The sequence below is a fragment of the Monomorium pharaonis genome, chromosome 4, assembly GCF_013373865.1.
Source record: "Monomorium pharaonis isolate MP-MQ-018 chromosome 4, ASM1337386v2, whole genome shotgun sequence".
Lineage (NCBI taxonomy): Eukaryota > Metazoa > Arthropoda > Insecta > Hymenoptera > Formicidae > Monomorium > Monomorium pharaonis.
Window position 1 is genome coordinate 2,935,488 of NC_050470.1, and position 66,404 is coordinate 3,001,891.

Genomic DNA, 66,404 nt, shown 5'->3' on the forward strand with positions numbered 1-66,404 from the left:
TTATTTAATTTTTCATACGCTGCTGTCTGGGCTTTACACTGGGAAATTATATCGTTATTTGAGAAATTATTAATACAACTAAACAAAACTAAAAATGAACATCTGAGCAAATAGACCTCAAAGTTGGTATAGTAAAAAAAATATTTACAAGTATATATAAAGATTATTAGATTAAGTCAGATTTGTTTTTCATGGATTTTAAGAAAGAATAGAGAGAAGATAGAGAAAAGATAAGAAATGTACAAATTTTCATGTCCCTAATCATCTAAGCTGATCTTTTATCAGCGTACAGTGCAATCTTGAGTTTCTGAGAAATAAGGGGGTGCCGGTTTCAGAACTAGCTACACCAATATCTCGGCGATCTTTCCTCTAAAGAGTCCACTTGGCGGAAGTATACCCAAAATGTTTCCGCCGTTTAGCGCAGAAATCTGACGAGTGAATCGTTTCCGACAGGTATCCCGAACAGGTACCACACCAACGGCCGAGAGAGGCGCGTCATCGGCGCCCTGTAATCTCGTCTCAAGCGGAGATCTTCCTGCGGTATTTCTAGTTTTTAACGTAGACACACCGCGTTGGCGGCGGGTCCGGGGACGAGGGGAGAGGTGACCAATTACGAGGACTCGGAGTAGTATCAAGACGTCCAGGCGGCTCTATCGAGTCCCACACCCGAAATCCCACAATGCCAGCGAGTCGTTGACCGCAACGTGTCAAGAAGGGAGAAAAGAACCGGACGAATGAAAATTACGGAAAATCCAGTTTTGAGAGCTATGGCCAACGACACGTAAACCGCGTTTTTCTTCTGTCGCGCAGACGCACGGAAGAAACGATTTTTCCTGCGGCGTCTAAAAATTCATTTTACGCTAACGTGCAAATAATTTTGTTGGGCCGTTAAAATGATCATTTAAATTGACTAAGCGCCTATCATATCAGTCCGAATAGTCGGCGGATGTCCAAGTTCGATCTCTGACTCTGAAAACTGTAATTTTTTACAACAAATTTCTCACAGCATTTGAATGGGGAAGAGACATTTTTATTGGCGTCATCGTCATAATAGATGTTTGTGCATTATCATTATTAAATCGATTAGCAATTTATTGTGATAATTACTATTCCCATTTAATTTGGAAACTGTGTTTCAAGAAAAATTTATTCGGCGCTCAATTTGATAAACATAAAAGTAGATATATAAATTCATGCAACAATATCAATACTAAAATACAGACCTCAAATAAGACCTAAAAAAAAAACCTGTAATGAGTTGCGCTTCCACGTATCGATCTGTGTTATTCTCTTGTTATAAGATTTTAGATATTTTGACCGTGTAAGGCACATGAAGCAATTTCTACGGAAAACCTCATCCCCTTCTCTTTCTCTCCTCGTGCTGGAATCAAGCCGCGCGCGGGACAGCATAGAAAGTGCAAATGTCTTCATCGTTTAATATCCCTATACGTTACGTTAACGAAGTGTACTCAGTCGCTCCGTCACGAGTGGAACGTGTAAATAATATGCCATTTTTCGAGAAAATTGTAAGTCCCAGGTGCCGGCGCGCGCGGATTACCGTGTAATCTCGCGAGTCACGCGCAAATCGACGCGGAATTATGCAAATTATTGATGCCGCTTACTACTACTATTACTACTACTGCTGCTACTACTACTACCACTCCGACCGGATCGGCGCGCGATGCGCCACCCTGGAAATTAATCTACGCTCGTGCACACGCTCGGCACGCACACGCCACCCCTCGGCGAGGTGGAAGAAGGGATCATTAGGCACGAATTAAAAACTAATCCGACATTAACTCTTCCGCCGGCTCTGTCTCTACTTTCCGTTTTCTCCTTGAACGTGCGTGAGGCGCGAGTACCTCCTAGCTGCGCGAAGATCGACGCTTATACGGTACACCCCTCCCTCCCCCCCGCCACTCCTTTTCACTTCCCCGATACCTGAAGACGCCTTACGAACGCGGGATTATTCATACATCGTGGTTAATTAGATCCGTATTGCGTTCGCTAATTTCCCGGGAGCACGCGATATCAGCCGCTTTGTCCGGCTATCTGATCCCGAACGCGACGTGGGAACAACGTTGTCTTGCGAGACCCGTTAATAACGCGTCGATCTTCGCGCGATATCGAAGGGCGGAGGATTGGGCGGGTGAGAAGGGGGGGTAGAGGAGGAGGGGAGGTGCGCGAATAAAATTTTCAACGAAATTCGCTCGGAGGAGAGCAGCGGCGTAAGATGAGTCCACAGAGAATATAGAAGCGGTGTTAATAACGTCGTTCCGTTTGATCGCCATTCCCGAGCACGTTACAGCATCCGCGCGTAGCGTGTACAATCGCTTTACCGCGCGCGCGCTGCGTACGCGTACGTATATACATACGACACACGCGGAGGGGCGTTTATAAAATCATGAGCGCGGCGCGCTGCCATATTTATACGGGCGTAGAAAATTTATTGTGATTGCGCTTCTCGCGCGCGAGCGCTTTTTCCACCGTGCCGCAGCCGCCGCCTCAGCGCCGCCGAATGGCGGCTCAATTTCGCGACGCGGGAGCAAACAAGAGTCGCGCTTATGGAAATTGATAGTTCCGATGAAAAATAAATTCGCCAACGCGACGCGCTTGTCGAGGCTTCCGGAGATATTTTCGGGATTATTGTGCGCGCGATAGCGCGCGTTATGGCCGACAATTTCCCGGTAATTTCGAAGTAATGCGAATAGCGTTTTATCCCACGACGAATTCGATTGGATTGATACAAGCGCGCATTAAAAATGTACGTGTCGCATCTGAGTATTGTGAAATATCTAAAAGATGATTACGTTTGAATATTTGTGTAAAGTTTGAGTGCAATTCACTTATAGACGTTATTTTCATTTGACTTTTGGTCATCGATTAAAAACGAAAAGCACATAAAGTTCTAAGAAGTCCTTTTAAATTTCTATAACTGATATAATTGATTCTTAATGCTACTTCAAGTTTAGTACAATTTTTATTGTTAAAATTGTGATAGCTTAAAATAAAATTTAATAAATTTCTTTACAGTGAAATATTAGTTTAGTTCTTGTAAGTAAAAAAATCTATATATAAAAAGAAATTCTCAAAAGAATTTTTCCCAGATTAATATGAGTGCATTTTACTTTTGCACTTAGACTTTAATAATCACCGGCGCTCACTAATAGTCCAATTAAATTTGCTATTAAATCGCCAGTACTTGACTAGGTCGAACTCGGGCAGGTTTTTACTGGCAGAAAAAATGATTTATAAGTGGACATTAAAAAATTACGCTTTCCCGTATACAACCGATGGAAGTACGCGATCGAGCAAAAAAGATGCTTGTTTTAAGGTTGTTTCCCGAGAAAAAAATGAAATAATTGGCCCCGGCGGCCTCTTCCGGCGGGGAAAGTATTCCGGTTCCGTTTCGGGGAACGGCGCAACACCTAGTTGGGTGGTATTTTGATCGGACGCAGGAGGCCGATCAATTTTCATGGCGGTTAAGTGCCCTCGTGCGCGTTTTCTAAAACACAGTGTCGAAGCACCGTTCATTTCCTGCCCGTAAAACGGGTCCCTCCGTGTAGCCTACCTTCCGAGGCAGAGAGTTTCTCTATTTCCGATCGTTTGCGGTTTCGCCGCCGCGGAGAACACGGTCGAGCCGTGTTAAAATCGAAACCGCTCTTTTTTTTTTTTCCATCTCCGGACAGACGCCGCCAGACAGACGGCGATCACGTCTGTTCGTTCCTAGGTCATCGGCGACTCGGAATCGCCTAGGAACGAGCAACGAAGGTCGCCTGGTTCAAGGGGAGAAAAGTACACGTCGTAAATCGTGCAGGAAAGAGGGAGAAAATTGGGACGTAATATTAACCCTTACGGTACAATGTGAGGAAGGGCACCTCAGTGGTCCGGTCATGGGTCATTTCGCGTCCGACCGCTTCTTTTTCATCTATTTAAGACGGGACAAAATATCTCGAAAACTTTATGAGCTTTCAAACTGCTAGAACAAACGTCTGCGCTTCTTTTTGAAGAAAAAAAGAAAATTCAATATAATTTAATATAACGTAATATGATTTAATCATCTTTGTAATATTTCGAAGAACTTTCATCTGTAGAAAGATCGATTGTGGACGTGGGATGTGTCTGATTGGACCTTAAGAAAGGAAATCTCGATATACTTTTATTTTCCGAAGCCTCACGAGTCGTGACCGTCGCAATTAATTTTAATCGCATTTCCAATGTACATGAAGATTATTAAGTAACTCTTACTCTTAATTATTAAGTACTCTTATAAAAATGATCCGTTACTTTTTGTTGAGACTTGAAAATAATTTGACGCGAAAGACTGAATGTATGGTATCTCGGGCGAATTAATATCTCGGTCCCGACGCCCGCAAGACAACGCGATGGTAAACGTTAACGTATCTCCTCGCGGGGTGGAGGTCGGGCGGCGGTGAGGGGAGGGAGGGGAGAGACACGAGCGAAAGTAATAAAAGCACCGAGCGAGCGTGACGCGCCCGAGACGGAAATTGTACTTGTCAAACGCTTTTCCGTCGTTCCACGCTTTTTCGTTTTCAACTACTACACAGCCGCGTCCCGGAATTGCCGCGCTCCCTTGTCGCGCGACAAACGACAGGCGACAGACGACAGCTCGAAAAAGGCGACAGCTCGCTCCTGATCCGGTAGCGAGGCGCCCATTTAGGATGATTGCCCGATTTTATGTATTTATACCGGGGAAGAGACCGTCGGGGGAGGGCCCAGCTTTTCACCGCGCCGACGTTTCTCTATCGCTAATAGGAATTCGTTTCGTTTCGCAGCTTGTTGTTGCACGTAAGCTCCGCGACGGTTGGGCGACGCGAAATTTCGCAGACGGAATGTAATTCCGTGAATGAGATAATCCGCACGAATCTTCGCAAAGACAGGCTGTGACTGTGTGTATGATTCTCATTTATGAATCTTCTGTAATGTAATTTCGAATTGTCGCATAGACAGAGATCAACAAAAGAAATGTAATAATCAAAATTAATATTGCAATGCATTACTGTTTAATTAATATTTAATAATAAAATGAATAAGGGTACACGTGTAAATTATATAAAATGTAGATTACATTACTAAATGAAAATAAATATCGCGATATGACAATAAAATTAAAAATATATGAAATACTGTGCCTGGCTGCACAAAGTTGCATAATAAAATTTGAAAAATTCATAAAACGAGATATTAAATAAATTATGCGATTAAATTTAGAGGTAGTGTAAAATTTTCAACTAAAATAACAAGGTTTAAAATTGAGCCTGAGTATCTCTAAATTCCAATTTCAATTATAGATAATCGCGCGACAAATTCTAATTCCATGCAAAAAATATTATGACTTATACATGGAGTTATGTTAAAACTTGCAGGGGACGCGGGGATGGGGTCGTACATCATTCACGTTACGGCTCGTATATTCAACGAGGTTCCATCAAGTCTTACATTATTCCTCGACAGGTTGTATTTCGCGATCGTCACTATTTATTTTACGAGACTGTGGAAGTTGCCGGCCATCAAGCCTTTATCGTCGCGATATATATATATATATATATATATATATATATATATATATATATATATATATATGAAAGCATAATTTTGCGACGCGTATTTATATCGCGACGCATCATCTCTCGGGACATTTTATTAAAGTAGAAACGTAACGAGCGTCTTACGTCGGGCTCTTTGGCGAGTCATCGTTAAGAGCATTTATTAAAAACTTGCAATCTTCATTCTCCGCCGATCAAAATCTTTCGCAGCTGAAAATCTGTCGTCTTCCCGAAGAGAATGAGAGATTTCCCGTGGTCGGGAAAAGGGAAAAAATTCCACTGCGTCGCGATCGCAAAACTTGTTTCGCGTGATTCTCGCGGGTTCAAGATTCGACGCGAGTATAGGGTGCAGGAGCGCAGCAGTCGCCGGCCGCTCTCCCGTGGGTATTAAGAACAGGAAAATGGCTGAGGCCGGCCGGGATGGTGGCACGTGCTGGTGTGTGCCACCCCGTGATGACTGACTGCGTACGTACTGACCGGCTCGTGCGACAGAGACACCGGGTATACCGTCGGGAGGCAGGCGCTCACGACGCTATCGTCAGAACGTTTTAATATTTAATGCGATTAAACTCATTTCGTCCCGCCTCCCGTAATTGGTTTCTGATTAACAGCTAAGTTTCAAGCGCATTAGCCGCGTGTGTGCGCAGTAGTTACGTATACGGCCCGGCGACGACGACAACGACAACGACGTCGGTCGTCATCGACCAATAATCTTGAGTGCCGTCTGGATCCCCTAAAAATCGAACGCCGATCTTTGATCTTTAATTGAACCGCTGCTGATTACGATGCTCTCCTTTCGAATGCGCTGTGAAATTCGCCGCCTTGCTCCTCCGTATTTCCGCCGAGCGGGGCGGGAACGCTGACGCGCGAAATCCGGACGAGGCCGAATCGTAGATTCGATAAAAAATTAATCTGTTATTTCGTTCAAACGATCCTTATCCTCGGCCGGCGTGTACCCGAATACTTCAGGCCGCAGGAGTCCGAGCGCCGGGTATTGCAGTTGGGAAGATAAGTTGCCCGTAGGGATAATCCACGGGACTCAGCGGGTGTCTCCATTCGGCACGGTTTCACTCCATCTTCCGTTGACAGACAAAATCCCTCCCTCCCCCCCTCCCCCCCTCCCCCCCTCCCCATCTTTCGCCCTTACTGCATGTTGAGTACCAACGACCGTCCGCGGATCTGTTCCATCGACCGACTGTCCAATTAAGAGAGCGAAACTTAATTAGCCGTCACGAGTCGAGACAAGCTCGAAGAAACGTACGGCGATAATCGTACGAATGTAATTCTAACAGTTCTCAACATCACGATTTATCGACTACACTTTATTCTCTCTCCCCCCTTTTCCTCTTTCGATAGGACATTGGGTTTCCACGTCAATAGGGAGATTTGACGGTTCTGGTTGCGAATTATCATTAGGACAGATGTATTTACGTGCATTAATAATTTATTCCGATTTGACTAGAACTAAATGAGCACCATTAAGAATATGCAGCGAATACGTCTTTTGGAAACAAATTATCTATATAATTATGTATGATGATCGTCATGCCGAGTGTCCGCTTTAGAAACTGTCATCGTTCTGTCCCTTCTCTTGGCGCAGCTGAGCGGCGTAATTATCCGCGTGCTTTCTCAGTTTGTCCACGAAATCACAATGGATCAGCAGCGGCTGCGGAAAACACGTTAACAGATTAGTCTACATCTCGACAGCGTTAAAATCTCAGCGCTACTCTCTAAATCGGAATCAGTGAAATCTTATTGATTTTTCAGCGCTGGTACTCGCAATCATGATTATCAGTAACTAATTCTTTTAGTGTTTTTGATTAAGAGGAAGAGTATATCACTAATTGATACATAATAGTTGTAAATATAGCATTAAAATCAGACTGTTTACTGCTTTTCACAGAATAACACACTGATTTCGATTGCAGGGATACATTGTTTCCAGATGTATCAGGAGTTTTAAGATTAGAGAATTTAATGCCAACTTTGAAATAAATTTTTTATTTAATTTTATACTTTTCACGCAAGATGTAATTTGATAATCACTCACGGATTTAACTCCGGAAGTACAAAAATCGAAAGGTGATTAAATACAAAACAAATTAGAACAACGTGTGCTGTTTTCTATTATTACTACTTTTTTTTTATACAAAAATTCGCGAGCCACAAGAGAGTGTGCCGTATTTATTGCTAATCGATTTTACATCGAGAAGAAATAATCAAAGAAACAATTTTATCAGAAAACAGACAGAATTAAAACTTAAAAGTGAAACCTCCAAAGTTTCTCGGAATCGATAAAATTCCATAAAAATCCGTAAAAAATAATTCTTAAAAAATTCCAGATTTCCTCGGTAAATAAAACATTCTGTCGTTCTTAAACTTACTTGTTCGTCAACGTTCCCGTACACCAGCAGCTTCAGTCTCTTGAGCTCGCTGTTGGCGAAACGCTCGTCCCCTGGGTTTGAGATGTCCAACGAGTTCGGGAACGCGGACCTCTTGCCGTTGGTCCATCCACGACTGTACTGGAAGGTTTGGCAGAGAACGGTGCTTATAACCAACGACAGGACGAGAAGGACGAACGCGCACTTCCTGGCCATCTGCGAAACGACGACGAACACGATAAAGAGAGGACGTTCCATATCCGCGCGAACGTAACACAAGTGCGAAGGAAAAAAAGGAATGAGGGACGTAAGGAGGACAATCGATATATCGTGCTGCGTATGCATTCCTTCTCAAACACTCGCCGTATTAGCCCGCTAAATAATTGCGCAAGGACGAAACGTGACTTATTGGCAGCTTTCAAAAAAAAAAAAGACGACTAATGACTTTCAAACGTTCATTAGCGCGGGACAATTCGTCGATAACTCGCCATGAGCGACGCTTGAATAATTCCGACGGATATTATTAAAACAGTCCTTCAACTTTTACCAAGCGGATTTACATTCTGCCAATTTCCGGAGCTCAAATAGATTATATATAGGCTATCCGTTATATCTATTGGAGACAAGTGGCTCCTGTCACTGGGACAATTACAATTTTTTCTAATGTCACCAGGGATCCTTTTATAGCGGCGATCGGAATTCTCCTCGTGCAATCGTAATCAAAATCGTTTTGATTTGTCGCTCGGGGAGAGAGGGAGGGAGAGGAGGTTTCGCGCTCTCTCGCGTTTACAACGTGGACCTGGTGCGAAGGGAAAAACAATAGGCAACTAACGTCTGTCACGGTAGACTTGACGAGGCAACGATCCGTATATACGGAACCGTGCAACTTACGATTGCGCGAGTTTACGCTACCGCCATTACTCGGGGGGATTTTTTTTTCGATAGGAGAGAAGGGGTATCATTTTTGATCGGCCACTCGAATCGGCCAATCATCATCGCCGGTAAGTAGTAACGATGGTAATAGTAACGATGACGCAAACGATCATCGGCGAGCAGCAGCGGCGAAATGACATTTCGAGTTCATTTCATCGGCAATTTATATTTCTTCCCGCATTTCCAGAGAGTAATCTCGTAAATAAGACGAACGGTCCGATAAAGCTGTTCGAGAGTGTCCTTTCGTTTATAATTAACGGATACACCATAAACGTTTAGATATCGAAAAAAGTAGGCCATTACGATAATTGCAAAACTCTTGCGGATCGCGTGTTTACATCGATCTCTTTAAGCTCTCATATTCATTAGAAGAAGTAAAGAGGGAAAAGAAAAGAAAGGCGAACGGCGACAGTGGATTCACGACTCGCGTTAGGGCCGGGCGAAACCGGCGTCCGGCGAAAGAATTTTCAGCGCGCGCGCTCGACTTTTGTTCCGCGCGCTAATTTTAAGAGGACCATTAACGCTACGAGCGTCCCTGGTCATTAAGATAAGCGTAAGTGCTACTAAGTGTCCGAGCGGATAAGAGACGTGACCAGCATCTCCGTTAGCATAGGGACGAAGGGGCGTTCGAGCCGCTACGAAACGCCAGCGTCGCTGTTCGCCTCGTATAATATCAATCGATGTTTAATTTGTGGCAGAATGAGAAAACGAGGAAAAAGTGGGCCGCGCGGACAATTTTGAAAAAATGTAGCGCGACAGCGATCATCGAAAATTATCTGCCACGCGAACGTCTGTATTAACATTTCTTTCATTATCGGTAAACGAGACTCGCGGATGGGGGGAGGATTAGGATGCCGCTGCACAAAAAGAAGCAAAGTTATCCTTTTGTGCCCCCCCCCCCCCGTATGTTCCTACTTATTATGCAGATCACCGATTAACCGACGTACAGTAGGAATTAATTAAACGAGATGGCTATATACATCGTGCGATAATTATCCTTTAGCGTCTGGAATTTTTCATCCGAGCACGCTTTAAAGCAAACGCGTTTCGCGGAACGGGGAATTAGAAAATGTCAGGGAAGCAATTTATTTCGCCGTTCACGTCGCGTCGAAGATACGATATATCGTGGATTTTCCATTTCACGTTGACGGGCACAATTTGTCGTACGTTTCGTAATCCATTAGCTTCATATATAACCGGATTGTTCCGTTTCTACGCATTCCCGCAAGTTTATACGTCCATTATGTATCATTTTCTCTATTGATACTTTTATATTATTCGTATTACACGATCTTCCCACGATATACGCGTAGATCTGTAATTTACGACACCGACGATTGAATTCTTTCGTTAAATGGCGTCTGCAAAAACGAAATTGACTTTATTTAGAAAGTAACGTGGCATTATGATTTTAAGTTTTGTTAAATTTCTCAGAAAAGTATTATTAATTAAAAAATTACAATGTAAAAAAAAGATACAATATAATACAATGTAAAAATATTAAACAAAAGATACTTTCGATGAAATATTATTCTTCTGCTAAGCAATTTTTATTGAATATCTAATTCTACAAGTCCAGCGTTGAACATGTGTCTCTTATTTTCATTTTTCCATCCATAGCTTAACAAAATGAAAGAACAGGCTGCCTTTGTTTTAAAGTTACGGAGAATATCTCAAAATCTCAATTTGTATTGTTTTGTTTTATAAGAAAAATTAAAGGCGATTTTAACCGAACATTGATTATTAATTGGCAAATAATATAATCGGCAAAACTATTTAAAGCAAAATCTTTGATTATATAATTCGCTATCCCTGATCTAATATTTTTACCATATGTTAAACAATGGCAAATTAATAATTGGATGTTAACAAAATTTACAGTATTACATAATAAATTAATAATCGGTTAAGTTAATCAGAGCTTAGCAAACGATAACTCCATACTAATAACAGAAATAAAAATTATAAACGCCGCGCCATCTACTGAAAGTGCTGAAGCAGTTTTAGGTTTCTCCTGTCATTGTACCTCACAATTTTACTACAGTATTTCACCCTTTTTTATCCCTTGTTATTATTGAGCGTCGATAAAAGTGAGGAAGACTCCGCGAAGCGCACATGCGGTATCTACTACAGATAAAGCAGACATTTCTCTTATAAATCAACAGTCGCGGCGAGTATGAGATCTTTCAAAATAAGAAAAAAATGTTTAAAAAATGTTCTTGAAAAATTCTTTAAGAACCCCCTCGTCTTGAAAACTTATTTTAAATTAATAATTTCTGACTTGGTGTAACGGCATGAAAATATGAGATATGAACGCACCTTGATGTATCTTCTTCGTTGCTGCTGAAACGGTACGATCTAGCAGAAGATCTTACTGAAAGTGTTCTGTTTTCGATCTACTCGAGGAGCTTTATATACGCTCCAGCATATAACATCCTGTCTAAGTCAAATATTAAGTGGGAGCCAAAAGATTATGCTCCTACACACCGGCATACAATAAGACCGGTCATTATTGGTAATTAATATTAGTTGACATTGTGCGAAAATTGACCTAACTTTACGCTTTAATCAAGAGCATAACGAATAACTGTTAGAATGCGGTTTGCTAGATCGAAATAAGCAACTGTTTCGTGTGATTAAGTAATTAAAATGCGTAACGACATGTAGGAAGTTATTCTGTAGCACGCAGCGTTGAATATTAAATAATTAATATTTATATATATATATATGTAGAAAGAAGATAAGCAATTTCTCATCAGTCTAATACATTACCGTTTGATTTGTTAACTTTTGAGTCGTTTGACTGCTGCTTAATAACATTATACTGCATAATAACAAGTATTTTATAAATTCAATGCTTTAGAATTACTGTATTATCAATATTATTTATATTTTCTTTGAGATATAATAATGTAATTACTTGAAATATTATACTTAATGGCATAATTAAGCAAGGTCAATTCATTTTGGTAAAAATAATTATTAAATAATCTCGAGGATTATAAATATAAATTTAGTTTGCATATTTAATGTCGTAAATTGACAAACATTGAAAAGCGCTGTATTAGATTATAACCCACCCACTTTTTAAGAGATTCAATAAAACTATAAAATTCAGTATTTGTCAAAAGAACGTAAGTGTAATTTTTAATCCAGTATTTAATAATTTATAATTATTATACAGATGTTTCATAAATAAGAACAATCTATATTTATGAATATATTGCTGCGGAGTTTTACATTCTTTTTCTATAATTATCATTGCACAAATAATCCAACTTGCATAATGATAAAATTTCAGTTCTAAGAGAAAATCAAACATTTATTATACGTATCGAAATGATAAGGTCACGCAAAGCAAGAAGGAAGGCAATTCGTATCTGCCGCCCATTTGCGTAGTTTGGAGGTTGGGCCGCTACGGCGCTGCGGTGATTCATCGTTTTGTGATCGCGCGCGCGCGCGTCGGACGCACGCGCGGCAAGCAGCTATGCCTTTTTGCTAACCGTGTCTCATGCTTGTCACCTTAGTTTTACGAATGCGCGTTTCGGTTGACACGCGTTTTCGCGGGTGAGCAATAAAGGCGGGTCGTTGCGCGAAGTCGTCGTCGCCGTCGTCGTCGTCGTCGTCGTCGCCGTCGCCGCCGTCGTCGTCGCCGTCGTCGCCGTCGTCGTCGCCGCCGCCGTCGTCGTCGTCGTCGACGTCGTCGTCGTCGCAGTCGCTGACATTGTCATCGTTATCATCGTCGTAATCATCGATGCTCGTATGCACGGATCGCATCGCGTTGTCGCCGCCGCCGCCGCCGCCGCTGCCGCCGTCGTCGTCGTGGTTGTCATTGTCATCATCGTCGTCGTCGTCGTCGGTGTCGTCATCGTCGGTGTCACCGTCAGTGCCGTCACCGTCGTCGCCGTCGTCAACGTCATCGTCATTCGTCGGTCGACGTTACTTCGACTCGTCGGCCAGGTCCCCGGGCTAGGCGCTCCGGAGGAGACATGTCAATGTCAACGTCGATATCGACAACGACATCGCGTGTGCCTCGATCGCGGCAAGCGCAGTGACGATTTCCGTCAGCATACTCTGATGACGTCAGCGGCGTTGCGATATGATGGAGTCCATCAGAAAATGGTTTTACAGGCCTAAGGTGAATATTAATAAGTCGCGTGCTTTGCTATGATCGCTTGCAATTCTGCTCCGTCCCGTCTACATCTTTTCGCCGTCCATTCTCTCTCTCTCCCCCCCCCCCCCTCTCTCTCTCTCTCTCTCTCTCTCTCTCGCTCGCTCGCTCTCTTTCTAATTTGCTGTGTGTTTCATATATCTGTACATCCCGTATTTTTCGCTCTGTTCGTCCTTATAGCGTGTTACTTTGGTTTACGTTTTTCTAAAATTGTGTCGTGCATTTTCGAGAGTACATCTTTTACTACACCGCTGAATGGATTCTATTTTCTCTTTCTTTCGCCCTCCCCTCACTCCTCCCTCCTCGCCGCTGTCGTGCCGATCGAACGCGTGCGCTCTTTTCCCTCTCTCGTTTCTCGCCGCGCGCGCGACAGACTTCCCGAGCGCGCTGTTGCCACCTGTTTCGTGAAAATTTCGCACGAGGTGGTGCACACGCCAACGATATGCACCCGCGTACATGCGTCCACGCACAATGCGGCATCTCGCGAGCGCATGAATTCGTGGATTCTCGCGAAATCCGAGAGTCTCGGGATCTCCCATCGCCAGGCCGCACCGTATTGGAAAGCGTCCAAATATACCCTACGATTTTCCCAGTGAAAGTCTCGGAACTTGCGTATCCGCAAGTTTGTTCGACTTGAATCCGGAAATACTCGAATACTTTTCGTTACTACACTTCTCGTCGCCTCTGTGCAGCTACGCAGGAGAGGCGTGTCGTTTTGCAGCAAATGCATGCCGTGTGACGTGCGAACAGACAAATTGAAATAAAGAAATTCCAAGAGCGATAACTATACACTTTGACACATCGACATTATATCAATGTGGCACAGGCACGTAGTTTCTTACGTCCCCTCCTTTCTCCTCCCCTTCTCGTTCGCCCTGCTCCATTTCGCTCCACGTTAAATTGCACGATGTATCAACGCGCAGAATGTCTCTCACGGAACCAGAGACTTTGCTAAAGTGTGTAAAAATTTAGCTGGATGCGGGTCTGAACATGTTTTCGTTTGAAATAATTATGTAGGACCGTCAAAATAATTATGTAGGACGCTCGAGATGGTTGCTGGACCGGTTGACACATTTTGCAGCATGCATCGCTTGTGAACAGTAGTTGAAAAATTTCCCACACAAGAATCAAATAGGTTGAGAAAGTTAAGTTCCGGTGAAAATGAAAACACCTCATCTTCGAACCATTTATCGTATAAATATGATAATTTTTTTCCGGATATGTAATGGGAACAAAGATTTATAGCTTCTAGGATTAATATCTTGAGAAAGCCGTTTAAAAGAATTTAAAAACCTTGGGTATTTTGTCAAAGTTTTTATATCTACTGTTACTAGTACTTTTTTATATTTCTCATTTTCCGTTTGATTCTTGCCAGAATATAATTCAGATTTTGAAAAAACTGAACCTGTTTGTGTGTTTTTTTTAGAAAATTAATTATTTTCAGGCCCAACAAAATTATTTTCAGATCTGTATCTAGAAAAAATTTGATAACAATAATTAAACATTGAAATAATTTTAATTAAACCTTTGATTAATAGTATTTAAATTAATAGGATTTAATAATATTTAGTAATTACATTAACAGTAACCAAACATAAGAATAGTGATCAATCGGTTATCAAACATTACAAATATGATTAAATCAACGTTTAATTGAAATTATTTCACCGAAGTTTATTAACTATCATCTAGGCTTGTTGTTTTTAAACTTTTTTTTTAATTTACACCGAGAGAAAAGTCTCTTTGGATTCAACAAACAGTTTTATTTTAAAGTATTAATTTTTAATAAATTTTACATACATTATTTTAGAATTAATAAAATTTATTTTAAAAAAAACATATACTTTGAAAATTTTAAAATAGTTGATACAAAACTGTTTATTAGATCCAAAGAACTCTTTCTCTCCGTGTAGCTAAACACGGAGAGAAAGATTTCATTTAAATATTTCAGAGAAACCATTCTGCGTATTCATTGCGAGACTGTTAAGGTGAAAGATGACTGTCTACCTAAAATTTTGTTTTTGTTCCTCCATCATTTCCATTATTCCTCCATTTCATATTGCTTTCGTCGACTTAAATCGTACGGTCGTGCTATAAATTGATACATGACAGCGGGTATCTCCCCTCTGTGGATATGAGAAATATTACGCTTTTGCATAATGACGCTATATTAACACCATAATGCGCGTCTTGCGAGCTACGTTACAAGTCAATTAGTAATTAATGCCGGGGGGGGGGGGAGGGAGGCGAGAACAGGACGGTGAGGGGGAAAGGGGAAAACGAGGGATCGCGAGAGATCGGCGTTCCATGAATGCCGCGGAAAGCGGAGCGAAACGCTTTGTTACTTTGTGACTGAAGCGCTTAAAATAAAGTTAACGTCGTATCGTAATGCTGCACGTGACTTTGCACAAGACATGTCTCCTGATAGCGTAGCGGGTATAGTAAATTCCCCAATGATAGAAAATGAGAGATAGAGAGATAGAGAGAGAGAGAGAGAGAGAGAGAGAGAGAGAGAGAGAGAGAGAGAGAGAGAGAGAGAGAGAGAGAGAGAGGGAGAGGGAGGGAGGGAGGATTTTTTTAGCGGAAAAGGCTGCAGATAGCGGAGACAAAAGAGCCGTTCGATCGTGCAAATTAACGTTCGCGTCGTCGTCGTCGGGAACAAAAACGGAGTATGCCTTTAATATCGTGACGCGCCGATAACGCGTGATAAGAATCGCGTGTATATATATATTTATACCCGCCCGAGTCGGAATCGCCAGTATCCCAAACGGCGATTGGCAGCGCCATGAAATATTCCATATCCGCGTTATCTATTTTCTTTCCTTCTTTTTTTCTGGCGGCGTTGCGCCGTAGAATCTCTAAACAATCCGGCGCCCTGATCACCGTGACGACAGATATCTCGAATCAAGTGAGATACGCGGAGTAATTAAAACGTCTTGGACACAATATTGATTATTCCTAATACGTGTATAATACCGCGGCGGAGGGGAGAAAAATGTCCTCACGGGAGAAATTTTTGGCGAGGAGGCGCGGGAGATTCGTCGTCGGAATATACGGGAACGCATCGCGCGTAAAATGAATGTTTTTAATGACACTATTAATAGCCGGAGATCGTAAAGGACCCGTTTGATAAGCGACCCGCGCGACCGACTGACCGATCGACATTCGCCTCATTCTGGAAGGAATCGCTGTCAGGGTCATCGATTTCCCGTTAATTATACACGGAGTATCCACCCGATGTTTTATTTCCCCGCTGCGTTTTCGTGTTATACACCGGGAATAAAGATAGAAACGGTATATACGTCCGACGGGATCGATTTCATTTGGCGAAAGGAGCCTCTCTGTCGAGCGAGAGACGAGAGACACAAAAGGAACGGAACGCGCGGAGAGGGAGAAATAAAGATGCATGGGACTCGAGCGGCGACAAATAGGGGGTGGCGGCTGGGAAGAGGGTCAAAACGACGTTCGGGATGAGTCATACTCGGTATTCTTTTTCCTCCCCGTCTCGTTCGATGACATTGCCCGTGCGAAACGAACGAGGTTGCAGATCGCCCAGATCGTACGGAAGAGTCGAGCCTCGGAAACTCTCGGCTCGACGAACAGGACAGGATTTTAGGACTCCCTGGTCTCCGATTGGATTTATAACGATTATATATTGAGTCTTGATGATAAAAAATGAAGAGAAGAGTTTTTATTTTTGTATTTTTAATATTAATTTTATTAATTGAAATTTGTCGAGTATTTCCTTTGATTTTTGATTGAATTGATGAACTGCGAGACTTAAAGCTAATCCCACGACTTTTTATTTGAATTAAAGGATGAATTATTTAAAAGTATTATATTTGATATAAATAAATTATAATTTGCAGGAAATGGACAAGGGAAATAAAACAATATGATCAACTTTGAGCTTTGCAGTTGGCAATTCATAAATTTAATCAGCTGATGCTTTTGAAAGTTGATCAGAATCGGTGAGATCTACTTTCAATGAAGATTAACCTTGATCTCGATTTAACTTATCTTGCAAGAATTAGAAAAATGATAAAGAATAAGTTAAATCGAGATTAAACTTGATTTACATTGATGAAAGTAAATGAGGATTCTTCGATTATTTTCTGCGAAAATCGCATTCACTCCTCTCGCTGAACCTTAATCGTCGTGCCTTGCGGATGACAGTTTGTCATTCACCTGTGCTCCGGCGCTCGAAACACGCAACTTTCTAGTAAATCGTCGTTACGAACTGTTGAGCTCGGCGAAACTGCAAATTGAGGCGATATTTTTGAATGGACGAGCGATCTCGAGAGAGCAGTGTGTTTGTCCGAACTATTCCTTCTTTCCCCTTTTGTCAACGATTGCACAAAACGGGAAGACAATTAATTTGATAAATTCGAATTTCCGAAGAGCAGAGACAAAATCAATTGTAGCCTCCTGATAAAATCTTAGCAATCGCGAAATGTTATTGAATATAAACGTTTCGAGTCTCTTTATCTCTTGTTTTATCTTTTTAGTTAAACACTACTGTCAAGGTGAGAGAGAGATATGATTCAAGGGAGATATATGATAATGGTACAGTCATCGGTCTAATTGAGCATGTAAAACAAGCGTGGTGGCCAAGTCGATTATACGATCGACGATATGATACGTTGACTGTTTACCGTATAACAGTATTTATCGTGTACGACTGTAGATTAACTTTAACGTCGGCTTAATTAATCTCTATTTCTCTAATTCTTAGAAAAACTAGTAAGAAAGTAGAAAGTAAGTTAAACCGAGATTACAGTTGATCTACATTTATGCAAATGGCTCTTGAACCACTGCGAGGTTTAAAACAAAAAAAGCGAGAGAGGAACATCTCTAAAAAAATATATATATTTTTTAAGTAAAAAATCGAAAACATGTTTTAATACTCGCGATAAGATCGTTGATTTTCCATACGTCATGTTGTTTGGCTGCTCTGTGGCAAATTGTTTCGCGTACTTTTCCCCCTCCCCCCCGAGTTCTACGCCGAGCAAAACGATACCGTCCACAATCACGCTGCAAAATTGTTCGGCCTCACGGATTATATGATATAATGTCTAATGATGTCCTCTAACGTTTACGGTTACTCCGACTGTGTTGCCATTCTTGCGGTTACATTTTTATTACGCTGAGAAAAAGAATTAACAGACGTTCGCAGATACGAAGTTTAACGTCAGAATTTTCGCGCGCGCAAGCTCTAGAGAAAATTGCAGTCTCCGCACAAACGAAATATTTCGAAATATCTTATATTAGAATACAGATCTCCGGTAAATAATATTCTTGAGAGCGCAATGAAAAACTTTCTGCGGAATGTTAGAGTAGCAAGAAATGTTGGTTCCATTATCTATTACGCCACGACGAGAAGAGCGGAATTATAGAGGACTTGCGAACATTTTCTATACATACAGCGGTGAACTTTGTTCGCGAATTGCTCGTTGAATAAGTTTTCCGTTCTCGTCGTCCAACGCGCAGTAAACTTTCGCTCGCGTTTAACCGCAATTACCATTGCGAGAATATTATTTTTCACTCCGGGGAGATAATCCGCGTGTAAAAACTCTTACACGAGAAGTCGCTAATACAAACCAAAACGTTCCGAATTCCGTATCGATATCCCGGAAGAGCGGGAGAACGATTAGCGTATAGTTTGCGGAAGTCGTGAGGGAGAGAGAGAATAATAAACGTTCTCTCTCTCGCTAGACGTACAAGGTGTCTGGCTCTCCTTGCGCGAGCCGTAGCGTAACATTGTTCTAGTTTCGCGATATCGAGGAGGAGTTAATCGATTTATTTGTCACGCCGCACGTACGTAAGCATACGATACTCCTGAGTCATTTTCAGGAGGACATTGATTCGACAACAAGTACATCCGTACCGCGGCAAAACGTTGTGCACCGTCACGTGCATCTAAAAGCATATTATTAGCGGCACGTTATTGAGCAGCGTGCATTAATAGTATTATAATGTAAGTGGAATTGTGTTCTTTTTTTTTTTCTTTTTCGCGATCTTTCCGCCGTTTTGAATGAAATTGTCCTCCTGCCTCTACGCGGAAGCAATCGCGATTTTCAAATTTAGAGAAGGATCTTATTCTATTGAAAATGCGTTCTCTCTCTTTTTTTTTTGTCTGTCTCGTTACTTTCGTCTATAAACACAAATTTTTCATAAAATCCTTATCGTCATTGATAAGACAAGAATAAATCCATGTTTGAACTTTGCACGATCAATGATCCGTGAATAACGAATTGCGATCGTGCGCAATCGATTTATCTTACTTTTAAATATATATTTTCTCTTGTGAATAAATCATTCGTTACCGATTGCTCTTTGCCACCGTGTAAAAACTGTTCTTTTCCGCAAATTCCTTCAGTTGCGCTTCAATCGATATAAATTTAAACCTTGATCGCATTTTTCGAATCGGATTCCGCGCCGTAATCGGATTTAATGCCAGCTTTTCTAAAAAAAGAAAAAAATTTTAAAAGGGAGGGATTCTGAATCGCCGCTTCGTACCTACGTGCCACCGATGCGACGAGCGCTTTCAACGTGATTCAGAGCTTACGGTCATTGTGTGACCTATATTGGCTACAAAGAGTTAAATTCATTATTATCTTGAAGTACTACGCTACCTTATAATATTACAGCGTTAATTGAACGTCTCTGCATCATCCGTAGTTTGTCACATTATTTTCGTTGCGAATAAAATTACTCGTTAGATAGTAATTGCAGATTTCGCGGAAGATTAAGTCGACCTCACCCTTTACCCTATACGCTCGACGTCATATCGGTAGTACAAATTCATTCAGCGGGAATAATACGGCAGGTTTCACCGCCGCACCCTTTAATCGTGACGTGGGTGACCCTTTTTCATCATGACGTAGGCGCGATTAGTGTCATTGCTCAGACATGTGGCTCGTTAGTTTTACACGGATTACCACAAACGTGGATTTATCCCTCACAAACGAGGTGAAAAATCTCCTTCTTCTTCATGTCCGAAGAAAATATGATTCAGATATTTGTTATACTTTCCTTAAACCCCTGTACACACGACAAAGTTTGTCCTGCGAATTTCTTTTCTTGCTCTGGAAAAGCAAAGAATACTGTAATTAATTATAACTAGGCTTGGCTAGTAACCTGTAAAAAATTAAAAGTTAATTTCTTAAGTGAAAAATGTAATGCCTTTTAACTTAAAACAATATATATTTTAATTACGATACATTCTAATTTAATATACGTAATGTTTTAAAATTATCCTTTATCCTTTTAATTTTAATTCCATTTTTATTTCATTATTTAATTTTATTTTCCAAATTAGTTTTTTTATTCATGTAACTTTTAACTTAATTAAATTAATTTTATATATAAAATTAATGGCCTATAGGCCATTAAAAGTTTAACTCAATTTATATAGTTAAAAAAATTATTAAACTACAACTTTTATTTACAACTTTAACAAATAAACAATTGTACGAATATTTTAGAAAATGTATGTAAAAATTTATTGAATTTTTTTGTACACGTGAAAGTAATGAAAAATAAACTTAGAAACGAACGATCTATTGTGTGTAGAGATGCTGCAAAATAATATGTATGTAGCGATTTGAGCTTGTAAAAAAAATATTGAAATACTCGTAACACTTAAGTTTTTTAAATTGATTTTTTAAATCTTTTTTTTTTTTATTTTGTGCAGAGGGACGACACGAGTTTACTGGCTCAATTCTTTTATGCCGACGAGTCTCTAAACGCAGTCGCTTGCGAATTGGACTCCTTCGACGGCCGACAGGAACCGGAGAGATGTACGACGCTGGTGAATCAGTTACGACACTGTCAGGATAAGGTGCTGACAATTTGCAATCAAATAATGGACGATTTGATCCCCGAAAGCCGCGCCAATCGGGACTTCAGGGTAAAATTTCCCGATGACGTGATGCAGGAGAATTTAGCCGGACAGCTCTGGTTCGGTGCGGAATGTCTGGCGGCCGGTTCGTCAATTATGAACCGGGAAGCCGAGAGCTCGGCCATGAGGCCGTTAGCGAGAGCTCTCACTAAATCGTTGGAGATCGTCAGAAACTTGCTGAGAGAGCATGCGCTCAAGGGCCACATGAACTTGAAGGTATTAGACTATGTATCAGCAAAATTTGTCAACTTATTCGAAATATGAGCTGTTATTACAATTTTGACAAAATTACTGCACCAATAGAGTTAATGAACAACTTAATATAATTACATCTTCAAGTAAAATACATGATATTTCAATCAAATCTATATAATATAGATTTAAATATGGATTTAAAAAATATTAATTTGTGATTTATTGTTTTGAAGTCTTATTATTTTAATATTTTTTTTAATACCTATTTACTTGTGATTATTCGGTGATTGGTGCAATGATCTTGTTCTTCTAAAGTCCTACACTGCAGAATAAATAAAGGATATTCTCTAGAATCGGATAAATTTTTAGAAAGATAATTTCAATCTTATCCATTTGATTTTGTCTATTGTTTTGTATAAAGTTCGAAGAGTAATCAGGCGTATTAATAACACTTGCTTTTTTTAGGCACAAAATCCACTCGAGCCGTCTCTGGAGAAACTCATCGAGTCGTTGAAGATCTTCGACCGACTGTTCGCCGATTTCGAGTTGTGCTACGTCGGCGCTATGGTGCCGGTGAAATCGACAAAAGAATATGAGCAGCAGGAGCTCGTGTGCGTGTTATTTTCAGAGACCCTGCAGCGAGCGCTAGAACGCGGATTGTTGAATCAAGCGGATGTAGATAACTACGAACCGGCTTTAATGTTCACTATTCCTCGGCTGGCTATTGTTTCGGGACTTCTGGCACCGCCTGGAGGACCGTTGTGCCTCAACTCGCCTGACACCATAAGCGAGATGTTTAGACCATTTAGAGTAAGGAATTAACTTAAAAATGGTTGCTAATCATAGGCTAACGAATTTGTTTATCAAAATAATCATATTTGTACTTTTTAGATGATTAAAAATACAATATTTTACTGAAATTTAAGATTATTTAATTCTTTAAAGAAAATTAAATTATATATATGAGATTATAGTCATATTTATTTTTATATTTAATAGTTAAGTATTATTTTCTCTTCACTTGACAAACATGTACAATTTAATTTTAGACTCTCCTTCTCAAGATAAGAGAACTATTATGGACGTTAAATAACCGTGAGTTATACATGTTGGAGAAGTTATTATGCTCAAACGAGGAACCGTCAAGTTCAATTACGCACTCAACGAAATCGACATGTCAAGATATACCAGATTTGGAAGAATACGTTCATAATTTTTATACTGGTTACCCGAACTGCAAAGACTTTATCGTTGATTTCTACACTGTGACGAAAAATACGGGCAGTAACATGGACGAGGTAGCGAGCGACGCAGTTCAATCATTGGACGAAAGTAGCAGAGACGATCGGTTATCAAGCGAGAAGTGTGAGCAGGACAGGAATAGATGTAAAAAGGAAAGGAATGTGGAAACCGAACATGAAGATTTAAACATATCCTCGGACGGGTGTGACAGTAACGTAATATGTGATAGCGTCGAAAAGATACAAACTGATGGGGAGAGTGTTGGTGAACAAATGCAATATGAGCGAGAATTATCTGACACTTCGCGCGACACTGAACAATTTCTTCGTGACTGTGATTCAGTTTCTAATGATGGAAACGATACTAGAGGAAGACTTGACTCAACGGTACAGAATAACGTTACGAACATTCTTGTTTTAGACGTTGTAGCGGGAACCAGCACTTCAAATAATACCATTGAAGACGTGCGGAATGAGGAAGGCTTTGTTACCCCCGACTTAACTAAAATGTTTGAGGAATGCTCCGACAACATGGAGATTTCACAGACGCAGTATTTGCTTAATCAAGTCACTCACGAAAATATCGTGGACAGTGAGATTGCGCATATGTCCGAAAATACTTTATCCGACTCAGATTCCAAGAAACTTATCGCGGAGGCAAATAAAACGCTTTCAAATCTTCTCCTAGACTCTAGTGAATGCCCGAATGAGATCTCAGAACAAACCGATTCAGGTATATGTACAGTAATATCATCCGAGAACACCAGCTTGTATGACAAGAGTCCAGAAGAAAAGAAGACCTTTGCTGGTGACATTCAACAGGACGGCTGCGATGTGACGGACGAAGAAGACATGCAGGAGAACACCAGCTATTCTTGTTCCAATATGAACTCGCCGAAGAAGAAGGATCCTACCATTTCAGATAACTCGTGTGTTTGTGGCACGAAGAGCACGAACAAAGCATCTTTGGATCATTCAATCGAAGTGCCTAGTTTGCACTCGAACGACGACAGACAGTCCGCCGACAAAAACATTCCACGAATATCGTCAAACTTCGATGGCACTAATGAAGAATTCATTGGCGTGACATACGGTAACGGCCAATTAACTCTCTGTGACTCCAATCAGTCCACTTTTCAAATAAACTATTCAGAGAATTGGGAGAATCTGAATTTGAACATAGACGCGTCGAATTCGAGAAAGGAGTTCTGGGGTGACTTAAAATGCGAAAATTGCCCGTCCACTTCTCGAAGTATCGAGAAAATTGACAGTAAAATTGAGAGGTACACGCAGGATAATAAGACGAGAAAAGCGAGAAACGAAAAGCAACGACGGCGACATCAACACAAGCTAGACCGAAACACGCATAAAGCTCACAATAGAGAAAAAAGGCATAACCTGCAAATTATGCGGGCAGCCACGAGCACTGAAAGCTCCAGATCGAATTCCACGGATCGATGCTTGAATGCTCGATTGACCAGCTTCAGCGCCAGCTTGCATCTTGGCCAAACTACTAGACAGATGCCGAATTTTGGTAGTCGCAGTCCACATCTAAGTCCACGACTTCATCATTTTGAGTGTTCGCGTGGACAATGTTGCTGCAATCTCGGTACGCATTGCATGAACAGACATTCATCGCCGCAGAGCAGAAAGTTACTAGACCATAGAAGATCCAAATCCGAGCAGATCGCCAGAATGAAGAGAAGGGATATCGAGAAGAGGGAGAGATACGAACGAGACAAATACGCACGCATAGAACATAGTAAAAGAAAATCTGGAACTGGAAGTAGTTTAATGAATGATGGATTGGGCCCTAGGACAGATAAGAGCGGCTTGGTATCGGACATTGCAACGACTACGCCGCAGAGCGTTGTTTGTCATGAATATCAAAGTACAAAAGACACGCACAGATCTGCACGAGCAATGAGACTGGTCAATGCATCGACAGTATCTGGCGTATCGTGTTTAAATCCTCATCAATCTCTAAGTTATAAACCCGATGCGGCATCAAGTTCCAGTTGTTCAAGCTGTTGCGATTCGAGTTCGGAAACCAGCGAGTTTCATAGCGACTGTCAGGACGATGAGGAGATTGCATTGGCGATGCAAGCTGCCGAGATAGCAAATAGAAATCAAATCAGAGCTAAATTTCGGTAAGAGGATGCATTGTTATTTTATTCATCTATTGTGTGAACGATAACGTGATTATGCTTTGAATTAGTCTATTGATCTTGATTTAAATGATATGCTAGTAAGTAATAATAAACTTGTAAAAGAAGGGGAGGACAATCCTTAGTTAAAGACTCGCTAGTAACGAATCAGATGTGGTCTATTGTGTTTCTGATATGGTATAATAAATACTGATATTTTAAAAATTTGCTGACCTAGATAATCGATTTGCTTTAAATACGTTTATACGTTTTGGTCTCCACATTTTCTATATTTTTAATATATTTTTGTTTTATTTATAAGCTTTGCGTATATTTCTTTATTTATATATCAAAAAATTCGCGCCAAATGGACGCGCAGCGCGAGACCGATCGTGTATTTACACATACATACACACATGCACGCGCGCGCACGTGTGTACACGAAAAAAATTTTCTCTTAAAAATTACCCTGAAAATGGTGGTAATTGTGGGACAACGTAAACCTTGAAGAATTTTACTATACTTTTGACAAAATTTACTAAAATTTTAGTAAAATTTGGCAAAATTTTGTAAATTTTACTATACTTCTAACAAAATTTACTAAAACTTTGTTAAATTTTATTAAAATTTTACTAAATTTTAGTAAATTTTATTAAAAGTATGGTAAAATTCTTCAAGGTTTATGTTGTCTCACAATTACCACAATTTTCAGGGTAATTTTTAAGAGAAAATTCTCTCCGTGTATAGTCTCACTTTTCCAAAATAAAATAAAATACTGTTATTATATTTCTAGATCTTCGGAAGATCTTGTCCACCGGCTCTTCGTTTGCATAGCAGGCGTAGCAGATCAATTGCAAACAAATTTTGCATCGGATTTGCGGAACATTTTAAAATGTGTTTTTCTCATGAATAGTAGTCAGACAATAGAGGGCACTGAAGAATCGAAGGATCCGAATTTAACTTCTACGGTGAATGCATCAATAGATACGACAGAGACAGAAAGTATTCATGAGCGGCAAGAATCATTACCAGAATACGAAGATGTAGATGAAACTACTTCAATACACGACCGAAGTATATGAATATGTTGATATTTTTTCATTTATGCATTTTACTTAACAAATTTGTGTGTTGCTCACTGTTATATATCTAAATATTTTTAAAATTATATTTAAAATAGTCTTTTTGTACTTCATAGATAGAATTATATTCAAAAACTTACTTCTAAGCTTCTAAGAATAAATATTATTTATAATATATGTATAATTAAATATAAAAAAAGTTACATCAAGTATAATCATGTCTCTTTTTCTATAGCGTCCCCAGTCACTGAAAGGGGAGAAGAGTGCGTCGAGAAAGCACCTGCTTGGGTGCCGGACAATGATGCGCCAAGGTGTATGGCTTGTCAAGCAGGATTCACGGTTGTGCGACGTAGACATCATTGCCGAAATTGTGGTAAAGTGTTCTGTGGTCGTTGCAGTAGCAACAACGTTCCACTGCCTCATTTCGGGCACACGAAACCTGTGAGGGTGTGCAACAGGTGTTTTCTGTATCAAGTGACGCCTTTTACAGTTTCTCAAGTTTCGCCCACTAGATGAATGTTTCTGAAGTGGTTTGTAAATTTGATTGTTTTCTATTGAATTCTCTATGCGGTACACTTCCATTTCAGTATGCAAGTTATTTGCATAAAATTTGACAATTATAATTTTCGTAATAAAATAAGCAAATATTCTTATATTCCATAGGAACAGGTCCAAAGTTTTTATAGAACATGTATAATTATGTGATACACTTGTCCGGTGTTAAAAAGTTTAGTTTAATGAATTAATCATTGCTTTGTCAGCGGAAACATATTGTTTAATTAAGAAACTGAAATAAGTTTTTCAACTATTCGAGTATTTACTCTTCTTTTTTTATTTCTTAAGTGATACAAAAGTACATTGAATATATAATATATATATCGAAAAAATTTAGTGACACTTCGATTTATCCAATTCTCAATGTATAATTTGTAAAAAGAGAAGCTGCAGAAGGATACGTTTGTACAAAAACAAATAGAGGAGAATTGGAGGAAAATCGCTGTTGCTAGATTGTTTTTGTGCGTTATTTATATACTTACGTGCACTTAATCTATAAATATTAGACATATAGGCGCTAATCGCTCATATTTTTACACATCATGATTAAATATTTCGTAAGAAGATATTAATCCAATTTGTAGCAGCAATGTAATTTGATTTGGGTATCTGGGTGTAAGGTTTTTCACATATTTCATTTAAGAAAATTGTATATTCATATTTAGGCGATTATATAGAAGATAAATTTTCTGTACATTACTACTACTATTCTTATATTATTTTTTTTTATTTTAGTTGTTTTTATTATTTCTGATAAATTTTCACTCATATAAAGATTTTTTGTTCAAATAATAATTATTATTAAATTATATTACCGTGTGCAGAAGTTTATAAACTGGCGATTTATTTCTGTCAGAGATACGTGTAATAAAATCTTTTCCACATTCTAAAATGTAAAAAATACAATGGAACATGAAAAAAGGATTAGTTGCAATTAGTTCCAGCAATAAGAATGTAGAAGTTAAATTTTAGTTGTATACAATTGAAATTTAACTAGGACACACAGAACCTCGTTGCTACAACTAATCTTTTTTTCCATCTTTCAATATATCAATATATTAAGAAGGTTCTCTTTTCACATATTTTAAAAACTCAAATTTTGAAAATAAGTTTATGATTAAGGTATTCCTGAATCTTTCAATTTTTTGATCGTGTAGTTTTCTTGAAATCTTATGTGAAGGAGAATTTTAAACAATTTAATCGCAAATAAATATAAAAATTTTAAAACACTATAAAAAAGAATAAAGTTTGTGCTAAGAACATTTTGGAATTAAAACAACTTTTTGTTAATATTCCTTTTTTCTAAAAGTACACTTAAATTATTTTAAATTATTATTACTATAAACAATTATAATCAATTATTTTTAACGTCAACATTTTTTTCTACGTCAATATTTATCAATATTACAGAAAACTTATTTTTAAATAACACATTATCGTTTTTATTACTTAAATTTTGTTTGTTATTTATTATTTTGAAGATGACAACATTAAACGCTCTTTTGTTAAACAATACATGTAAAGGAAAAGTCATATGATTCTCCTCCACTTTTATAAACTGAAGAACCTTCTTAAATTATCTATATATTTATAGCAGGTGTAAATAATATTCTTGGTAAAAGGTCATAAACTTATATGATATAAATAAATATTGTTTTGAATTATTAAAGAAAGCGTGGAGCACACGCATATTTAAAAAGGGAATTTCAACTAAGATGAATTATTAGTTTTAAAGTTTAAAATCACCGCTTAAGCGATGAGCGTTATTATATCGCTGTTGTCTCGATATGAAGATTTTTTTCTTTCAACGTATCTAGACGTTTCATTACGTTAACCAAAAGATTCAAAAATTATTCAGCATTTCTGGTAGTGTTTAGTTGACAATCGATAGTTGATTTTTCATGAAGAGCAAGTTTCTTTACGGAAGTTTAAGACTTATAGCAACACTTTCAAAGCGTCAAATTATATATAGTGTATATACATCTGTGTAATGTATGTGTACATGTATGGGAAAATACGTATGCACGTTTAAATGAATAAGGAAGAAATAGAAACGAAATTTTCGCGTTCATTAGTTGGATCACGCTGTAACTTATTATCGCGATTAGAATTTCTAAGCGTTTACTGCCTGCTGGAGTGTTTTTGGAGTATATACACAGGTGCGTTAGCACACACCAATTAGCTCCTGTGCCAAATTTATGACAATAAGTTTCCTCTTTCTTATATCTCGCACGAATTTGGTTCCTATTGGAGAGCTCGTACAAGATACTTCCGATTACTGTGAAACATTGTGTTACAGATTAAAGGTTTTGAAACAGCATTCGTAACAGACGATTACTCTGCGTAGCACCATGATTGATAAAGACTGGTTGAATGATATAGATTTTTCGCTCATTAACGTTTTTCATGAACTTGTCGCGTTTAATATAAATTTCGAATGATGGATTTATATCGTCATCAATTTTGTTTTTTATTTTTAACTATTTGTGTTTTATTATAAGATATCGATTTTCACAAGATATGAAGTGATAGTATCAATTTCATGAACAGTTTTTCTCACATTCTCGTTAATCTTAATTTGTTGTAATATCAATAACCAAAAAGCAATACAAAATTTAAATGATTTAAGAATTAATTTTGAACGCAATATTTAATTTTAAACAAATAGTAGAATCGAAATATTCAAGTATATATTCATCAATGTGAAATATAATGGGGAATCGAATTGTATGCATCCATCAATGAATGCATACAATTATGTATAAACAATTGTATAAATTGAACGGCGAGTCGATTTGCTGCGATTAAAATCGCGCGAAGTAAGAACGTTAATTGAAATCGTATATCAATTAATCTGATGTTTAGATATGTAATTATGCTTATCGATTTTCATATGGACGTAATATGTAATAATGGTTCTCTAAAATAACGAATAGCAATCGGTCAGATTCGGAAGTCGTTGTATATTATAATCGCGTCTGCGTATTGTAAACTATAGGTAGAACTTTTTACCATTTGAAAAAAAATCTTATATAATATCTATGAAACAGCGAGAGTACTCGTGAAAAAGAGAAAAAAAGAACTTATTTCTGTAAGAAGCACATCGAGTAGAGAGTATACCTTTAGATTACAGATGTTTAGACGGAGTTATTTTTTACACACACTCGTAATCGATGCCTTGCTAGAATATCCGTGCTTTCAATTACGAATGCGACGAAAAGCCTCTGGCTAAAAAGTCTAGCGATTAAGCGCGAACCGCTGCTAAGCATCTCATCTTCTCTATATATGTGTGAATCATCTTGGTAATCAGGTTTTCTCCTGTGCCTAAATTATCACAGGCATCGAACTATGCTAATACTAGAACACCTTGACGTGCCCAAAATGTGATCTAAGAAAAATAAAAAAGGTATCCTTGATGAAAAAAATTCTCATAATATTTTTAAGACTTTTTTAGATTTCAAATTTATGAAGATTTCTGGGAAAAAAATGTCTTAATCTCTTCAGATTTTGTAAATTTTCCTTAGAAATTATAGAATAAGAAATCTTAGAAATCTTAAACTATTCCAAATTTACATATACATATTTAAAAAATTGGAAGATAGATTTTTTTCTAAGTATTTCTAAGAAATGTTCTAATTCGTATAAAAATCTGAGAAATTTTTTAAAAACATTGTAGAAAAAATGTAAAAAATTTTATATAGAAATTTAAAAAAATTATATGAAAAAATTTTCACCAGGGACAATTCGTAATTGGCAAATTTTTAATTCGATTCAAAGCTTTACTCTATATATGTATACGACTCAATGTGAGTCATATAAGAAATAAATATAGAACTAGAGATAAATTAAAGAACTAAAAAGTTAAAAGAATCTTGAAAAGTATATATAGTATTGTATTGCAAATAGAGATGTTTATCTAATATACAAAAGAAAAAAATTTAAAAAGCTATTTCAACAAATTTAAATCTCTTGATGCAAATATTATGCGTGTGAATATTTCTTCTTCATATACGAAGGAGAGTTCCAGTATTATCGTAGTTCAGTGATTATAGCCTGTGAATATAAATTAAACGAACAAACTGAAAGCATGTGAAAAGAGAAAAAGAAAAATGGAAAGTAGATATGTAAAAAAAAATTGAAGAAATAAACTGAGATATAAGGTGGATCAAAGATCACGATGTCGTGAAAATGTTCGAATAAAGAAAAAAGCTTTTTATGTGTACGTAAATAAAAATAAAACATTGTATGTATATAATATTGTTTGACTGTTTGATGGAATTAATATTATATAAGAAAATTACTTATTTTTAAATCGATTACTTTAATCACTGACTAATATTATTTTTCTTTCGGCGTGGTGATTTTGATTCACTCAATGTCTCGAGGGGTTTACGAATTGCCAATTAAGAAATTTCTATTACCAGGCGACAAAACGTACCCCTCTGAATTATTTTTGTATTATTTGCCCAAGTGTACGCGTAAAAACGTATTTTTAGCGCATTTGATGTTAGATTCTCTGAAAGGCGCATGATCGGTTTGGCGAAATAATGGTCGATAACAGCGTGTAACCAATGACAAAACGATATTAATACTTGCTATTGATACGATATCCATTTAACACCGAAATTATTTGCAATCCATATCGGAAGGCTAACGACACGTGATGTCACGTGTCCATGATTTTGGAGGAATAAAAAAAATACTTGTAAAGAATACAATTCTAGATGGATGTGTATAATGCGTGTGTGCATGGGTGTATGCGTGTATGTATATATGCGTGCAAATAACAATTATTCGCAATATTACATCATGAGACGAAGTGTCTCTTTAATATTTGAATGCACTGTGGTTTCGGTAATGGATGTATTCAGACACGAATATAAATAAAATTTGTTAATTAAAATGTTTGAACATGTAACTTTTTCCCTCAAACAAAAATGTAAAACGAGAAAATTTTTACCATTGAAATTAATGTGGAAATTTTTCACTTTTTACTTATATAATTGGATACATATCATAAAAATATATGTAAGAAATATCACCCAATAAATGATATTTTATCCTATAAAATGGCTACCACAAAGAGGAATAAGTCTAGAAGTCTAGTAAAAAAGTCTATTTAGCTTATACATACTTTTTATGAGACTATTTCCACTATTATCTACTACGCATGCATAATACAGCTATTATCTACTACGCATGCATAATACAGCTTAAACAAATATAGAAATACCTTTTTACTTACTCCTCAGATCCCTTATTCGGCTATGTTCAGTTAAAAACAGTTCAAGGAGCGCTCAGTTTTTTATTATGATTGGTTTCTATTGATTTAGATTCAGTAAAGAACTAAAAGTAAGAACCAATCTTAAAAATTTACTCAACCATTGTCTACTGAATGTAGTTTCAGCATAGGCGTTATATGGCATCGTCCCGCGTATTCTGGTATTACATTTCAGTTTAATGATTTTCTACAGTATAGATCTATATTATTATTGACATTTTATTTGACCAAACTAAAATAAAAATTCAACATAATACACAATTAAAAGTCACTGGATTTCTTAAAGAAAAAATACTACGCATCTCTCACATCAATATGTATAATAACAAAATTTGTAGCATAATATTAAGTTTGTTACAATTCTTTATAATCGAGTTAAATACTCGAGTTTTCATTGACATTTTGAATAGTTAAAGCGTCACATATTAATTAAAGGCTATAAAACATCTCCACTAAAATTCGAAGCAAAGACTATTTTACTGGTAGAGCACCAAAATGATAAAAAAACCTCTGAGAAATCCTTTTGATTTTTGTAACAGCTTTTTTATTTCTTGTCAACTGTTACTTGTATTAGCAAGTATCATGGGATGTATGTCAAGTGTTTGTAATGTATGTATAGTTATGCTTCATTGTTTCTGTGTCACAAGTTTTTCTTGACTCAATTACTTATTTGTTACAACTTTGTTATACGAAATATCTGGAAAAAAAAAAAGATATTATATGTTATGTCTTAGTAAATAACTTTTTATTTTGCCATTATAGATCAGAATATCCATAAAAATATTGATACATCTATTGATTAATTACCTTAGTATTCATTCTTAAGCTTCAGGTGTAGCTAACGGGGCTTCTTTCTTCTCTTCGATAATAATGGCATCTTTCTTCTCGCCATTAGGTTTGTCATTTTCATCCAGTTCCTTTTTGGGAGCCACCTTTAAATATTGTAGACAAGATTTAAACATTAAATAAATAATGCTCTTATAAATAATGCTATTTGGTTTCATATATTTGCAATCTAAAATGATAAAGAAAAAGGATTATCTACAATAAAAAAAGATAATGCAATTTAATAAGTACAATATAAAATTATATATTGGCAATACTCATTCACAAAATTATATTTTTTCTTTTATTGTCACGTTTAATATAAATACGTATCAAATATCATTGTTATCCCTTTACCTCCTCTTTGCTAGCTTCATCGAAATTCTCCACTAAGTCAGGCACCTCGTCGTCCTCTTCCAAAGTGGTTTTCCCGACTCCACTTCCAGCAACTGTACTCGCTAATCGTTTCAACTGTGTCAGACCCTCGGGGCCAAGCTGGCTCAATATTCCTGGTAACATCTCGGTTATCTGTTTATTTTCTCCATGACCGGTGATTGCGAATGTATTAGCAGACAGACTAGCCTGGGCTTTTGGATTGTTAAAATGGATGACTGTGCCATCATCTTTGATCATATTAACCTCTTCTATTCCAGGAATTGTATTTACAGAAAGCTTCTTTAGACAACTCTGTAACTTTTTGTCATCTGTGGCAGCGGTCGCGTGTACAACCTACAAAAGTGAAAAAAAAAAAAAAATAACGAACGTAAAAACGATTATGTTCAATTCTGTAATAGAGCATGTACAATTATTCAACTGTACAAATATCCCTTTCTCTTTGGTAATCTGATCGTTATTCGCGCATTAGAAATATTCTAACGAGTAAAACAGTTACCTTCAGTTAACTTATCATAAAAGTCAAATAAAAAAAGCCGATAATGGACAAGAGTACACAAATAACTTTGTACAGCGAAAGCCCGCGTGACACTCGCGAGAAATACAAAAGTGAGAAACGCAAAGAAAACAAACGGCCAATAATCTTACAATCATCATTCTCATAAAGAGAAATATCGCAATGTCACGCGCGCTAACACGATCCGAAAAACGACAATGTACACAACTAATGACGATGAACACGGGTCACGATTCCGAAGACGAAGGGCGGCGAGGCAAGACGAGGGCGACACGAGGGCTCCGAGGGGATCTCCTTAAAGAGAAAGCTACGCAAGATAACTGACGCGCATAGCACGGCGCTCACCTTCTTCTTGCGTCGGGGTGTACCCTTGCCGCCGATTCGCACTTGGGCCTGGAGCTTCTTCAGCTTCTCGGGATTCATGCTTTTTTAACCTCTGCCGCGCACGGACGGGGGACGGACGCGCGTAGGCGAGCGGGTCTCACTGCGACTAGTACGTTGCTCCACGTGAAATCTTTCCTCTCACAGCGAGCAAATCAACGTTGTCGGCGGGCGCGGGGACACCGGCTACACGCGACACGTGCTCTCCGACCTGCCCGGGATGCTCGAGAAAATGGAAGCGTACGCTCTCTCGTTCCTCACTCGCGATCTCTACGTCCGAGTGCCCGACTTCCGGACGGCGGTGGCGGCGCGCGGCGCACTTCCGCCGCGCGATCACTGGACTTCGAAAATTGCCATCGAAAGCATCGACGAGTCTGCGCGAGTCTAACCGGATCCCGGATAGCGACGTGAAACGTGTTTGAAAACCTAGGGTGAGGAAATCGCAACGCAAAAAGTGGAGCAATTCAATATTGACACACAGTAAAGATTATAATTATATATTTCTATAACACATCCATTTATTATATATCATAAAATTATATAATATATATTTGTACATGTGTGTAAATTTTTTATATATTTAAATTAAATAAAATTAATTGTATTTACATATAGAATATATTTTTAACCAATAAATTTTATACATTTATATAATTTATGTAATCTTTTAAAAATAAGTTTACTTTTAAGTATTCATAAAACACAGAGCCAATAATGTTAAATAATATACATAAATATAGATATCTCTTTACATAACAGCATAAAATCTAAAGAATATTTACAATATATATATTACAATATATTTTAAACATTATAATGTAATTGTTAATAATATCAACACACTTCATAATTGTAATATCTGATGATACTTTTCTCATTAAATTAAGTTACATAATATAATATGCAATATAAGGGAAAAGAAATTACAGTGAAGCGCTAATTGTAAATCTCTATATAAATACAATGCGTAAAGAAGATTTATCACTTTTAATTATAAGTATCAAAATTATTAAATTTGTTAATTTTTATATATCAACAAGGAACACACACGTTCAAATTTTATAAATCGAAAGTAATATTTTGCCAAATTAAATTATTGAATTGTAGTAATGATAAAAATTCCTCACAAAAATATCAGTCTTTGAATCCATAATATATAAAAGTGTACTATCATAATATTTATGTTAAAAACATACAATGATCTTATTATATTACTTAATCATCTATTCAGTAGTTTTATTTATCACTTAAAACAGCTTTATTTGATTAATAAAATTTTATATAGTTGTTTGTAACTCTTAATAAGACAATATTCTCAAATTACATGCTATGTATATAATATTAATAATACCTTAGTAATATTTGTCTCTTGTTTTGTAAATCCTCGAATATCTTTTGAATATTTATGATTAGTAAGAAAAACTTTCAATCATTTTTGGAAAGTGCAATTTTCCTCCATTTATGACTTGTTTCATTTTTTACATGTCCAAATTCAAATCTAATTCTAAGCTCACCAATTTTCGAAATTGGTAAAATATCTGGTATCCACTCTATAAGGAATGGTGTAGGTTCAACTTGATTTGGAGAAGTATTTCCTAAAACAGAATGATATAATTAGATAGAAATGTCTCACTAATACCATCTTATCTATTAATAATATTCTTTAGTAACTTATGTCCGTATTCATAGTCAGTCTTATACTTAAGATCTCCTTAAATTCATCTTTAGATAATTAGCCAATGAAATAATCCATAGAGCATCTAAAGATAAACTAAGGAGACTTTAAATATAAGTCAAGAAATATTAAAAAGCCATTAATATAGTTTAAATATAAGGTTTGACTATAAATATGGGCATTAGACTCAAATTTTCGACAAATTATCTTGGGATAAAATCAGAATCAGCTTTTATACATTAAATTCTCACTTACCTACTTTTAAATATGTTTTTAACTCTAACGGTTTAATTAATGCGTTATTATTTGTTTTTTTAAAACGATCTATTTCTGTTTCCTCTCGTTTATATAATTCATACGTTCCATCTGCGTTCTGCACGAAACTTCTCGTGATCTCCAAAGGTATGTATGGTGTCTCGAAAATACTCTTTACGTGCAAGATATTGGTTATCTGCCATGTATATTTTGTGAATGTTCCTAGTGGTACTCCATCTTTCCTAACGAATGCCGTCGTTGAATTTGGTAAACGTTTCTTTTTGCCACCGCACGATATTCGCTCGCGTAAACAGTCAAAGAAGATCTGTGGTACATGGAATACCAGGGGATCAGGTTTGCCATCAAACTGAAAATGCATTGTCTGATTTATTCGCTCGGTTATCGAAGCAAGCCATTTGATAAATGGCAAGCTTGTGCTGGCCTCATCTAGATCATCGCAAATATTTTGATATTTTTTAACAATTTGCGATTTTGACTTTGGCTTTCTTAACTCAACCGAATTTAGATTCGAATTATTGTTGTTCGTGTGTTTCTCGTCTCTTTTCCGTTTCGTTGAAATTGTCGTTTGCGTTGCATTACCCTCGGAGTTTGATGCACTTTTGTTATTGTACTGTATTACTGCATTTCTATCAACTATTTTGACACTGCCATTATTCAAGGCAATATTGTTATCGACAAGCTTTGCATTAGTCACATCCAAGACTGTAGTACTCGTACCTAAAACCTTCAACGTACTCGGATCTAATATTTTTATGTTATTATCGTTTAACATGTATTGACTATTATTAAGAACATTGTATTTTGTATCAATTGTCCCCTGATCATCCAGTATTTTTGTAGTATTTTCTCCTCCCAATTGAACACCATTTTGATCAATTACTTCTAAATTATGAACCTGCATAATATATAAATAACTTAATAATTTCAACAATTTTATTTTTTTCAATAACTTAGAAAAATAATTATTCTTAAGTTCTTTATAAATGAATAAAAAATTCATATTTTAACATGAGTATTTTATGCGTCTTACTTGTGATATTATACTGTTATCATCTAATAAACTGCGATCGCATTCTACTTCTATATTTTCAACAATACCATGTGGCAAAATCGAGGAATCTAAATTTATAGAATCTAAGTCTAATCTATTTCCATCCAAACTTTGTACAGTTAAAGTATCATCACGAAAAATTAATAGATGCGTGTCAGTTTCGTCAGTAGTTAAACTATCGAGATCTGAAATTTTATATTATCGATAAACTATGAAATAAATTTTTGAATATACACGCATATCACAATCTTACCAATTCCAACAATTTTGTCTTCTTCATTTTGTGGTACAGTTGCTAAAGGCTTTTCTATATTAGATTGTGTTTGACCTAGATTTATGTAATAACTAAATTCTTCTGATAGCTTTGGGTCGCTAGCAAAAGCACAAATGCATGCGTAAAAATGCACACATCGCTTTGACTGTGAAGACAAAGTGCCGTTAACTTTATCTCCTACCTTTGTTGTATCCTATAATTTATTATTTAATAATATATCTTTCAACTGTTATTTGTGTTAATTTAAATTAATTTAATCTTTCAGTAAATACAATTTTTCTTCAAACTGTTTAAGGAAAAATTTGTTATAAAAATAATTACGCACATTTTACTCACCTTAAATGTAGTACAACTACAGAAATAACGATGTTCTATTCTATCCCTTAATTTGCTAACAAAGAAAGAAAAATGCACATAGCCTAGGGGGTGTTTCGAAGAAGCTTTACATTTCACGGCCATGATATTCTTTGAGACTCTTTGTACCAAGGGACCAGAAGTTTCCGTTGCTAACAGCCAAATCTCTTGCTTCATTTCATTATTTACATTCAACGACGATAAAATAGAATTTTTCAAAGTCAATGGTTGTGCTTGCGCATAACATTTTAATGCCGTTTGTATGTGCTGGCACGTAAGCACAGTATTTGAATAACCTTTCTCCTAAAAATACAATATATTATAAAAATATATATAAATATATAATACATACAAATATCATTAGAAATGTGTCAATATGTAAGTTTTAGAAAATACTTACATGACATTTGAGGACACCATTGTGAAAACTTCTCTCACAGCTATCAACAAAACATAACGCAGTTGGTGAAATAAGTGTTGTAATATCATTCGAAATGGTGGTATTTATCAATGGTAACTGCACAAAGCCACGATAATCAGGTCCCTTATCTTTTACTCGTACAGAATACACTTGTGCTGGCGAGCCTGTGATAAGCTTGCATGCTTCCGTGGATAACTTTCGCTTCTCACCAGGTTCCTTGAACACTGCATCGCAATATTTGTTCTTGCAGCAAAGGCCACGCGAACCATTGTAAGTCCCACATTTTGGACACTTGCGAACTCCACGAAGGGTCGCCTTCCCTAGATCTGATAGCAACTTCTTCAAGCGTTCCTCATTGGACATAGTTGCTATAAATTACAATAATATAATGTTAGTAGTCATAATGAAGCAGTATTCGTTGTTGTGTTTACGAGTTCTACTGCTTGTGTTTTTATTAATTGAAAAAAAAAAAAAATAAAAGGAAAAGTTAATAACAAGTTTTCTTCAAAAAAAAAAAAAATATCAAACATAACTAGATAAGGAATAAAAAAAGAAGAAGAAATGAATAAGAGGATGAGAACAAATCTCATAAAAATTCAGAGTTTCATAGAAAGAATATATTAAATAATCACATATTCTTGACAAAGGTAAATATAAATCTATTGTTCTTAACTAAGAAAAATGTTACTTTAAAGTAATTATGTGAATAAAAATTAAAGAACGATATAGTACATCGCAATAAAAGTAAACGTGAAGAAAGCAATGGAAGCTGTAAAGATGCCTCGAAAAAGAACTGTCATTCTATTTCTCCATCCCAGTTCGGTTAATCGCGCGTACGTAACGTTGTGAACATTGTAACGTAGGAACTGGAAGAGGCGTTTCTCTCAGAAATTGCATCGAGTTGCATAATAAAAGCGATAAAAACAAATGTGCCGTCACTCGTGTTTCCGCTGCCGGAAGAGAAAAGGGGATCCGAAAACGCACTCGTGTTACTCAATCCTGGTCGTCGTAAGCAAGTTACGCGTTAAGATTACATCTTCATCGTAAAAACAATGTTATTAACATTATTACCTTCCAATGTCAAAGAACCGCACAGCTGTGAGGGGAAGGGGGGCACTTTTTTTTACCGGATTACGTTTCAAGTTACTAATTCGCTTTAGATAGTAAATAAATAAAGCCCATCACGAGAGTATTTAGAACAGAGGGCGTTAAAGCCGCCACGGTTTCATCGAGAAGAATAGAGAGTCGATCGCGCTCGTTAATCGACTCTCAAGTCTCAAGTTGTTGTATGGTAATACAGAAATCTGATGTTTAACGCATATTGATTAATGCATTTAATCAATATTAATTCGAAAATATTACATGTAGTAAAAAATTAATTGCTGAAATTATTCGTACTGCTTCTTTAAGAAATTATGTTTTACAACTCTCAGAGTATTGTAAAAATTCATTATTTTCCGCAATCGTCAGTCTATTGCAAAAATTGCCAAAAATAATTAATTTTTACAATACTCTAAGAGTTGTAAAAAATAATTTCTGCAATAGGCTGACAATTGCAGAAAATATCGAATTTTTACAATACACAGAGCATTGTAAAAATTATTTTCTGCAATAGGCTGACAATTGCAGAAAATATCGAATTTTTACAATACACAGAGCATTGTAAAAATTATTTTCTGCAATAGGCTGACAATTGCAGAAAATATCGAATTTTTACAATACACAGAGCATTGTAAAAATTATTTTCTGCAATAGGCTGACAATTGCAGAAAATATCGAATTTTTACAATACACAGAGTGTTGTAAAAAATAATTAATGCAATAGGCTGACAATTGCAGAAAATATCGAATTTTTACAATACACAGAGTGTTGCAAAAAATAATTAATGCAATAGGCTGACAATTGCAGAAAATATCGAATTTTTACAATACACAGAGCATTGTAAAAATTATTTTCTGCAATAGGCTGACAATTGCAGAAAATATCGAATTTTTACAATACACAGAGTGTTGCAAAAAATAATTAATGCAATAGGCTGACAATTGCAGAAAATATCGAATTTTTACAATACACAGAGTGTTGCAAAAAATAATTAATGCAATAGGCTGACAATTGCAGAAAATATCGAATTTTTACAATACACAGAGTGTTGCAAAAAATAATTAATGCAATAGGCTGTCAATTGCAGAAAATATCGAATTTTTACAATACACAGAGCATTGTAAAAATTATTTTCTGCAATAGGCTGACAATTGCAGAAAATATCGAATTTTTACAATACACAGAGCATTGTAAAAATTATTTTCTGCAATAGGCTGACAATTGCAGAAAATATCGAATTTTTACAATACACAGAGTGTTGCAAAAAATAATTAATGCAATAGGCTGACAATTGCAGAAAATATTGAATTTTTACAATACACAGAGTGTTGCAAAAAATAATTAATGCAATAGGCTGACAATTGCAGAAAATATCGAATTTTTACAATACACAGAGCATTGTAAAAATTATTTTCTGCAATAGGCTGACAATTGCAGAAAATATCGAATTTTTACAATACACAGAGCATTGTAAAAATTATTTTCAGCAATATATAGGCTGACAATTGCATAAAATATCGAATTTTTACAATACACAGAGCATTGTAAAAATTATTTTCTGCAATAGGCTGACAATTGCAGAAAATATCGAATTTTTACAATACACAGAGTGTTGTAAAAAATAATTAATGCAATAGGCTGACAATTGCAGAAAATATCGAATTTTTACAATACACAGAGTGTTGCAAAAAGTTACAAATTAAAAACAAAAGTTTTTTTTTTATTACTTAATTATTTCTGATCATTTGTCAAAGATATATTATATAAATTTTTAATATGGTCAAAAATTATTTTATATAGTTCAATATATGAAAAATTATCTATTTTCTTTAAATTCTTATTATGGTTATTTTTATGTAAATTTATGTTGACCAAAAGGAATTTTCTGTTTCGCTGCCAATCCGATTTGTGGATGAGTTCGCTATTTCGTGCCATGTGATATCGGCTTTACGTTTTTCTTTGGAAGGAAATTTAGCATCGGCCATCTTTGATCTCTTTTACCGAGAAGAGCTTGGGGGAATCAACATGAGGTTTGTTAACTGCGAAAAATTTAACACGTTATTCTAACAAGTACCGCGGCTAAATACATTTAGAATCGTCGTACGAACCGCTAAAATACGGCCGCGTGTAGGCGCAATGGATTTTGCAATGGAAATTGAAAGATATCTCTGTCGTGTATCGCTTACCATTTGGAGCACATGGCTCGCATCGTTTACGAAAAATATCCTCGAAACGTCTTCTGTCGTTATATATCGACGATATGCTTTGAAGATGGAACTTTGCGAGGATACGCGATTTTTCTTTTGAACGTTAAACATATAAATATGAGTTCCACGATGAGTTCTGTCATAACCTCTTTTTTCATCCTTTTAGCTCGTTAAAGCTGCAGAAGAGGCTAGCAGCCTCTGTTATGAGATGTGGCAAGAAGAAGGTTTGGTTGGATCCGAACGAGATCAATGAAATTGCAAATACGAATTCAAGTGAGTTTTTTTTCTATCAAACTAATAAAAACTTGATTAAATATTGACAATAAAATTGTCATTGGTTTTATTAATATATATTGAATTTTTATTTATTTATTACATATTTCTTTCAGGACAAAATATCAGAAAACTGATTAAAGATGGTTTAATTATCAAGAAACCTGTAGCTGTACATTCGAGAGCTCGCGTTCGCAAGAATACTGAAGCTAGACGCAAGGGACGTCATTGTGGCTTTGGTAAAAGAAAGGGTACGGCAAACGCACGTACACCCCAAAAAGTATGTATATTTCAACAATAACTACATTTTATCATGTTGTGTTTTCCATGTTTTTTTATCCATTCCCATCGTCTAGATTAAGAAATATGGTTAAAGGGGATATAAGTGTTCTACTTTGTTGGATCTGAAAAAGCTTTCAAAAAACTTTAAGGAAAAATTTTAAAGAAAAAATTAATATTGATTGTATTATAATTTTAAAAAATTAAATATTCATGTATGGTTAATAGAAAGTTTATATAATTATTTATATTTATTACGCAGGATCTTTGGATTCAGAGGATGCGAGTTCTTCGTCGTCTTTTGAAAAAATATCGCGAAACGAAAAAGATCGATAGACATTTGTACCATTCCTTGTACATGAAAGCTAAAGGTAACGTTTTCAAGAATAAGCGAGTTCTGATGGAATTTATTCATAAGAAGAAGGCGGAAAAGGCACGTGCTGAGATGCTGTCCGATCAGGCAGAGGCTCGGCGCACGAAGGTCAGGGAAGCTCGCAAACGCCGTGCAGAACGCATTGCCTCGAAGAAGCAGGAACTATTGCAATCTTATCAACGCGAGGACGACGCCGCAAAAAAATAAATTGCGTGGTGTATTTTAAGTAAAAATTGTATAAATAAAATATGAAAAAAGAGAATAATCAAGGCAAATTGACTTTTTTTCTAATACTTTATAAGTAGATGGTGTTTTCACGTTCTTATTTGAGGAAATTTTTATAGCTGCGTTCAGAAAACGCAACATCTGAATGAGCGCTTGCTACTATTGGTGTATTCTTTTAGATTTATTTGCGAGTCCTCCAATCGCAGACAATTATTGAACGCTTACTTCGACGGACGCAATCGTTGCGTTTGCTGAACGCACTTTAATTATGGCGATAGATTTGCGAACCATGTGTCTTGAAAATTCGTGATTCCAGAAGGTATAAAGCACAGTTTGGTTATCAAGAGGATATTAAGGATTATTTTTCTTACGCGTTGGTTTATCAAATTACGTGATAAAATTTCGCTACTTAAAGCCTTAAGAAAATCTGGTAGGGCGGAAATTCTCCAAAACGTCAAAACGCATCATCCCATCTGATGCAACAACACGTTGCAGGGCAGTCAAGATCGAATTCTAAATGCGGGCTTTTTCGACAATGCATTTGTTTACGCTCGTCGACAGATAGTGTTTCAGATCTCCTGCGGACACTGACGATTGTCCAGCAGCGTTGGAAACGTCACGAGAAGAGGAACTTAAAGCTATTCGAACATCAGTTTTAACGGCAAACGAAGCATGTCTCTGCCGAAGTCAGACGGGAAGCCAAATTTCCCGCAGAAGACGCGGGAGGAGATCAAGGCGGAGCGCGAAGCGAAAAAAGCTGCTAAGATCGCTGCTAAAGCGGCGAAGCTTAACGCTGACAAGGCGGACAAGAGTGCAGCTTCAATAGCTCATTGTAAGGTCCCAGTGAGGGATGCGAAGACAGACGTGATGATAGAAAAAATTAACAAGATAGTGGAAACGGACAATAGTAAAAGTAAATCTGTGGTAGCTAACTGTAAACTCGTAGAAGAAAGGACAAAATCAGACGCCGTGAAAAACGACATGTCAAGTTCACAGCTTGATCGAGAGTCTTCGAAAGAAAATGCAATTCAATCATCAGGTATCATCCAAAACGGTCCTTCTGAAAATGCACGGTTGGGTGAGTTAATTTTGTTTTAAACTAAATTAAGTTAAAGCTAATAGCTTGTAAAATTAATTTAATTTATAATTAAATTACTCCAAGTAATAAAATAAATTACAATGGATCATTAAATTTAATATTTGTAAATTGAGTTTACATGAAATAACAAAGAAATATTTTTTTATAGTAATAGATTTTTTTACGTAGATAAATTTTTAATTTAGAAGAAAAGTTAATAATTTAAAATTTAAGTTTGTGTTTTAAAAAAATAATACTAATAAGCTGAAGCTACACATAATTGAAATTAATTAGATTAATAGGTATGAAATAATAAACTGTTAACTTTTTAGTCACTATCCAATCCAGTGAAAATGAGGGTAAGAGCAAGGCTGAGCTGCGTGCGGAACGAAGAGCCAAGCAAGAAGCTCAGAGAGCTGCAAAACAACAACAGTTGTTGAAAAAGGACAGTGTGAAAAGTAAAGAACCTCCCAAGCCAAGCGTAGAAACTGCACCTGTTGAAAGTTTGGTGAAGAAAAGCATCATGAAAAATACGACAAAAGAGGATGCGCACGAAGTTAATTTATTCAAACACTTGTATCAAGAGAGGCAGAGACTTTCAGAATACCAAACGGTCACGGGGAACTCACATCTACATCCAGTGATTGTTAGACTAGGTGTTAAATATGCTAACAAAGTTATTGTCGGCAGCAATGCTAGATGCGTCGCGTTTTTGGCCGCGATCAAACAGGTGGTCAAGGATTTTGAGAAACCGACGCAGGCGGATTTTATTCGTGGTCTCGAGGCAAACTTGAACAAATCGCAAAAATACCTGGAGCACTGTAGACCATTAGGTGTCTCGATGCAGAATGCCATGCGTCATCTCCAGTGGCAGATGACACAATTTTCATCTACATTATCGGACGCTGAAGTAAGTGATTTTATTTGTTTTGGTTTATTTATATTTTTATAAATAAATTATAACTATTTAGTTATTTGATTTGAGTTTTGTGTGTAAGTCAAAACTTTCATGAAAAAATTAAAAAATAGATAACAAAGGAGGTTTAGAAGAATTGCATTTTATTTAAATCTTTTGTATTCAAAATTTATTAATATCTGATCTATTACAGGCGAAAAGTAAGCTACAAGGATTAATAGATACTTACCTCTCGGAACAAATTGAGCTGGCTGGCAAAGCGATATCGATGACTATACAAAGTAAAATATCGGACGGAAATGTTATTTTAACATATGGCTTGTGAGTACATTCTATAGTTTATTTGTAATCCAAAAATTAAATGTATCAATAGCCTATGTTCAGTAAGAAAGCAGTTTTGCAACTATTATAAGATTCTTTAATAAGATTAGTTCTTATCCTAAATTCCTATTGGATTTAAATGTCTAGACCAATTATATTGGATTTAAATGTCTAGACCAATTATATTTGAAATCTCTTACAGTTATTTCAAAGCTGCTTTTTCTGTTGAACACAATCAATATCTTAATTAATTTATTTTTCTTTTTTAAGATTTATTAATAATTTCTATGTATTATATGTAATAATATACGTATTTCTATATTTTCCTATAATTTTTTTAAAAGAGGGAAAAAATAGAGTTGTTTCTAAAAATGTATTACAATTTTAGTTCATCTTTAATTCACAAGATATTAGTGGACGCACACGCTGCAGGCAAAAAATTTCGTGTAATCGTAGTCGACGGTAGACCGTGGCTAGAAGGAAAGGAACAGTTGAGGCGTTTGACAAAACACGGAATTGAATGCTCATATATACTGATCAACGCTCTCAGTTTCATAATGCCAGAAGTAACTAAAATTTTTATTTATTTTAAATGCAGATTTGAAAATAAATATGAAAATAAACTCTTCAAATATTTACTTCTAATTTTCTGCCTTCTGTTTTCTACTCTAATAAACTAATTTATTATTTTACTTGTCCAGGTTAGTAAAGTTTTTCTAGGTGCCCATGCAATATTAGCTAATGGAGCAGTAATGTCAAGAGTAGGAACCGCGCAAGTTGCTCTGATGGCAAAAGCCTTTAATGTTCCTGTTTTAGTAGCATGCGAGACGCACAAATCGTCTGAACAAGTACAGACCGACTCAATCGTTTATAATGAATTAGGTAAGCAAAGAAATTCAATCGATATATATTTAATTATATTGATGTTGTATAATAATATTTTGCATACAAATTTATGTTTTTACATATTATATATTATATATTATATATTTTTTCCTAAAAGTGATTATAATTTTTATCCAGTGTTATGACTTTCTATTTTTCATCATGATTTACTCATTTTGTTTTCTTTGCTTAGGTGATGCAAACGAGTTGGTGAATCATCAATCGAATAACAATTCTTTACTCTCGAATTGGCGAACAAAGAAATCGTTGAATTCTTTGAATCTTTTGAACATCACTTACGACGTAACGCCGGCCGATCTTGTAACGGCTGTTGTCACGGAACTAGCGATTCTCCCATGTACTAGTGTTCCTGTGATTTTACGAATTAAACCTTCCGAAGTTCCGATTTAAATATGTATATTTCTTCAAGAAAAAATTTACGAGAAAACCGATAAACGCGACATCTAAAAAAAGAAAAACGAGTATAAGAATTGTTGAGTACAATACTTTAATGTAAATATATGAATTAGTCTGATTATTTCACAAAATAATTATATTAATCGAACGCGAGGTTAATATCGATTAATATATCGTTATACATATTATCGTTGAAATAAACTTTTTAAAACTGGTGCAGAAACATAGCAAATTTTGCTTGGAGGAGTCTTGCCGATACTTATTAAGTTTTTTAACAATTAATATCAATTAGCGTTTTATATATCTAACATCTATTATAATGTGCTATTTAATACAGAGCAAATGCAATGCAATTGATATGAATTGTAAAAAATAAAATCTTTCTGATAAAGTTACAGTCTTTAGAATTATATAAATTATTGTATGTATTTTATAAATATACAAATTTCATTAATTTTATGTTAATCTATGTATGACACATGTTAAAAACAATTATCTAAACATAAATACATAGTTACAATATATCCTATCTCTGTAGCGCAGAACAATATGGAAACGAACGGCGTTAATCTAATCTCGTAAATAAATAGGACAGTTAAATTCACGCTGTTTGTTTCTACATTGTGCTGCGCTACGGAGATAGGATATATTTTAAATATTAATGTGGAGATGTAGGAGAAGAGAAGTCTCTTTTTTTGCATTCCGCCCACGCATTCTCTGCATCATATGGGTTTTCAATTTTCCACGCAAAACGAGGTTTTCATAAAATATGTATATTGAAATTCGCGCACTTTTTGCATGGCTTGTGCCTATAGAGCATGCGCATGTCGTCAAAGAACATGTGGATATTGCGGCATTGTGAAGAACTTGATCGCTGCGCGTTTTGTCAGTATAACAGGTATCCTAACCTGTTAAGTAGTCAATTTTACCGATATATCTTTAATATTTCGCTTTTTAAAGCAGAACTTTTTTTGTCAGATTTTTTAATTCATGCAACAACGCGTCAAATGAGCATAATTTCATCGATATCTGAGAAAATGTCCCTAAACTGAACAATTATCTTTTTTAAATAATGAGATTCAATAAAATTTTGGTTAAAACGTCACTCGCTTCGAGAAAGAATGAGTTTCGAAAGATTCTCATGACATATTTGGGTTTAACTTCTACCGATGTGGACCAATTTTTTGATATAAGAAAATCCACTCTTGAACTTCCTCCTTATCGAATAAAGAACAATTGTCTGATATGTCAGGTAGATACACAAATATACTATTTCTAATTCGATGTAATTAAATACAATTTGTCCATATTCTCCTATTGTTTTTATTAAATCCAATTAATTTTTTTAAGAGTCAAAATTGCATGGTTTGATTTAATTTTTTTTTCTATTTTATTCATATATAATTGATCATATAGAATCGAAAAAATAATAAAAAGTTGCTAATTAGAATTGTATTTAAAACAATTTATCTCATTGTAATAGGCTTACTTATTTCAATATTTTTTTGAAAAAAATTTAGTACAAAAATTTTTGTTTATATTTACTTTTTAAATTTTTTGTTTTTTGCATCTTCTAAAATTGGTGATGCAATCTCTTATTTTTTTAAAACAACATAATAACCTTATTTATTTATTTCAGAAATATAATGTTAATGTGGATTCTTTAGAGAAACTTCACTACTTAATGAAATTGCAAAATTATTCCTTAGAGCATAGAATTCGTGTGTTTAAAGAAATAGGAGTGCCAGTTATAAAGGTGTCTCTATTGAACAAGTAAGTTGATTGCAATTGATATAATTATTTATATCCTATAAAATAAAGTTTTTAAAAATAATTTTTAAAATTCCAGTATGTTTCATTATCTTCATAAAACAGTATCAAATTTTAAAGAGAGGACTAATATTCCAGCCGAAGAAAATATTGTTGCAAATATATTCGGTGGTAAAGTTCCTGAGAATAACATTTTGTTGAGGAAATTGAATGATGAATTGAAAGTTGAGGAATACTATCAGATATGTCTCTTGCATTGCAAAAATGAACTTTTGAATTTATCATATTTAGATGATAAGATATTAATACAAAAATATTTAAAAGTAAAAAGTATAGGCATGATTGAGGAGACATTGAAAGTACTCAGGAATGATCTAAATTATGACGATAAAATGGTAAGTATAGGTTTTTGACATTTTTATTAAATTTTATATGGTGTTTTGTAGCCATAAATAAATTTTTTCTATTTAAAGAAATGAAAACAATTACAAGTGTCTGTTAAATTTTGTCAAGTCTTTGCTTTTAATTATTTTTCAATATAATTTTTTGATTTTATTTACATTTTTATTATTTCTACTTTTAAATATTCGTAAGTTTTTTGCTTTTATACATAAATTTATTATTCGAACAGATAAAAAAAAATCCTTCAGTTATCATCGCTTCTCCTGATAACATTAAGACGTTGATAAGTTTTCCAGAAATCTTAGGAATGCCGAGTGTAACGTTTTTGAGAAAATACCCCTTTATACTTCTCCAAGATGCGGGTAATACTAAACGATTATTGATGACGTTCAAGCAATATAAAATACCAGATAAAATGGTGAAAAATTATATAAATATTTTTCTGCTGAAAAACGAAACTTTTATTACGCGAATTGAAATGGTAAAACATCACCCAGAACTGAATTTGTGGTATATGCATAAGCGAATGCTGCAGATTATATATGAGATAAAGAAGACAAAGCATCGTATGGGTTATGTTGATATTATGGATTCTTCGAAATGGGCTAACCCACAATCGTTCCTATCTACAACGGAAAGATTGGAGAAGTAAGAGTTTATAAATATTTTGCGCATAAAATTGGAAATATCGAAGAACCATTTTATGTGGTTTAATATATTTGACAAATATTTTAATCAAATTATGTATACTAAATTAGATCTAAAAAGCATCAAATAAGTTGTAATTTATTATTTTAAACATATTATTTTTTAAATCTTTCTTCAGTAGAGCATGTATGATGTATTTTACACTCTAGACTTCTTTTTTCTAAATTTCACATAGAAACAATTTTTTTCAATGCTGCCTTTAGTAAAAAAATTTATAGGTTCAATTTATTTCTATATGTCAAGATATATGTATATGCAACCATTAATAATATTAAACAAAAAAAATATAATTTATTATTTACAATAATAGTACAAATAATGTGGGGTGTAATTTATACTTTATACTTCTTATGTTTTAAATTTTGATGCGCCCATGGAAGATTAAATATTTATCGGCAATTGTTTAGTGACTGTTACCTGTGTGTATATATTATTTTTTTATTCATTCTAGATCTGTGCAAACCGGCATAACTTCACATAAACATTATTTAAGACATATATTGATGAAGGAATTGGGAGTAGACTTAAGTGATTCACTAACAAGACATCAACATTGGAAAACGGCTGCGGCGTTTCATGACATCTTTAAGATGTTAAAATATCTAAAAATGAATTTTACGATAAATGAGATATGCCCAAATATACACATCGTATTTTATGAACAGTAATAGCTTTAGTTATTAATAATAGAATTATTATGTAAATTATACACAGTGTAGAATATTTAACAAAGAGAGTAGTATAATAATTTAAATTATAAATTTTCTAGAGTATTTCTCTTTAGATTTTTAAATATTTTCAAGCTTTTTTTAATTTAATTTTTAATTACATTGCATAGTGTTAGAACAGATGACTAATTAAAAATTCTTTTTTTTTTTATTCAGATCCAAAGTGGAAAAAGTATTGGCTGATTTGAAACAACAATATTCTCAAAGTACAAAATACTCGTTTACTAATAGCCAATATCTTGCATTGTGTCTGTACATAATGGAGAAAGATTATCAGTTCACAGGCAATGGTGTTTGGAGCAATGAAGGGAAGCAACAATCTTCGAAAGAACAAAACACCATCGAAAAGTCTTATTTAGATAATATATAAGTATATTATACATATCTAGGTCTTATATAGGTATTATAAATCTTGTATAATACGAAGACTGTGGAAGATACTGATTATCATGTTACAATAATCATTTGAGTACAAAAAATAACAGTGATAATGATACTGTTAAGAATGTAACGCTCAGTAACAATATAGAAATGGAATAGAAATAGTTAAAATAACAATATACATAATGTACATAAACATTTTTACTTGTACAGAATATTTTACAGCGATTTATGTTTACAGAAAATAGGTTGTATATTCATAATGCAACGCGTGTAAAAGTGGCGCGAAAAAATATATTTATTATAAATGAGGCTATGAAGTGGAAAATCAATGCAAGGGATACTTACATGTTAAATCGAAATCGTTAATTTATTATGAATTATCTTTGCACATTAGTATAAAATTTGAATACTGCTAATACAAATATCAATTTTGCTTTGTTTTTTATTTATTACAAATTTTTGTTACACAGAAATTGAATATTGCAACATACATAAAGCGGATTATTTTGATTAAAATTCACTCTTTTCTAACGCAAAAAGGCACTGCGCGTAAGGCGTTAATTATTCAAGGCACAAAAAATTGTCTCGAATTACATTACAAATCTAGTAATACATCTGGTTTGTTCTGCCTTTCTCTTTCTCTTTCATCGACTGAATTAGAAAAATCAGAAAAATTATTTTTTTTTAAACAGGATAATTTTTGATAGCATAACATTATAAAAATCATTTTTATTATAAGAATATCTTTTTATCCTTACTAACTGGGAGGAAGCGTTTCCAAATGCGAAGTCATCGCGAGATACCGCTCAAGTGAGTTAACTTTTCATTTACATTTTCTCTATTTCATTTTCCGTTTCCAAAATAAAATTACCAGAGCAGCGAAAATCGAATTCTTATATAAATATATGTGTATATATCTTTCCTTCCATTAAATAAAATATTTTATATCCTCAAAATATTTTTTATATCTTTTTTCTTCGGAATTCTCGTACATAGATCAATCGACTTACATCCATTTAAATCCATGAATGTAGAAATATGAATTAACTTTATATTCTCGGTTTAACTTACTTTTCATCTTTTTCTAGTTTTATATGAAATAAATAGTGAAAGATAAAAAGAAAGTAAAACCAAGATTAAATATAATCTACATTGATAGAAACGGACTCTATAAGGCTTCAACTAAACTCCGCAATTTAATCGGCAATTTTTATCTAATTTGATAGAAAAAATTTTAACTACCTATATAATTTGTTATCCCGAATCTCTAATCTTTTTTTCTTGTCAATAAAATAAGAAATTGATTCCGTTGATGTTAACAAAGTACTGCAGATATTGTCAATTGCCAATTAAGTTTAATCGGAATTTGACAGAAGCCACTCTCATGCGTAAAGCGACGCGTTACTCGCGATCACCCAAGCAACAAGTACAGAAATATCGCGGCTGTCGCGAATAATTCGAGTTCGAGATCCTAGGACTTATCATTATTTGTATCCTTTCGAGAAAATCGAAATGCTGCGCTGATCGGGATCTTACCGAGGCTCACAATTTAAATAACATTTTTCAATAAAATATATCAATTCCAATCTCAACCTTGCGTCATTAAATAATTGAATTTTGCTCATTCATCATCGAGAGCTACGATGTAAGAGTAGCGCCGAGTCGAAGTTAACGCGATCTGTAAGTCCAGGACCTAATACTCCTCGCGCTCCTCGTCACGAAACACGGACAGATCGCAAGAATCGCCTAGAAGAGATCTAGAGCGGAGGAGGCCGCGAGTCAGTTCAGAAAAGGAGGCAGCTGCACGTAACTCGGTTGGCTGCCGGGCTCACTTTTGACCATGACCTGATCCTTCATGGCCTGGCGCGCCTGCGGCGAGTGCATGCCGTAGTCCTGCTTCTGGTCGGTCGGCGGCGGCGGCTGTTGCTGCTGCTGCTGCTGGCCGTACTCGGCCGCTGCCTGCTCGTGCGCGTACTTGTCCGCGAGGCAGCCACCGTGCTCGTCCTCGGACATGGAGTTGCCCAGGTGAGTGGGTGGCGAGTGCGTCACCATGGTCTGATAGTCGGCGCGGGTGAGCGGTCCACCGGGTGGCGGCGGACTGCTGCCGCCGCCGGGGTTCATGTAGTCCTGGTGGACTCGCATGGTGTTGCCGGCGGCGGCGGCCGGCGTGGTGAACAGCGCGGCGTCGTGCTGCGTCGGCAGCATGCTCGCATAGGACGAGTACGAGACGCTGCCGTTGTTGCCGAAGCCCGCGGCCGCGGTCGAGTACGGCGAGTTGGACGGGCTCAGCAGGTTCAGATGCGGCGCCAGGTCGTACGTCGCCGGCGAGTACGCCCAGGCGTCCGGCGGCGCCGTCGCCGTCGTCGGCGATGCGAACGGGTTCAAGGTGTTGTTGAGCGACGTGAAGGAGCCTGGAAGCATGGCCAGCGTGTTCCAATAGGTGAAAAACGCTTCAATAATTTATATGTCTAAACTATAGAACAAGGTTTCCCAAACTAGGATGGATCACGACTCGTTTAGCTTTAAGGATAAGGAAAATGCGGAAGGGAGGGAACAAATTGTTAATGCAATCCTACCTGACAGTCCGGGGCTGGCGGAACCTGCGGCCATGTAACCGGCGGTCTTGCGCGGCGGTTCTTTCTTCCGCCACTTCGCACGACGATTCTGAAACCACACCTGCACGCGAGTCTCCGACAGGGCGAGCTTCAACGCGAGTTCGTCGCGCGCGAAAACGTCGGGGTAAGGCGCTCGTTCGAAGGCTCTTTCCAATTCCTCCAGTTGATAGGCCGTGAAAGTTGTTCTGAAGCGAAAAGATCGAAAACAAATAAGAAATCGAAAATTCTATATATTCAAATACAAATGCAGGAACGGAAGAAGGAATTTTCAAAATTTATACCTATAATTTAAATATAAATTAAAGATATATTGATATTTAAACTGATTTAAAAGATTTTAATAAAAAATAAATTTATGGGAGGTACGCACTTGAAAAGATGTTTGAATATAAAATCAATAGCGCAGCTTCATCATACCTTGTCTTTTTCTTCTTGATGTTATTGTTGTCAGTCTTCTTTTTCGAATCCTTCTTAGCTGGCTGCGTCTCGCTGCTGACTGCAAAGTTAATTGTTCGTCAATTGTAAAGTTTGAAAAGTTTACATAAAAATCAGCGTAGTACAAGTAGTGTCTAGAAACGGAAAGGAAGGTAAGTATCTCGAAGGAGATGACTCCACGATTGAGACGAAAGGGAGACAGAGAAGATAGCTGAATCGAGTACCTGGCGCGAGCGCGTTGATCGCGTCGTCCGGTTTCCTCTTGAGCGCGTTTCCGAGTTGCAGACCCTGCTGGAGACTCGTCGAGGTCGGCGTGACACTCGTAGACGTCGAGGTGGTGACGTCCTGGGTCTGCGGCGGCAACGGCGCGTACATACCGGACAACTCGAGCTCCTTGAGCTCCTTCTGCTGTTGCTGCTGCTGCTGTTGCTGTTGCTGCAGATGATGCTGATGCTGCGACGCGGCCTGATGATGCGGCGACGGGCTGTTGGACGAGTCCAGCTTATGGAGCTGACCGCCGCCGGTTGGCATCAGGTCGCCGCTTCCGTGATGGCCGCCGCCTCCGTGCAAACTCAGCATCACCTGGATACTATGGGCCCCGGTGGTCCCGCCGCGAGTCCCAAAGTCCGAGAATATCGGATCGTCCCACGAGGGTGCGCCGTCCATCTTTGATCAATTTCTACCGTAATCTCTTGAATGGGATTCCTTTTCCAAAGGAGCAGTTTGTGCACGTTTTGTCAAGGTGCAAAATGTTTCCTCTTACGAAGTAATATCTTCTCGGTCTCAGAGAGATTATATGTCACTGTCGATCCGGAAGTGAGAAACTGGGAAATTGATTTCGATTGATCATCAATTATTTACTAACTCCCTCTTCTCTCGCATTTGAGTTTTCATTTTCATTCCGCGTTCAATTCGCACTGACGGATTTGATTTACCAAAAAGTTCAATTATTTGTAATCACCAGGCTCGCGGAGAATCTTGCACAGAACCTCGACTCTCGATTTTCGAATTTTAATCAATTCAATCGAACTTGCGGCTTGGAGTTGTCATTTCATATAACTTCTGTCATCTTCCGTGAAGCCTTTTTCTCTGAGATCTCTTCTGTCAATTTCACATCCTCGCGTGGAGTGACCGACGCGGTTAAATTGAAATCCGAGAGCCGGGCGAGATCACCGTCTCACCTTAGCGTCGATCACGCCCGTCATCGGAGGCTCCTTCGAGGTTCTTCCGCTTCCCGCCGTTAGGAAGAAAAAAAAAAAGGGAAGAGGATCGCGGCGTCGCCCGATTGCCCGATTGCCCGTAATGGACCGCGCGCGGCAATTGCGATCAATTGTTGCCTGGGTTATGATTAATTTTGATTAGTTTTAAGCGGCGTTAACTCGCGCGATGTGCCGGCCGATTATTCGCGGCGGACCTTGGAAGAACTGGACCGAACCGACGACCGACGTCTCCCTCGATACGAGAGAATACCGTCCGTCCTCTCTTCTCTCTATCGGGACACTCTCGCCACTACTCCACGTCCCGAGCCTCTGGCTAATCAGCCGCCACTCACACAGGCTTATATTTTCCGCGTCACGCCGGCCCAGACCGCCCCCATACCCGGGACCCCGGCCAATCCTGCTTCATGCGGGCGCGGTGATGCTGCCCCTCATGGTCCAGCACCGTCGTTCTCCTCGCTCCACCTCGTCTCCGCAGGTCCCCGTGGTCCGTGAGCGACTTGTCCCCCTTCTCCCTCTCCATTATCTCTCTCCCCCTCCCCTTCTGACCTGCGCGCAAAAAACGTCTCTCTTACGATCTGCTGGCGCGCGGATGGGGGTGGAGGTGACACGGGGTACGAACGGTCCCGCGCGAGGGTTACGCATTAGAGGCACTCGTGGGAATAGAAATAAGAGAGAATCGTTTCGTGGGAAGTGGACGGGTTCGTTTCCCACCTTGCCCGGTTTCCGCGATTACGTTCAGAAGTATGTAATACGTAACGTGACCCGGAAATTAAGAGATGAAGATGTCGGAGAATTCTTAAAACGACTTGAAATTGAAGGAATTTCAGCGCCAACAGCAACTGATTTCTCTTTTCTTTCGGTATACGATAAAGCGAACTGTATACAACGTTTAAGGAAGCATCATTGTGCGCAGATGAAGATAATTAACGTGCATCGTAACACTTGTCTCCTTACCTCCCATCTTATCGTGAATCCCGAGACGTGATTATACGCCTCTTCTTCTTTTGCTTGCAACGTATCATCTTTCTGATCGTTTAAATTTTTCAGGCACAGAGCGAAGGGTATACAAATATCCCGTTTATTAATAATTAAAATCCTTGGAAGGACAAATTTTCTCTCCTTTTCGATTACTCATTACTATCATCAAACTGAGATACACATTCGAGACACGTACACCATTTTACAACGCCAATCAACAACTTTCCCACTCTTTTATCCTTCTTCATCTTCATCTTTTCACCTTTTCATTCTTCATCTTTCGTTTTCAGCGAAATATAGACGTGGAAGCCGAGGCGATATTTCTACACGACGAATTCTCCTTGACGAGCGAGGTGAACAAAAATCGATGAGAAATTGCGAAACGTGAGATCCACGTGTCGATGACCGATTGATCGAGATCGAGGCGAAAGGTAATATATAGTATCTTCGTCATCCCGAGGAAGAGATCCATGTCTCTGTTGGTCGGCAGTTGGCGTAGCACTGAGCCAACCACTCTTAAGCGCAAGCTCAATGAAATCAGCAATCGCCAGGAATTGCCTCGAATTGGCCCAATCAAACCACCCCCCGTTCCCCGTACGTGTACGCGTGTATATTAACCGCTAATTTTCGTCGTCGGTAATTAGCGCGCGCTTGTATACGCGCCGATTTCATCGTGCTCTCCGCTCTGACCGTCCATCGCTTCACCGATCGACCCCAATCATCTCCTCGATGATTACCTTGTCCCTGCTCAATCGTTTCATTACTTCCTCGCTCTCGAAGCATTAATCCTAGATTTATTTTGTCTATCTTAGTTTTTTAGCTGTTTTATTGAATTGATTCATCTGTAAAAAATCTACTTATCTGTTAACCATTTTATTTAAAAAATATGTTCTTTAAGATATAATAATAGGAAGCTTGATGTATCATAAAAATGATCTCATTTATCAGACGGGTACATCAAAAAAATACGATCCAAATAATAATTAAATGTGTAACGATATCGACTTAAACTTATTATGAAATGTGTATTAAAATTTTCTACTTCCTTATATAATCGTTACTTTAGTATTTATATATATATATATATTCAATTAAATTATTTTATTTAATTTATAATATATCCTTCTTTTTCTTCTGTCAGAATTAAAGAACGCACGTTTTGATCGTTTTTTATCTCATAAAAGAATCGACGAGGAAATGCTGTGGTGTGAGGGATAATAGGGCAATTAATAAAAAACTTTCAGAGCGAAGGTGCGATAATGCGGGTGATCGCGTCATCGTCCCGCCATTTTAACGCACAACCCGAAACGTAACAGCAGCTAATCGCTTAATCTAAATATTTAGACTCTATATCAATATATTCGCATTTATCATAAAAATTAATATTTTTATAATAAGTTTCTTGAATCACGATATAAAGAATTATTAATAATACTTTATTATTTTATTAATTATTTATTTAAAAAAAAACGGATTAGAAAAGAATCAGAGATACGAGATCACTATCAAATAGAAGATATAAAAATAACTTAAGTGCAGTAAGCATTTTGCAATTCTTTTCTATTTCGGCACCAAAAAAAAAAACTGTTCTTTCCGCATATCCTGTTCTTCTAAATTACTTTTTAAAGACTTTGGACCTCGCTTCTCATATTAGATCGTACTTCTAAGCGTTCAAGAGCAATTGCATTCCCGAATTATCAGTAAACAAGGTGTTGCGATGGGAGGGGACCTCCCGCGGTGGCTTAATTTCCAATTTCACGGCAGAGCACGAGACCAGGATCCCATGCGGGACGCCTCGGGACGGTTTCAGGATATTTTCGTGCGTGACGAGAGACACGTGGAGGCCCCAGGAGGCCGAGATGCGCGGCAGCGGCAGCGGCGGCGACGGCGGCGGCCGCCGCCGCAAGAGAACGAGGAGAAGTCGGTAACTTAACTGGCCTAAATGGGTTTAACTCGATGTGATTTTGCTGGCGAACCACTAAATTGAACGAATACGAACTAAACTGAACTCAACTAAGCTAATCATATCACATTACTAGCGTTATTAGCCGAGCGACGATATAAGTGAAGGTCCGGTGAGCGCCGGGCTGCAGTGTAACGCAGCCTCCTGCACCGACCCTCCGTATTCCGCGACTTTCTCTCGCGTCCTCGCGCGCTCTCCCGCCATCTTGCTCGCCACGCGAGGTACAAACATGACCCACATAATAATAACGCGTATTCGTTCGCCGCTCGTTGCCGTCGCCGGATGGACGACGCCTGCAGGTGCACGAGTTTCTCGCAGGTGCGGCCCGAGGTGGTGGCTGGCGGTGGTCCCGCGGCGTTGGACTCTCCGCCATCGCGTTTCCGCGCTTCTCGCGCCGTACCGGAAGTGCGCGCATCGGGCGCAAGTCGCCGACCGTCGCGTGGGATCAGGAGCGAGACTCCATGTTGCTTTCTCGTCGCGTGAAACAACGTCACAATTCGCGGAGGACTGCGAAGGGCTCTCCGAGAAGAACGGAAATGTGCTACGATTTGATGAAGTCCTTGATGAAGTTATGACGTTAAGGACCCCGCGCGATTCTCGTGAGAAAAATTGGTTATCGGTTATTTTGTTTGATTTTGTGCCGATGCAGTTTGTGCATCTCTGTGAGAAAAAATTTCATTTAGAACATTTCTATCTCTAGCTTTTCATAATCATAATGGCATTTGAATGTGTTCGGAGTCATTAAGATACTATTGTGTGACCGTGGGAGCCTTATCTTTGCCGACTCAAATGCACACATACATACGCACACACGAGGATGCAAAATGTATGTACATCGTGTGCAGTCTCGTGACGTGTGCAAGCATGGACTCATATATGGTAAAATTCGGACATTCAAATCTCTTTAATTCAGAAACTAGACATAGAAATCTTCTGTAAATGAGGTTCTTTATCAGAGATGCAAGAAGAATATAATTAAATTTATTTATTTACAAATTAAAACAAATCGGACTAATAACGTTTTTTTTTTTTTTTTCTAAAAATCGTGTGAGATTCTTCATCCCCTTCAATGTAACTTCAAATTGATATTGTTTTAATGCTTCTGTTCTCTTCGAGCCCTTGAGCTCTTAAGAATAAAAAATAGGAAAATAATTACTCTTTTGAACCCTTTTTGAATCTTTGAAACCTCCGTTTGTCAAGTACCACAATTTCTTAGCGCTTTCCGATATTCGTATCGTATATTCCGAACCGAATTATCTTGCCAAAGGGGGACGAAGATTGTGTTTGAAATCTCTCGCTTTTTATGGACGATTATGGAAATATTCGGCGGATAAACGAATAGAGCGCGAAGGATGAAACAAGGAACGTGAAGTGCACGAGGAAGAAGACACGTAAAGCTCCCCACTCCGTCTACGACGCGGTTGGACAAAGTTTGAAGAGAGATAAGAGAAGAAGACAAGTGTGTGATACGTTGTCGCCCCTCTACTTCGCGCAGCGGGAGGGGGAGAGGGCTGAAGTGGCGCGGCCTCTTCAGCTCCACCTCTTCGCTTCGGCTTCCATCAAAGCAACCCTCGATACGTACCGCAGATATATTATTTGACCGCAGAGTGACATAATTCAAAAAATAAAAATTTCCAGCTCGAATGATTTGAACTGTTATAATTTTACGCTATTATAATTTTAATTATTATAATGTGATTTTTAGTGTAATGATTCAATATGCTAATATTGTACAGGAATAAAAGTATTATTAGCTTTTCACTCAGTGTAGTGAAGTCTCATCACAGTTTACTTTCGTCCCGCAGATAAGTTAGAAATGACAATTTTTAAGTTATCTTATTGTAGCTCTAACAAGCAAGATTAACAAAATATAGATTATTACTAATCTCAAAATTTTGGGACTTTTTTTAGTTGTACCCTGTGCGATAAATATTCAAAAGAATGAATAATGAAATAAAATTAAGATATATACGTGTTATAAGAATAAATAAATAAATTTAAAAGAGTGAGGCAATTAAAAAGGGTAGACTCTCTGCATATCAGTGAACTGTGTACAATATGACTGTATTATTTTTACCTTTCGTTTAATTTATTATCACTAAATGATGTGATATACAATAAAATTTCAATAATACGTACTTAATGTGTAATTAATGTGTAATTTAATAGCGTCAATTATTTAGAAATATTAAATTAAAAAGATAAAAAACACATAGTTACATTGTAATACATGGCTCATAGATGCAGACGGAAGTTATATATAATTTTTATCAATGTATTAGTTAAGAATAATATAATTTATAAGAAATAATTGAGAAATATAAGATATAATTTATAAGAAATATAAAATATAAGATATAATTTATAAGAAATAATTTAATTTATTATTCTTTAAATATTGTATATATAATGTTTATATATTGCATAGCAACAAAATTTCTTATTATGAGTTAAGTATTCGCTCGGTAAGTTTATGAAAAGAATATAACTTCGTTTATTTTTTAAATATTATAATTATCATAGAACATCCAACTTAGCTTGTTTATTGTTACCACAATTCATAAAAAAAGAAGTTTCCAATTTAGATAACTGTTATTAAAATGATTGAAAAATCGTCATAGAACTGAAATAAAATCTTTATTTGGTGTTGTAATATTAATTGTAAGTGCATGTACAGAATTCTTCACGTAAGATTTCGCAAACTACAAACGCGAGGTCTAATCTTCATTGCGAAAGAAAACTTCGTCATGAGCGCACGCTAAAAAGAGAGATAGAGAAAGAGATAAAGAGAAAGAGAGAAAGAAAGACACACAGATGCTCGACCTCTGGACTTCTTTTTTCTGCACGTCATTCATATTTTTTTAATATTTTTTACGTCGTAGGTATGTCGTAGCGTTTAACGACGAACGTGCGGTACTGCCCGCAGCGTCGGGACCCACCAATTGAGCCTGTTAACGCTCAATTGATCTAAATTGTCTCAATTGGACGTAATTACGCGAAGGCGACGAGGAACCTCCGCCATGTTTCTCTCTTTCTCTTTCTCTCTCTCTCTCTCTCTTTCTCTTTTTCTCTGTGCCGCAAATATCATCAACGAGATGTTACGTTCTCAAGCTCTTCCTGTCGGCCGCTACCGATATCGTACTTTTAACTGTCAGCCGGTACCGCGAATTAAAATTTTTTTTCTATTACACTCCCCCAGCAAGTTTTATGACATAAAGTTTATGAATTATTGATAAAAATTATTTTTAAAATACTTTAAATACGCATCTCTAAAACGAGAAAGGTAAGAAATAAATCTTTATTGTTACATATTCTAAGTATGTAATTAGATATGAAATTAATCAGAAGAACACAAATAATTATAGGTAATATATCAAGAATTATAGACATAGTTTATGTGTAAAAAAACGAAGAAACATTAAGAAATCGAAAAGGCATTATCTCTTTATATCTGTCGATCTTATACTGGTACCTGAATTCCTTGGATTTAGTATACAATGAAATATAAGAATTTGGATCCATTCATATCTAAGGGGAGAATAAAGTTCTCTATATGTATAAATCTCTAGCACACGATCCAAAATATAAAGCTTGTCTCGGTGTCTTATTCTTGGGATTTTAAAACATACGGGCGAATACAATTTTAATATCGATACAACAATTGATGAATAAAATAGTAATACTTGATTTTAGATTATTTAATTTTAATTTTAACTTACGGATTCTTTTTCTACGTTTAACTATTTATACTAATAAATTATTTTATGTTAGTGTAGAATAAAATTAGGGCTGGGTAAGTCAATTTATTATTTTCTAAATTAAATTAAATTAAAATTAATGGCTTATAAAAGTAACTTGATGTAGTTAAACGTAACAAGTAAAAGTTAAAATTAAATTAATTTTGATAAGCCTTATTTGTATTAAATTAAAGCGTCGTAATTTTTTAAGACTAAATTACTCAAAACAATTATAATAAAGATCATCAAATAAATTTAATATTTTATTTAGAAAAAAAGTTAAGCATAACTATTTGAAATAAAAAATAAGTTCGTTTAAAATTAACTAACAATAAGTTACGTTTATTATACAACTTTTTATCTTTATTATTTAACTTTTAACTGGTTACTGCTCTCAATTCTGTATAAAATACGTATATGATTGAACGATACAATCAATGGCCACAATCGATCTATGAAGTGTAGTAATATCGGCGTGAGAAATAAAGAGAAAGCGAAAATATGAAGAATCGTAATTTTTTTTTCGTGTTTCCGCAGATATATATCGCTCCTCGAAGTGAGAGAAAATGCGACGCTTTGAACGATGACGTCGCATCCTGATTAACTCTCGGCATACGCGTTCGCTTGCATCCGTCATGTTCGTATCCCCGTTGGTATCTGTGCCCCGAATATTATTCGTAATATGACACCTTCGTTATTCATTTAACTGCGAATTTCCTCCTAACACCTACTATAAATAACGCATTGCAAATGTCTGATTAAAGTCACATGTGTTAGCTTTTATATGTAAAAAAAAACACATTAATAATTTTAATTCTCAATCTTTTTGTATGTCTTCTTTCATTTTTATAAATTATATGGTACAACGAGAGTTTCCACGGCTATAGGATAATTTTCTCGCGGTCATGATAAAACGTTGAGAATAAAGTGTCCAGAATGGCTGCGGGTCGCGTGGCGGAAAGAGTCATCTCTCAGCCAGCATAAACGTACTTCAAAAGCATATGGTTTCGCCATACGGGGTCCTGGAGGACTCCCGAGAGCAATTTATCGATGGTATATTTTCGTCGACGTGTGGGCGCTACCTTTTCAAAGGTATAGCCATGTAATAATCTCAATACTTTTCAAAATAAATTACTCGTTCGCTCTCAAAAAATAAACATACAAGTGCGATGGGAAATATGAAGACAAGAAAGCATAGTGCATTTCATGGCACTTATAAACTACCTTATACAATTTGAACAGATTATAATAATATTTTACATACTAAATGTAATACACTAAGTAATATTAAATTATGTTTATTATTAATATGTTTAATCCATTATCCTGGCAACGTATTTATAACGCAAACGGATAAGCAACTCGTCAGACTGCTAACTTTCTAATGATTTCGTAGCCGTATAGTATTTAAATTAATGCAATTAATCAACAAAAGTAAATAAATTATTAATAACATAAATAAAGTACACTTATACATTTTCTATATTATTGCACTTAATAATTGTATTTAATTTTAAAAGCTACGTATGAAACTAGCTGATGTTGCTTGTCCGTATAAAGATTAAAACACATGCGAGTAAGAAATAAAACTAATTGAAAATAAAATTGAGAAAGAAACGAAAGGAAGAGGCAAATACATCTTTCTTCCATATAAAATATCATTAAGTTTTTTAAATATATTTTGATGATAAAAATGTGAAGATTAGGGGCAATTTTTACCGAGATTTACATATCCATATTTCTTATTAATGGATCTACATTCATAGAAATTTTAAACAATTCCACACCAACAGAAGCATTTGTAAATTTGTCTTGTTAAATTTTCTTTTTAACTTGGATTCTGATCTGTAGGTAGATTAGACCTAGCCGTCGCGGTCTACATATGGGCGCATTTTTCCGTATTTCTGGGTGAATACGACAAGCAATCAGATCCGAAGATACGTATAACTACGAGCTCTTCCCACCCGCAGTCATGTTATATTGTATTACGTAGGCGATCTTGTATGCGGGACGACGTCGACCAAGTGCGTTTTTGCCCTCGACGACACGTCATGAGAAAGCGATTCGCCATGAAATCGCGTTCTCACGAATTATGTGGGTTCACATAGTTGGACCGATTAAATGTATATGATCTCGTGGGTGTACGAGATATTTACGGGAGCGTTATCGAGCAGCTATTACATTACGAATCAATTACAGAGTAAGTTATATAATAATATGATATTGGAAAGCGAGGATTGTCTCTAATTTGATATTAAAACAGTTTAAGTAAAAATTAGTTTATTATGAATACTAAATTATATTAATTTAAAGAGTATATTGTGTTTTCTAACATATTTGTGCAATTTATTAATATTTATATAATTTTCATTACATAAAAAGTATCTTGACTGGAAATCTTTGATTGGAATAACATTAAATATTTATAAATATGACCGTTACATTCACATGTAAATTTTGCTACAATTCATAAGAAATAAAGTTACAAATGCGATGAGAAAAACCGTGTTTATCGACTGCTTTTAGTCGGATGCCAAAAGCAGCAAGTGGCGACATCTAATAATAACTCTAGGAAATATTTTATTACTACATTATTAAAAGATATACATTTGGAAAAAAAATTAAATAAACTTTATAAACTTTTTTAGTTTTATTTAACATATATTTGTTTATTTAACATATATTAATACTTATAGAAAGTATTAAAGCATTATATTTTCTTACTTTCCATTATGCCGTTTGTTTTTAAAATATGTTGAAAAATATTTTTTTTATATATAAATATATTTATATATTAAAATAAATAAATAAATATATGTATACATATATATAATATAATAAACATACAGATTTATTCCAATCTTCTTGGTATTTGCATTTCCCACACGTAAAAATATATACAATTTATGTTAAAATTTTAATTTTTTTTAAAGATTAAAAAAATATTTTTTGCTGAAAGATCAAACTTCAATTAATTAAACCAGCAATTGTTTCAAGCTTAAAACAATATTTTTACCTGTATACTTCGTTATGTCTAATCTAATTTTTCCATATGTCAAACAACAAACACCTAATAATTTAAATTATCAATTTCATGTTGTGTGCACTTTAGCGCACAAATGATTAAAAAATCTGTTACATTCGTTGCGATTCTAAGCAAAGCACGTAAGAGTAGAATCGCGACATGGTCCCGAAAGTTGGTTGGAATCGGTAGACGCCGGGACGTCGAAACGTCTGAAAATATCGCATAGAGAGACGTCGGGAAACATCTCCCGTTCGCGAGGTCAGTCCACCGGACCCGCCGATGCCATGGTGCGGATGGAATTAGCCGAAGTGAGAAATAGGATAGGGCCAACGAATAAAACGCATAACGCAGCGGGAATAACAGCGCCGGAATGTGAATAGTTGTAGAGCGAAACAAAAGTTTTAATCGCCTCTCCCCTCCCCGGCATTTCTGAGAATGAAATCAGAGTGTTGGATATTTTTGCGGAAACGAAAAATCTCTCCGCGACAATTCTCTCTGCAATCTGTTTTAACAAACTCTAAGGAAAGAAAAAAAAAATCTTGCCGTTAAGTTAATATTCTCTGCGTGGCTTTTGTTAAAATTTTATTTAACTTTTTATAATTAAATAAACCATTAATTACAGGTATAGCCGTTTGTTGTTTCGAGAATTAAAGAGCCTTTGAAAAGCGACAGAAAGACAAAACCTCGCCTGACAACAGCTATTCGTCGAGCTCGAAAATAGATCGTTTTCATGTAGCTTTCCGGGGATTCGTTCGAGAATATTTTGTGGAGAGTCAGCGCGCTGGCCGGGAAGCTGATTAACGCAAAGACGTTATGAAAGTAGATTCAAAGTTCGATGGATCATTGTGAATTAATCACAAGATCCTCGTTTTGCAATGATTATCTAGATGCGAATCAAGAAAACGTGATAAAATATTGTTGCGCCAGATAATACTTTCTTGATATATCGTCGCGAGTGAGTCATGTTTCGCTTTAATGAAAGCGTGTAGATTAGGAACGAAACAATTTTCGATCTAAAAGAAAAGTGTCGTTGCTGCTGCAGCCAAGAAAAATAACAAGTAAAAGGCAATATTTCATAAATTCCATATAATAATAATTTGAAACTTTTTATCTACATAATTTGAGTTAACATTAATCTAAAATAAAACATACTTCTTAGAAATTTAATATAAAAAAAAATTTTTTTTTTAATGTAGAATGTATCTGGAAAAAAAACTAAACTGTGATAATCTGACGTTAATATTTTCTATATAATAATTGATAATGACAATTAATGATCGCGCGGATAATTATTGATATGATCGATAATGATTATCTGAATTACGTGCATCAATGAAGGTGAACCATTAATTCGTCTCCGTGCATTTTATCATACAATTTAGTTATATCTATTGATTTTCTTCTAAACGCCAAACAATCCATTAAATAAACGTCACGCACGCGATAAAAACGAAAGAGCTTATATAAGCTCGATATTATGTCAAATTTAGAAATGTTAATCTTTTTGGAGATAAGATTCGACTGAATGAAACTGTTGAAAGAAAGAGTCAGTTTCAAATCAATATAATCACATAAAATACATATAAAATACATATAAAATTCTAAGAGAAATGTTTTCTTTTATCTTATGTAAGCAAAGTATCTGAAAGGCGATTGTTTCGTGGATAAAAGGCTCTGGGTATCGATTCGTGAGTACGCGCGCGCGCGCGCGCGTGGTACAGCCGTTCTTACGTAATCGCGTCGCAGAGAGATTATTGCGGATGGCACGTATATGTCTCTTCGTATCTCCGAAGGCACATTAGCGTATACGGTGCGCGTCACCGGAGAGCTCGTTTTAACTACATCTACATCTCGATTCCAACTTCTTTTGCAACGCGGACGTAATAAACGCTCTGCCGTTTAGTGCTAGTGGCAGCGGTTTCGAATTAATTTCGGTCGAAGATCTTGGCAACCCGGTCGCTCTTCACGGTTGGCACGATAACATAATTAATTTCACGGTTGAATCCGCTGCGACTGATTCGTCAGATGTTTTCAATTGTAACTTGCAATTCATCAAATTAGCGCGATTCGATCGATCGTACCACCATGCGCCGCTTGAACGCGCTTATTTTCTTTGATAAAAACGCTTATTTATAAATTCTGCATTTAATATTCCAAGTTATCGTAGTCCATAATATAAATGCATGAATCACGCCTTCACCGCTTGTTCCCTTGAACTCTTAATAGTCCCATAAAAAAGACAATATCCGTCCGGATGACGGCCGAAAGCCACGTGATCACTTGGACCAACTGTACTACAAAGTGACTTATCATTGTCGCGGTGGCTGGCGCAAAAGAGAAAAGGAATAAGAAAAAACAAATAATTCTCGTCGCCGTGCATCATTAACCACAGATCCATCCTGATATACTCGTCTACCGAAAATTGCGCGCTAAATGCAGTTCTCGTTAGTTGTACATCTGATACATGATTTCGTCGTTGTTAGCTGTTCATGAATCGAATAGTAGAAGAAGATTGCCAGTATTGGCACACCACTTTGTTTTTTGGTTAGTATTTCTTAAACAAGAGGTAAAAATAAAACTTTGAAAACACAAATGTAAACTAGAAAATAGTTTCCATTAGATGGTACAGTTTTTACAATATTGTTTTTATATTTTAATAATTGCCGCTAAATTTCTTGTACTTGTAAAATATTTATACTTTTAAATTTATAGAACAATTCTAGTTTTTTCATTTCTTTGA

General features: G+C 36.3%; 9 protein-coding genes across 10 annotated transcripts; 5 read left to right on the forward strand and 4 right to left on the reverse strand.

Annotated features, from left to right (window-relative positions):
• Positions 1–6,993: 6,993 nt before the first annotated feature.
• On the reverse strand, positions 6,994–11,326 carry LOC105830031 (pro-corazonin). Its single transcript, XM_012669154.3, has 3 exons — positions 11,201–11,326; positions 7,952–8,164; positions 6,994–7,233 (listed from the first exon to the last, which is right to left on the reverse strand). Exons 2-3 carry the CDS (start codon positions 8,162–8,164, stop codon positions 7,129–7,131), a joined length of 318 nt encoding a protein of 105 aa, XP_012524608.1. The 5' UTR covers positions 11,201–11,326; the 3' UTR covers positions 6,994–7,128.
• Positions 11,327–12,407: 1,081 nt separating this feature from the next.
• LOC105828185 (lateral signaling target protein 2 homolog) lies at positions 12,408–31,078 on the forward strand. Its single transcript, XM_012666405.3, has 6 exons — positions 12,408–13,019; positions 20,749–21,171; positions 21,616–21,960; positions 22,200–24,541; positions 25,332–25,612; positions 25,856–31,078. The coding sequence occupies exons 1-6, from the start codon at positions 12,981–12,983 to the stop codon at positions 26,134–26,136; spliced, it is 3,711 nt and encodes a 1,236-aa protein (XP_012521859.2). The 5' UTR covers positions 12,408–12,980; the 3' UTR covers positions 26,137–31,078.
• Positions 31,079–31,657: 579 nt separating this feature from the next.
• Positions 31,658–33,854, reverse strand: LOC105828187 (transcription factor BTF3 homolog 4). Its single transcript, XM_012666408.3, has 4 exons — positions 33,537–33,854; positions 32,639–33,010; positions 32,264–32,388; positions 31,658–32,153 (listed from the first exon to the last, which is right to left on the reverse strand). Exons 1-3 carry the CDS (start codon positions 33,612–33,614, stop codon positions 32,278–32,280), a joined length of 561 nt encoding a protein of 186 aa, XP_012521862.1. The 5' UTR covers positions 33,615–33,854; the 3' UTR covers positions 31,658–32,153; positions 32,264–32,277.
• Positions 33,855–34,171: 317 nt separating this feature from the next.
• Positions 34,172–38,852, reverse strand: LOC105828186 (uncharacterized protein C2orf42 homolog). The gene is made up of 7 exons (XM_012666406.3): positions 38,695–38,852; positions 37,603–37,991; positions 37,185–37,505; positions 36,828–37,041; positions 36,554–36,759; positions 35,503–36,418; positions 34,172–35,167 (listed from the first exon to the last, which is right to left on the reverse strand). Exons 2-7 carry the CDS (start codon positions 37,984–37,986, stop codon positions 34,998–35,000), a joined length of 2,211 nt encoding a protein of 736 aa, XP_012521860.1. The 5' UTR covers positions 37,987–37,991; positions 38,695–38,852; the 3' UTR covers positions 34,172–34,997.
• Positions 38,853–40,650: 1,798 nt separating this feature from the next.
• On the forward strand, positions 40,651–42,132 carry LOC105840740 (60S ribosomal protein L19). The gene is made up of 4 exons (XM_012687768.3): positions 40,651–40,755; positions 41,099–41,205; positions 41,322–41,485; positions 41,747–42,132. The coding sequence occupies exons 1-4, from the start codon at positions 40,751–40,753 to the stop codon at positions 42,062–42,064; spliced, it is 594 nt and encodes a 197-aa protein (XP_012543222.1). The 5' UTR covers positions 40,651–40,750; the 3' UTR covers positions 42,065–42,132.
• A 199-nt stretch (positions 42,133–42,331) lies between these two features.
• Positions 42,332–46,094, forward strand: LOC105840739 (translation initiation factor eIF-2B subunit delta). Its single transcript, XM_012687767.3, has 6 exons — positions 42,332–43,160; positions 43,493–44,070; positions 44,270–44,397; positions 44,786–44,963; positions 45,099–45,279; positions 45,476–46,094. Exons 1-6 carry the CDS (start codon positions 42,755–42,757, stop codon positions 45,691–45,693), a joined length of 1,689 nt encoding a protein of 562 aa, XP_012543221.1. The 5' UTR covers positions 42,332–42,754; the 3' UTR covers positions 45,694–46,094.
• Positions 46,095–46,293: 199 nt separating this feature from the next.
• On the forward strand, positions 46,294–49,981 carry LOC105840737 (transcription termination factor 5, mitochondrial). Its single transcript, XM_012687765.3, has 6 exons — positions 46,294–46,951; positions 47,339–47,472; positions 47,549–47,864; positions 48,101–48,519; positions 49,031–49,243; positions 49,464–49,981. Exons 1-6 carry the CDS (start codon positions 46,772–46,774, stop codon positions 49,675–49,677), a joined length of 1,476 nt encoding a protein of 491 aa, XP_012543219.1. The 5' UTR covers positions 46,294–46,771; the 3' UTR covers positions 49,678–49,981.
• A 134-nt stretch (positions 49,982–50,115) lies between these two features.
• On the reverse strand, positions 50,116–55,544 carry LOC105840738 (retinal homeobox protein Rx-A). Of its 2 annotated transcripts, XM_036285156.1 has the most exons (5): positions 54,916–55,544; positions 52,966–54,507; positions 52,724–52,802; positions 52,268–52,491; positions 50,116–52,102 (listed from the first exon to the last, which is right to left on the reverse strand). In XM_036285156.1, the coding sequence occupies exons 2-5, from the start codon at positions 53,405–53,407 to the stop codon at positions 51,471–51,473; spliced, it is 1,377 nt and encodes a 458-aa protein (XP_036141049.1). In that variant the 5' UTR covers positions 53,408–54,507; positions 54,916–55,544; the 3' UTR covers positions 50,116–51,470. The 2 variants fall into 2 exon arrangements, with proteins under 2 accessions (XP_036141049.1, XP_012543220.1); XM_012687766.3 differs by having other exon boundaries at positions 52,966–55,544.
• A 5,379-nt stretch (positions 55,545–60,923) lies between these two features.
• Positions 60,924–63,136, forward strand: LOC118645001. The gene is made up of 2 exons (XM_036285157.1): positions 60,924–61,731; positions 62,491–63,136. The coding sequence occupies exons 1-2, from the start codon at positions 61,641–61,643 to the stop codon at positions 62,745–62,747; spliced, it is 348 nt and encodes a 115-aa protein (XP_036141050.1). The 5' UTR covers positions 60,924–61,640; the 3' UTR covers positions 62,748–63,136.
• The last annotated feature ends 3,268 nt before the right edge of the window (positions 63,137–66,404 follow it).

Excerpts from the sequence above, each read along its gene's own strand:
- LOC105830031 (XM_012669154.3), bottom strand. The coding sequence starts at position 8,164 with ATGGCCAGGAAGTGCGCGTTCGTCCTTCTCGTCCTGTCGTTGGTTATA. Across the intron at positions 7,234-7,951 it reads ACGGGAACGTTGACGAACAA|CCGCTGCTGATCCATTGTGA; the intron begins GTAAGTTTAAGA and ends TGTTTTCCGCAG.
- LOC105828185 (XM_012666405.3), top strand. The coding sequence starts at position 12,981 with ATGATGGAGTCCATCAGAAAATGGTTTTACAGGCCTAAG. Across the intron at positions 21,172-21,615 it reads AGGGCCACATGAACTTGAAG|GCACAAAATCCACTCGAGCC; the intron begins GTATTAGACTAT and ends TGCTTTTTTTAG. Across the intron at positions 24,542-25,331 it reads CAAATCAGAGCTAAATTTCG|ATCTTCGGAAGATCTTGTCC; the intron begins GTAAGAGGATGC and ends TTATATTTCTAG.
- LOC105828187 (XM_012666408.3), bottom strand. The coding sequence starts at position 33,614 with ATGAATCCCGAGAAGCTGAAGAAGCTCCAGGCCCAAGTGCGAATCGGC. Across the intron at positions 33,011-33,536 it reads CACCCCGACGCAAGAAGAAG|GTTGTACACGCGACCGCTGC; the intron begins GTGAGCGCCGTG and ends TCACTTTTGTAG. Across the intron at positions 32,389-32,638 it reads ATGAAGCTAGCAAAGAGGAG|GTGGCTCCCAAAAAGGAACT; the intron begins GTAAAGGGATAA and ends CAATATTTAAAG.
- LOC105840739 (XM_012687767.3), top strand. The coding sequence starts at position 42,755 with ATGTCTCTGCCGAAGTCAGACGGGAAGCCAAATTTCCCGCAGAAGACG. Across the intron at positions 44,398-44,785 it reads GTTATTTTAACATATGGCTT|TTCATCTTTAATTCACAAGA; the intron begins GTGAGTACATTC and ends TTACAATTTTAG. Across the intron at positions 44,964-45,098 it reads TCAGTTTCATAATGCCAGAA|GTTAGTAAAGTTTTTCTAGG; the intron begins GTAACTAAAATT and ends TTACTTGTCCAG.
- LOC105840737 (XM_012687765.3), top strand. The coding sequence starts at position 46,772 with ATGAGATTCAATAAAATTTTGGTTAAAACGTCACTCGCTTCGAGAAAG. Across the intron at positions 46,952-47,338 it reads ACAATTGTCTGATATGTCAG|AAATATAATGTTAATGTGGA; the intron begins GTAGATACACAA and ends TATTTATTTCAG. Across the intron at positions 49,244-49,463 it reads CACATCGTATTTTATGAACA|ATCCAAAGTGGAAAAAGTAT; the intron begins GTAATAGCTTTA and ends TTTTTTATTCAG.
- LOC105840740 (XM_012687768.3), top strand. Across the intron at positions 41,206-41,321 it reads AATTGCAAATACGAATTCAA|GACAAAATATCAGAAAACTG; the intron begins GTGAGTTTTTTT and ends TATTTCTTTCAG. Across the intron at positions 41,486-41,746 it reads ACGCACGTACACCCCAAAAA|GATCTTTGGATTCAGAGGAT; the intron begins GTATGTATATTT and ends TTTATTACGCAG.
- LOC118645001 (XM_036285157.1), top strand. The coding sequence starts at position 61,641 with ATGGTTTCGCCATACGGGGTCCTGGAGGACTCCCGAGAGCAATTTATC. Across the intron at positions 61,732-62,490 it reads TGGGCGCTACCTTTTCAAAG|GTAGATTAGACCTAGCCGTC; the intron begins GTATAGCCATGT and ends TCTGATCTGTAG.
- LOC105828186 (XM_012666406.3), bottom strand. The coding sequence starts at position 37,986 with ATGTCCAATGAGGAACGCTTGAAGAAGTTGCTATCAGATCTAGGGAAG. Across the intron at positions 37,042-37,184 it reads GTAGTTGTACTACATTTAAG|GATACAACAAAGGTAGGAGA; the intron begins GTGAGTAAAATG and ends AATAAATTATAG. Across the intron at positions 36,760-36,827 it reads AGACAAAATTGTTGGAATTG|ATCTCGATAGTTTAACTACT; the intron begins GTAAGATTGTGA and ends ATAAAATTTCAG.
- LOC105840738 (XM_036285156.1), bottom strand. The coding sequence starts at position 53,407 with ATGGACGGCGCACCCTCGTGGGACGATCCGATATTCTCGGACTTTGGG. Across the intron at positions 52,803-52,965 it reads GATCAACGCGCTCGCGCCAG|TCAGCAGCGAGACGCAGCCA; the intron begins GTACTCGATTCA and ends TTAACTTTGCAG. Across the intron at positions 52,103-52,267 it reads CGCCAGCCCCGGACTGTCAG|GCTCCTTCACGTCGCTCAAC; the intron begins GTAGGATTGCAT and ends CCATGCTTCCAG.